Raw genomic sequence first — 72,089 nt, forward strand, 5'->3', positions numbered from 1 at the left:
TCTGCAAACAGGTTGTGCGTGATAATAGAGTACAGTTTCATATGTACTCCCTTATGTGTAAGGAGGTGCCATCTTTGAAGCAGCAGTAGAGAAGAGAGAATCCCCACGGACCTTGGAAGGGCATGCTCACGCTCTCTGTATGGAGTGGTAGAGGTAGGTCAACCACACCAGCTACATCACAGACCGTGGTGGGACTCTCAGAGAAGCAGTGTCCAGACTGGGCCACTTCTCTGCCTGGAGACCTTGCGATTATGGGACAAAGTGTTAGGCGGGCAAAGAACAAGGGGCCAGGTGGCTGAGGGCTATGAATTTAAGAGATTTTGACTACGGCACGGCTGAGAGACTGAGAGCTGGAGAGACCTGGCTGCTGGCTGAGGAGACCAGTAACCATATCTTACTGTTTGCTGATCCTGACTTGTGGTCAGCGCCTGACTTCCCTAATAACACCCCCTTAATTGTGAGTACTGCCTATGAGTTCTGGGTGGCCACTGCAGTGGAGTCTTGAACCCAGCATAGATGTAGAGTGTTGGGGGAGGAACAATTGGTGTCTGAATAGGGGGACCAAGTCTGGTGGCAATAGGGAAGCCACAGGAGGTCACATATAGCCTAATTTATTGAAAGGACTAGGCTGTAGCTTTCATCAGCCTAGGTAAATGAGATAAAACAAGGGAGCAGGGATTATAGGGACTTCCTGCTGCCAACAACGAAGAGCTGGCAGTATGCTTTGTACCTGGGTTCTCTGAACTGAGAATATCCTAGTTGTGGGGGAAACTGATGCCAAGTCAAAGGTAGATCTCCCCATCATGTTTGAATGTTCATAGCAGACACTGTCGTTCCACCAGGGGGAGCAAAGGGGTAATGCTAGAGTGTTCCTAGAACAGTCTGCCCTCCAGAGGGAGCTAAGAGAACGCTCACACTCTGAATTTGGACACCCAGCCTCCTAAAATGTGAGGAGGTGATTTCTGGTTATGAGGCCGTATCTTTGTAGTGGCTCTGCTGTAGCAGCACTGGGTCACTGACACAGCACCTGTGCACAGGTCAACAGCTCTGTGTGAGACAAGACTCCGTGGCGACGTGCACCTGCAAGGATTCCAGTCAACCATCTCACTGCCCTCGGGGCAACCCGACTCCTACAACCTGACAGGGCAGAGTAGAGCCACCCCTGCAGATTTCTGAGACCAAACCTTTATGGGAGTAGAAAGCCTCATTTTCCCCCAAAGAGCAATGGTGGATTCCAATTGCTGACCCTGAGTTTAGCAGCCTAGCTTATGTACTCCACGAACCCTCCCATACTCCTGTCCTGTAAGGATGATAGCTTAGCAAATCCCAAGGGGTAGCTGAGTCAGAATCAATTTGATGGCATATGGTAAGAACATGTAAAATATATATTTTAATCTCTTAATATAGTGAATTACACATATACATGTGAGGCTAGCCTTGAGTTCCTGGTGTTAGCTAGAAAGAACTGGGCCAAGGGGAAGGAAAAATAAAAACCAAAAAGAGAAGTAGAGGCACGTTTCCCCCATGCTTCCCAAGACAAAAGATGATGAAGGGCATTTCCTTACGCATGGAGGTTAGAGTGAAACAGTCCGGGCAGTGAAAGTGTACTGCCCTGTAGTGACTACAGGTAACCTCTACCTTGAGGCCTGTGTCAGGGGCACAGCTGAACTCTGGGGGGCGGGGAGTGGGGGATGCATGTACCTGGCAAGGGAAGGTCTACAGCTCGCAGAATAAAAACCTACCTCTGCTTTCTATTATGTGCCTGGAGAGCTGGGGCCTTTTGGTGCTCCAGCCAAAGTCTGTTTCTCAATAAAGTCACTCCGTCTTTTCAAACCTTTTCTCTGACTCTGGTCTAAATGCTGGCCCGTGCCTTATATCTTTCTTGCAAGGGGAAGTGTAGCCAGGAACAAGGGTCTGGGATTGCCTGTTACTGCTTCCAGCCAAAGACAGTTCCCAGAATGAGTCAAGAAGCTCTAATTTTATCCTGCAAGCATGAGAGAAAAGGAAACAGGGCGGGGGGTTGCTATCTCTAAACTGCTTTGAAAACCCAGGGAAGTCAGGCAAGTTACAGAGCCCAAACTACGTGGCAAAAAGCAGGTATTGCAATGATCACAGGAAACAATTCCCAAGGCCAAACCACCGTTCCCGCAGCCCTAGGCTCCACTGCTTACCTCAGTGGGAGGATGCTTTCTGGCTGGCTACCTGTCTTCATGGCCTTGCTCATTCCTGAGTTAGAAGACCATCCCTACTGGTTAAAGTTAAAGGGAATTTTTACTGCAAGGGAGGAGGCTATAGCATTTCGGAGTTTTAACAAATACAATATTAAATTATGTTATATTTCTGGCATTTTGATTCACAGCAAGCTAAGTCTTTCATCTCCCTCTATCAGGACAAGAAACAAGCGTGGGGAGCTTAAGATCTGGAGCCTCCTACTGGTAACACTAGGATTCCCTGTGGATCAAAATAGAATGTTCTTTTCTGGTGGTAAGAACTGTGAAAACCAAATCCAGTGTAAAGCAGAAACCTGTCAGCGAAGGAAACCGCAGGTATTTCCCACTAGCAGAGAGCAGAGTAAGGGAGATAAGACTGACTGGGTCAAAGGCAGAGACCCACTAATAGAGAGCAGGGGAAGGGAGATGCTACCTGATAGTTCACAGGCCCATACAAACAAGACAGCCAGGAGCTCTGGCTCTCCAAAATTTTACTGAATATTGCTGAATTTTGTTAATAATAGGTCAAAGTGGTTTTTCCACCTGTGACTGTGTTAACTAGGGATATTTTTCTGTGACTATTTTAACTAGGGATATTTTTATGTACTTTAATTTTGGGGGGTCTACTAATGATATAGTGATTTTAACCTCATGAAACAAATTGTCATGTTACTGTGCAGCCTGTGAACTGCTCTCAGGATGAACCCCTACAAACAGGATATTCACTCAACGCTCTTCCTCCCAGGGTTGACCTTCTTCTAGTTTCTATCATGCATGTTCACTCCCAAGGGCCTTCATACATTGAATTATGAGCCCTGCTTAGTGAGTCAAGTAGTTAGGCCGAGTCTAAAACTAAGTTCTCCAAAATACAGAAGCCCCGAGAGGGAGGTTTTTCCTTTAGTCATCTGCTGGTCACCTGGGAGAATTTCAAGAGTTGTCACCAATCCGGGACTGTGCCATCTCCCTAGATGCCAAAGCATGGTCTGGCAGGGGTAGTATTGAAACAAGGGACTGTCAGGAATGAGCAGAGTGCTTGAGGTCTTAAGTACCTCTGATACCTATTTTCTGTTTTGATCTTCTGATCAGAAAATGAGTCAGTCAACAAATAGTTGATACAAATTTGAATCAAGTTGTTGTTGTTTTAAGGACTTACATTAACTGATGCACCCTGTTGTCCCATCCAGCCGACATTTGGTGGGAAAGACCAGGATGCTCTCTGTCTGAAGGGAGATGGTGACTGGGAAATGCACTAGGCAGCTGACTGCAAGATTGGCAGGTCGAACTCCTGAGCCACTCTGGTAAACCTGAGCCAGGCTTTCTGCCAACAATTCTGTTCTGTCTCTCAGGGTCACTATGAGCCTGGATGCCTGCTGATGCTGTGGACTGGACAAAGCTGCTTGCCCAAGGTTGGCTGCTAAAACCCAGGAAGATGAGGCTGTCTGCTCCTGTCAATGCTCATCGTCTCAGAAAACTGTACAGGGATGCTGGATGCTGAAATCTACTTGATAGCAGCGGGTTTGGTTATTTTTTATGAGGACTGTTCTTATCAAAGGCCAGTTTACACAGATTGTCAGGTCCTCAGGAAATAAACTTCACCATCAACCAGGCTTTGTGCTTCCGGTCAGTAGAATAGGCTGTGTAACATGGAAGCACTGTTTTTCGCCTGAGTCACCAGGGCAAACAGGCCTGGCATATTTAGACATTCTTAGGAACTTGCCAGATCAGAGTGCGTTTTGAGGGGGCTTCCTACAGTTGATGGGAAAAGGGAATGAAAAGATAATGGAATGTTCATCAACTTTCCGAATGCCCCTCATAATTATTTCTTTACTGTCTCTGCATTCGTCTGTGGCGCAAACTCCCCTCAAGACTGTCCCCCACAGAAAAATAATTAGCCCAGGTACTGCCTGCAAATGCTCTTGACCTCAGTGCACGTCGCTTTTCCTGATCATAATGCCAGCATGTGGGGGTGCCCCGTTGCCAGGGCAGTGGGATAGATCCTTGGCATTAGCCCAGCTTGGCCAGACTCCCAGAGTGCTCCTTGCATTCCTGTGGACTCAAGAATGCAGACATGCTTTGGTTCACTCTCCTTTCTCTCCTTTTCTCCCTCTGTCTTCCTACCTTCTCATTAATAATTAACTTAGTATTAACTTGATTTTCATATGAATTAATTAACATCATTTTACTTCAAAGTAAAATGGGTAAGCTTTTATTTTAGGTAATAGTGCTTCCTCCCTTTGTGTCACTACTGTTTGTTCAATATTAATGATTTAGACATCATCCACAGGTGATATGATAATGAAATAGAAATCGCTTTATAAATCATGTAAAGCAGTCATTCATTAGGCTCACCACACATCTTTATAATTCCCTCAAAACTTCCCTCTCAAAATTTTCTGTCAGTTATGTTCCTATTAAAAGTGTCAATACACCAGAATTTTAAAAGTATGTACTGAGTATTTGAAAACACTTCCTGTAAAACTCAAAAAGACAACGTGGATCATCTACGCTAAATATGAAATTGAACTGATCTCTATGTTTTATTTTGACTCTGATGTTTCTTTCATACCATCATTTATCTTGTTTGTTTATAAAAGCAAGGAACAAAGTAACCAATACTAGGTCAATGTAAAAGTACTAATGATTAACAGGAAGTTAAGTAAACTGCCAAATTATTTTCTTCCTCACTGCCAGCTCCAGTATGAGCCATTAAAAGCCAGTCATTTAAAGCAGCAATTTCAGAATAATATTCAAGAGGCCATACATGGCTGTACATTTGTTAACGTGTGTGAACTTGTATGTCACTACAGACTCCAAATTCACTTCAATTTTATTTTTCCTCCTCTTTCATCACCCAGACCATTATTTAAATCTGAGAGGTAAGGAATCTGGCTTTTTTTTTTTGGTTTATTTGTTTTCGTGAAGCAGTTTTCATTTTTTCCTGTTAAATCCTTCATTTTTTTTGTGCCCATGCCCCTCTCCCTATTGCCACCCACGCCCCTGTCCCTGACCTCTTCATCGTCCTCAAGGTCTTGTCTATTGGTGTATAAAACACATGTCTTCTTCTTTATTTTTCCTTATGTCCATGGTGATACTTAATATTTATCTTTGTAAGATTAAGTGAGTTTTCTAAGCATAATCGTCTCTAGTTTTGTCCATCTTGTGGTGTTTAAGAGCCCTGTCATTGTTCTCACTGGTGTATAAAATCCATAGTATGCGTGTAACAGAGCGTTGGATGCCTCCCTCTGTAGGCGGGGGTCTGGTTGTTTCCAGGTGTTTTCTATTGTGGAAATTGTTGCAATAAGCATAGGTGTACAGGCTACCTTCTTAATTTCTTTTGAGTAGTTACCTATTGGAGAAATTGATGGACCATCAAGTACGTGGATTTACATTTATTTAAGGAACTGTTATACTGATTTCCATAATGGTTGTACAATTCTACATCCTCTCTGGCATTTGTTATTTTCTGTTTTACTGAATTTTGCCAAAAGTGTCAGTGTGAGGTGATAGTGCATTCTTGGTTTAATTTGTATTTCTCTTATTGATAATGATTTCAAACATTTCTTTTTATGTTTGCTGGAAAATTATCTTCTTTGGTAAGTTGTCCATTCGTGTCTTGTGGATTTTTTTTTGACTGGATTATTTCTAATTTTCTTGGTAAGGTGCTGTTGTTTTCTATAGATTTTAGAGGTTAGCTCTTTATCTGATGTGTTATTACTGAATACATTTTCCCAGTCTGTGGGTTCTCAACTTTTTTGGTGAAATCTTTTGTTGTACATAAGTGTTTAGTAGATTACAGTTCTTTATTTTGTCTTCTGTAGAGTGGGAATTTTTCATTATGTTTATGCTTTGTATTGGGGTCCTTAGGTTTGTTCCTATTTTTTATTGATGTTCTTAATAACTGAGTGGTTTATAATTGGGTATTTCATTCATCTCGAGTTTGCTTTTGTACATGTTGTTTTATTCTTTTGCAGGTCAAGATTCAGTTTTCCAGCACAATTTGCTGAAAAGGCTAGCTCTTGTCCATTTAATGTGTTTTATTTCTTTACCTAATATTAGGTTCCTATAGGTACTTGGTATATTTATGGGCTTTCAATTTTAATCCATTGGTTTTCATATCTATCACTGTACATGTATCAGCCTCTTTTGATCATCATAGCAATATAGTATGTTTTAAGGTCATGAGTAAGTGGCCTCCTGCTTCATTTTTATTTTTAATAGTATTTTACTGATCCTGTTTCTTTTCTTTCTATGCAAAGTTCATCAGAGGTGAAAATGAAGGCGCAGAACAGAGATAGGATTCAGTCAGAGTTGAGAAGTTAAGATAGGCTTTATTGAGGCAGAGGAAAAACTCCCCAGGCGGATTCCACAACCTAACGAGCTTGGTTAAGGAAGTCTTGCCTGGCAGTAAAGTGGTTGGTATATATATACAATGTATATGTATATGTATATGTATATGTATATGTATATGTATATATATGTGGTTTGAGCTAAGGACGTTATGTACTGAGAAGGGGAAGGGAGGTTTTAGTGCTGTATCTGTAAGATTTGAGCCAGGTTGGGGCCTGTGAGTAAATCATCTTGTTCTTGTTTCATGCTTCAGTCAGGAATGCTGAGGGACAGGGCTGGGTGAGCCCTGCCCGGTGAGATACACTCTTTGGAATGCTGGAAGCAGGGGCCGGACAGTCTAGCAGGTCATCCAGCTTTCTGAGAGGCTAGGGGAAGGGACTGCTTGGTCCGGACCCCACCCGAACAGTTGGTAATTGGTTTTTCCATTTCTTTGAAAAAATGTGGTGGATTTTGGATTGGAATTGCATTGAATTTGTAAAGTGTTTTCTGTGATATTGGCATTTTAACAATGTTTAGTCTACCGATCCAGGAATATGGTAACTTGTTCCATTTGTATAAGCTCCTTTTGTTTTCTTGAAGGAGTATTTTGTAGTTTTCTTTGTATAGGTATTTTGTTTCTCTAGTAAGATTTATTCTTAAATGTTTTATCTTCTGTGCAGTTGTTGCAAACAATATTGTTGTTTTAATATCTTTTTCTGTATCATCATCCTTGTTGTTGTTAGGTGCCATCGAGCCAGCTCCGACCCATAGCGACCCTATGCTCGACAGAACAAAACACTGCATGGTTCTCAAGGTACTCAAAATTGTTTTTATGTCTGAGCCCCTCGAGGCAGTCACTATGTAAATCCATCCTGTTGAGGACCATCCTCTTTTTTGCTGCCCCTCCATTATACCAAACATGATGTCCTTCTCTAGGGACTGGTCTCTCCTGACAACATGTCCAAAGTACGTAAGATGAAGTCTTGTCATTGTTGCTGCTAAGGAGCACTCTGGCCTTACTTCATTCAATACAGACGAGTTTGTCCTTTTAGCAGTGCATGGTATTTTCTTCTTCTTTTTAAAAATCATTTTATTGGGGGCTTGTACAATTCTTATCACAATCCATATATCCATCCATTGTGTCAAGCACATATGTACATTTGTTGCCATCATCATTCTCAAAACATTTGCCTTCTACTTGAGCCCTTAATATCGGCTGCTCATTTCCCCCTCCCTCCCCACTCCCTCCTCCCTCATGAGCCCTTCATAATTCATAAATTATTATTATTTTGTCATATGTTACACTGTCTGACATCTCCCCCTACCCTCTTCTCTGCTGACCATCCCCCAGGGAGGAGGCTATAGGCAGATTCTTGTAATCAGTTCCCCCTTTCCACCTCATATTCCCTCCACCCTCCAGGCATCGCCATTCTCACCACTGGTCCTGAAAGAGTCATCTGTCCTGGATTCCCTGTGTTTCCTGTTGCTATCTGTACCAATGTACATCCTCTTGTCTAGCCAGATTTGTAAGGTAGAATTGGGATCATGATAGTGGAGGGGGTGTGGGGAGGAAGCGTTTAAGAACTAGAGGAAAGTTATATGTTTCATCATTGCTGCCCTGCACCCTGACTGGCTCATTTCTTCCCCAAAACCCTTCTGTAAGGGGGTGTCCAGTTGGCTACCAATGGACTTTGAGTCTCCACTCTGCCCTCACCCACATTTACAATGATATGATTTTTAATATTCTTCTCCAATACCACAATCCAAATGCATCTATTCTTGGAAACTGCCATGGTTTGGGTTAGGCACCTTAGTCTTGTATAGCAAATTTATCTAAGGCAATGAGCCTTTCGATCTTTTGTCTGGTGCTACTATGAGCACTGATTGTGGATCCTAGTAAGACAAACTCTATTTCAACCTTTTCTCCATTTATCATGATGCTATCTATTGATCCAGTTGTAAGGATTTTGGTCTTTCTTACATTGAGTTATAATCCATACTGAAGGCTACAATCCTTGATTTTCATCAAGTGCTTCAATTCCTCCTCAGACTCAGAAAGCAAGGTTGTATCATCTACATATTACACACTGTTGATAAGCCTTCCTCCATTCCTGATGCCGAACTCTTCTTCATATAATCCAGCTTTACTGGTGATTTGCTCAGTTTATAGATAGAACAAATATGATGAGAAGATAGAACCCTAACACACAACTTTCCTGATGTTAAACCATGAAGTTTTCTCTTGTTCTGCTTGCACAACTACCTCTTGATTCACGGACAAGTTCTGAATGAGCGCCTCGAGGTGCCCCAGAATTCTCACGCTTCTCAAGGTTATTCACAGGCTATTGCGTGCACAGCAGCAGCCTTTGCATAGTCAATGCCACAGAAGCAAACATTTTCTGGTGTTCTCTTCTCTCAGCCCAAATCCATCTGACATCAGCAATGACATCCCGTATTCCACAACTTCTTCTGAATCCCGTGTGACCTCTGGCAGTTTTCTGTCATTGTACTGCTGCAACTGTTGCTGGATGATCTTAAGCAACATTTTGCTTATGTGCACTATTAATGATATCATTCTATAGTGTGAATATTCTGTTGGGTCATCTTTCTTTGGGATGGGCACAAATATGGATCTCTTCTTGTCAGGTGGCAGGCCAGCTGCCTTCCAAGTTTCCTGGCATAGAGAAATGAGTGTTTCTAATGCTTCTTCAGCTTTGTGAAACATTTCAATGGGCATTCCACCAATTTTCAGATCCTGTTTTTTTTGGCTGTTTGAACTTCTTCTTTCAGCCCATTGGTTCATATGTTACCACCACTTGTCAGTTTGTCATTTTGTAGTGGCTTGTGTGATGCTGTGATGCTTAAAGCTATGTCACTGGTAGTTCAAACACCAGCAGGGTCACCCAAAGTGAACAGGTTTTTTCGTCATCATCCGTAATACACAATAAAAATCCAATTGATTTCTGTGTGTTGGTCTTATAGCCAACTATGCTGCAACTAGTTTGAACAGTTGTTCAATTGAATCTTTGGGGTTTTCAGTCTATAGGATTATATCATCCACAAATAAAGATATTTTTATTTCTTCCCTGTCTATTTGGATACATTTAATTTCTTTTTGATGTTTTACGACTCTTGCTAAAACTTTGAGAACTTAATATTAAATAACAGTTGTGATAAAAAGGCAATCAGTTTGAAGAGGAAATAATTTCAACTTCTCTCTCTTTAGTGACATACAAGCTATTAATTTCACATATATTGTTTTAATTGAGAAATTTCTCTTTTATTCCTAGGTTGTTGATTGTTTTTATCAGGAATGGATGCTGAGTTTTATCAAAAGCATTTTCCACATCAACCAATATTGTAATATGGGCCTTATCTATTTTGTTTATGTGATGAATTACATTGAATGTTTTTTCTAATATTAAATCATCTTTGCATATTCAGTATGACTCCCAGTCGATTGTGATGTATTATTTCTGATGCTCAGTTTAATTCTGTTGGCTAATATTTTACTGAAGATCTCGCATCTACAGTCACTAGCAATATTGGTCTGTGATTCTAAGTCCTGGTGACGCCTCTGCCTGTGTGTGGTACCAGAGCAATCGTTGTTTCACAAAATGAGTTTGATATAATAGGGCCAATTTTTATATTATGAAATAGTTTTTTACAAAATTTATATTAAGTCTTCTCTAAATGTCTGATGGAATTCTTCAGTGAGAACATCTGGACTTGGACTTTTTGATGTTGGGAGTTTGTATGACTAAATCTATTTCTTCTCATGTTATGGGCTTGTTGAGATTATCTGTATGATTCTGTGGTATCTTAGATACATAATACATTCTTAGAAATTTATCCATTTCTCCTATTTTTTTAATTTGTTGGAATAAAATTTTTCAGAGTACTCTGTAATTATGTCTTCTGTCTCATTTGGTTCTGTTGTAATATCATCCAGGGGGAAAATATATGCTCTGATATTGGGACAATGAGCTATTTATATAAAATGAAATTGCATATATTCCTCATGCCATATCCTGGTAGATTAATAAACTATAAATATTCAACCTTCAAGACAAAGCAAACACTTGAAAAAACACACACTATGAAAATAATCAAATATATTTAAAAGTTACACACAAAAAGATTACCACAAAATTAAGATAAAATCCACATCCCCACCAAAATAAATTTTCAATGTATATAATGGAGAAATTATTTAATAACCAAAAATAAAAGAATCTCCTCAAATCAGTAAAATATGAATATGCAAACCAATTTAAAATTTGCTGAAATGTATGAAAAAAATTATCCAGATTAGAGGACACATGAACTGTCAACAAGCAAATGAATTCATATTCAATATGCGACTAAATCTCAACAATGCAAATTGACACAGTGAGATTCCTGATGAGGAATCATAATTGGAAACCATGGCAGTACCAGGCTTTGGTGGTAAATGAAGCCAGACCACACACTGCTGTGGAAAGCATCCATTGGTACTACTGTTGAGAACAAATGCATGATTTCATAGAGATGAAGAGGGTCATACCGATGAACCAAGAAATCCACTTGTGGGAACAGCTCTAGTTAACGTCTTCCATATGTGGGTACTCTTTGCTACAATACTGCTTATGGCAGCAGTTCTTGACCTGTGGGTTGTGACCCCTTTGGGGGTTGAACGACCCTTTCACAGGGGTTGCCCGAATTATAACAGTAGCAAAATTGCAGTTATGTCATAGCAATGGAAATAATTTTATGGTTGGGGGGGGGGTTCACCACAACATGAGGAACTGTATGAAAGGGTTGCGGCATGAGGAAGGTTGAGAAACACTGCTTTATGGAAAACACTGGCAGCAGCAGAAATCCCCCCAGTTTACTGCAGAGCTTTACAAATGGATAAACTAGAACTGTAAATATTAGCACCAAGAAGTTGTGTTAGTCTGGGTACTTTACAGAAACAAATCCACAGAAACACATGTATAAGAAAGTTTTATATGAAGGTTAAGTGTGCATCAAGAAAACATCCCCACCCAATGGTGCCTAAGCCCATAAGTCTAACATTAACCCGTTAACTCATATGTCCAACACCAATCCACAAAGTCCTCCTCCATCTCACAAAACACATGCAATGATGCTGACTGCAGGAGGAAAGCCCAGTGAGTGAGTGTGTAAACATCTCAGCTCTTGCAGGGGTCTCCACACAGGTACTCCAGCACCCAGGGTTCCATTGGGGTAGGTCCATGTGGCTTCTCCTCAGGGATGTCTTACAGGAAGTGAGCCTTGCCAGCTGAAGCAGGGAACTGGCTAAGACAGCTGCACCCTGGTCTGACCATCAGAAAGCAAGAGATACCAGAACTAGAAAGGTGAGGCTCACTGAGCCATTTATCCCTCTGCCCTTCAATTAACCCCACATGTGTTTATCAGCCAGGTTGGCACAATAAACTAACTACCTCAAAGTTCTAAACAATATTGAGTGGAACAAAGCTAGTTGCTGAAGGATGTGTGGCATGTTGACATGTTATTAAAATACATGAAAAGTAATACTATAAGTATAATTCTATATTGTCAAACTTCCCTAGGATTTTAAGAATATCAGACTCAAGTGATGAGTCTCAATTTAAAACCCAAATTGACGATGTACCCTAGTTTATATACACTTTCAGGTTTGAAGAAATCCATCAGGTAAATATTCTACTACTAAGGGTAGTCTAAATCCAACAGCAGCTCCCCAGAAGAAAGAGGAAATTGTCTCTGAACCACCATGCAGGGTGATCTGCATTCGAATCAGCTGGATGCCAGTGAGCATAATGCACATAATTCAGGGGAACATCTCTCATTTTTGCATAGATTATACACTATCTGATGATTCATTGCTACACATTAAACTTTTAACCTAATGTTCTCTAATTACCTTCAAAAAACATTTTTGAAGGACCTTGTGGAAGTTATTTGGTGTCAGGGAAATTCAGTGTTTGTAAGAATGATTAACTACCCAAGTGTACCTTTCTAGTTCATATTGGTTCTTTACCTCAAGGTAAACGCGGAATTTAGGAAAACAAACTTTATGCAGTTCTTTCTACTCTTACTTCACCCATGCAGACCAATAGCTATGGGAGATTCTTAAAACAACAACAACAACAAAAAAAAAAACCCACAGTTGATATCAAATTGATTCTGACTTCTGTGATCCTGTGTGTGTCAGAGAACTGTGCTCCCTTTGTTGTGTGTTTTCTTTCTTTCTTTCTTTCTTTCTTTCTTTCTTTCTTTCTTTCTTCCTTCCTTCCTTCCTTTCTTCTTCTTCTTCTTCTTCTTCCCCTTCCCCCTCCCCCTGCCCCTTCCCCTTCCTCTCCTCCTCCTCCTCCTCCTTCTTCTCCTTCTCCTTCTCCTTCTATTTGGAAAGCAAAGTGAGTGCCAGGCTTCTCTTCTAAAGTGCCTCTAGAGTGGGTTCTCATCACCAACTGTTTGATTAGTATTCATATAATACTTAACCATCTGTGTTGAACGTCATAGATTCTTGGGCATAATTAGCATTCAGAGCCAAAGAACAGGAAATAATTTTAGAAAAGTTATCTTGAATATTTCACTCATGAAAGATCCAGGTTATACAATTTGTTAAAAATGACAATAATTATTTACCAATTGGAGGGGTGCACTTGCTGGCTTTGAAGATGAAGGACATGGGTGAGAAATCAAGCATTAGACATGGCCTCTCAAAGATAGAAAAGTCAAGGAAACGAATTCTCTCCCAGAGCTCCCAGAAGAAACACCACCTGTGGATTCTTTGCTTTCAGCTCAGTGAAACCCATGTCAGACTTTGGTCTCTACTCCTGTAATACTTAAGTGTTGCATTCATCTGCTAAAGTCGGGGTCGTTTGATATAGCAACAAATTAAAACTAAAGCCGATTTTGTTATCGGGAAATGCGGCACTGCTGTCATACATAACTAAAATTTCAGCTTTGGAATCAGACAACGGGAAGAGACTTAGAGTCTTTTGATAGAAAAGCCTAAGTGTCTTTCTAGATATGTTTAAAAATAGGAATCATCTTAGGAAAGACCCAGATCTTCATGAACAAGTTGGTGGTAGAAAGAAGGATGTTAACAGCACTACAAGACAAGGATCAGATAATCAGAGATGATCGTCACTGGGAAACCATGGGAGAGAAATGCTTACTATTCAGTAGCCAAACAGCTAGGTGGATTGCATCTCGCAGGACTTGTCAAGGGACTACTTTACTCGTTCTTAAACTATTAAGAATTTAAACTGTATTCAAACTTTCACCCACTTACTTTTATCAACCATTGATATTTTCTTGCTGGAATCAATTTATTATTATAATTTTTTCTAGTACCATTATTTCTTTCACATTTATTTGTTGGCTTCCACTGTTTAAAAATAAAATAAAAAGTATTTGTAGTACTTAGAATATGAAACATTTCACTTGTAAATTTGAGAAATAAGTAACTCACCAAAAACTTTAAGCCAAGTGATTTGTAGCAAAGAGCCCTGGTGATGTAGTGATTATGTGTTTGGATGCTAACTTCAAGGTCAGCAGTTCAAAACCACCAGCTGCTCCTCTGGAGAAAGATAAGGTTTTCTATTCCCATAAACAGTTATAGTCTAAAAAACCCACTAGGGCAGTTCTACCCTGACCTATAGGGTAAGCCACAAGTCTGAACTGACTCAATGGCAGTGTGGTAGTTACATAATTTGTTGTCAATTTGAGACTTATGAGTGAAAGGGTGGAGTTTAACTTGTTGATCAGGTCGCAGCTTGATGATCTCATTTGGAGGCCCTAAGAAGAGAAATAGCTCACTCCCTGCGAGACATTTCTGATCAGAAACCACATAAAGCTACCCTTATGCAGCCAGAGCCCTGGGAGATGGATGAGCCATGTAGACCCCTGCCAGCGCTGAGATGCTTCCACCACCACTGAATCCACAAGACTTCCCACCCACTGGCCTGTGATCTTCCTGCATTCAGAGTCATTGCATGTGTTTTGTGAGTCTGAAGAGTGTTTTATAGATTGCTATTACACATATGGGCTAACTTTGGAGTTACAGATGTTAACTGGAATGGGCTCGGATATTTTCTAATATTCAATTGCTCTTGTAGATAAAGCTCTTTCCTATACACTTATGAGTGTCTATGAATTTGTTTCTCTAGTCAACCCAGACTAACACAGGCAGTGAGGGTTTTGTTTGTTTTGCCTTTTTTTTTAACCATGTAGCTAGCTTTTAAAATTTAAGGCTATTTTAGTAAACATATTTACTTAATATTTTTGTTCTAATGCTAAATACCCCATCAACACATGCTAGATGCTATATCTACAATCATTTTGTTCTTTTTTATAACCTATGGTCAAACATACATTAAAAAGTTATTCCATGGCAGCCAGTTTTTGTATGTACAATTTAGTGATGTCAATCACGCTTACCATATTGTGCAATCATCACCACTCCTTCCACATTTTCAACACCTCTACCACAAACCCAGTACCCCCAAGGTAATAACTTCTTATTTTCCTCTTTCACCAACCCCTGATAACTACTAATAGAGTTTGATTTGTCAGTCTGCCCATTTTAGCTCTTTAAAGGAAGTGAAATTATGCAACCTTTGTCCTTTTGAGACTTTAAATGAATTACATTGACTAAAATGTTTTCAAAGTTCAGCCATGCCATAGAACCCACAGAATTTCATTTCTCTTTAGAGCTGAGTAATAATACTCCATTGCGTGCCTCGGAGTCCCTCCCACTGTGTCCTCTCAGTCTTGGAGACAGCCAGTACTTCCGCTAGGGCTGAAATCTAGATTTCAGCAATAAGGAAAATACCAAACATCTATAAGATATTTGTCCATGTTCACAACGCATTTCTGTCTTTCAAGTGGCTGGAGAATCTCCTAGAGAACAATGAGTCATGAAGACGCATTGCTGAAAACAGAGATGTCGTTTCAGAGGCATCGTTATCGGGATGTTCTGCAGACTGAAAGGAAGCCCCACAGAGGAGGAGGTACTAGAACTCTGCGTGTAGGAGTGGATGCAACCTCTAGACGCGATTTTCCAGTCAAAAGAGACAGCCTGGGTCAGGGGGAGATGGATGAATACAATGCTCTTACGGATGGAAAAAGGAATGCCTCAGTGCGCTATTGATTGTGGTGACAGATAGGAAATAAAGCCGGATGAATAATGGAACACAAGATTTGGGTGAGTGCGACAATGTAGGTAAAGGAGTTATGATAAAGAGCTCCTGGTGGCTTTCCTAAGGAGGGCCAAGATGCAAACCCTCTTACTGTCAGGAAACATGGAAGTCTCTTATCAACAACGCAGCTTCCTTCCTGAAGTGGGAGACATTTGGCTCTCCACCATGGAGTGTTCCACTTTTCTTAAAATCCTCCACTTGTATTCGCAGTATGTAACTGAACTCCTAAATGTAGCTAACAAGACCCTTGAGGACCACTCCCTCCCTTACTTGTTCCCCAACTTCCTGTTGGTCACCCATAACACACCCATTACCACAACGCTAGTGGGCCAGCACCACTGCAGCACGCCTGACCTGGCACCCCACCACGTGCTTTCCTCTCCCTAAAACAATCTTCTTCTCACATTCCTTTTGCCAGCAAGCTTCCTTTCCTTGTCCAACTTCCAGCTCCTGGGAAGCATTTCTAGACCCTGAATAGGCATTAGATGTTCCTACTATCTATGGTCTTCCGCATCTTGAACCCTATCATAACACTTTCCCCATGTGCACCAGACTTCAAATTAAGCGAGGTCTTGGGAATTAAAATTTTGGTCATTGTTGTGACCAATAGATAATTGATTGGCTTTGAATTGGAGCCTTCTAAGTACTTATCAAATGAATGATGATCCTTTTCAGTCACTTTAAGACAGTACATCTTAATTATCATTTATTTCCCTAATTCTCATTAATAAATGCTGTGACTACATTTATCTGAATGATTAGAGAGAAACCATATTCTTCTTCTTCAAGACACAGAGCAAAATAAATTAGCAAAGCAAAGCAATAATGGTGGTAGTAAGATTTAGCAGAATGGACTTAGCAGTTAAACGGTATGATCCATTTATTTCTGAAAACTTGTTTTAATAGGTAATTCCTCTGGACTATTTCTAGCTGAATGAAACTGCTACACAGTTAGAGCTAGGGACAGGGGGCTGTCCCTCCCATGCCTGCAAAGGCCCTTTAAAAGAGGTTGGGCAGAAATCAGGCAACCATTAGACACCTATGAAAACCCCCAAACTGAGCATGCTCATATTCAAGCCCCCAAGCTAGGTGGGAGGTACAGCTGGGCGGTCCAAACTAGACCCGGGCTCAGGACATCACCCAGGTGGGCTCCACCTAGCCAAGGGGGTCAACCAATACCTTCAACCACACCTTCCCCCAGCCTGGGTGGGCTAGAATAAAGGCAGGGAGCATGCTCTGCGGCTCACTCTTTCTCTTACGCTGCTCCTGGTCAGCAGCAGGTCGGAGGGTGGGGGCTCACATGTGTCTCCCCGGCGTGCCACCTCAGGGCTCACATGCACCTATTCAGGGTCTACTTGGAGCCCACAGCCCCTTGGACCTCATGCCACCGCCTCTGGGCCCACATGCTCTAAGTCTGGGCTTGAGGCCACCCAGGATCCCGTTAGTTCTGCACGCGTGGGAGCTCTTTTCCACCTGGTTGTTCGTAACTGGTTGTGAACTCCAGCTGGGCTTCCCGGGGATAGCAGGTACCCGTTTGAGACTGGAATACCTGAAACTTCTGCCCTTCATAAAAACCCACGTGGATCACAAAACGGGCTTCCGAGTGTTTCACTGCGCAAAGCCAAGAACCAGGTACTACTAACCAGGTACTACTACCCACTTGAGAAACCATACAAAATCTGTTGGCAGTTGTGTTCGTCTGGGTAGACTACAGAAACAAATTCATAGACACTTGTGTATAAGAAAGAGTTTTATATACAAGAGTAATTGAATATTAAGAAAACATCCCAGCCCAGTCCAGATCAAGTCCATAAGTCTGATACTAGCCATATGTCCGATACCAATATATAACGTCCTCTTCAGACTCACGGAACACATGCAACAGGCTAAACTCCACCCCTTCACTCTTAAGTCTCAAATTGATAACAGATTATGTAACTACCATAACAATGATTTGGGGAAGCTTAAATGTTTCCTAGAAACTTTTTCTTAAACAAAAGATCTGCTGCAGAAAGAAAAATGCTAATGTGTTTTGATTTCTGTCCTTGCCTCACAGAATAATCTCAATATAGTAATGATTTGAAACCAGAACTCACAGGAAATAAACAAAATAGACTTGGCAATCTAACCCTGAAAGGCCAGAGCCTTTAAAATCCTGGAGGACATGATTCTATCCTATTGTCCGCACAGATCTTCCTTGTGGGGCTGAAAAGTCTTCGCATCCCCTCAGATCTGTGACTTTTCCTAAGGACGAGTATGACAATTATACCTTAGACGGGGGCAGTCACCGACCTCTTTATTGGCTGTCCCAATTCACCCTACCATCACCCTGTGTCCCAAACCCTACACATTCCCCCTGAACTTTCTCAAAGACCTCAGATCCTTCCTGAGCCTTTTCCCCTCTCTTAGGCCAAGAGTGCTTAGTTTTAGTGAAGAAGGATGGAAGAGCGAGGGGTGTACAGAGGGTAACAGAAGCTATATTCTACACATTTCCCCCAACCAAGCCCGGTAGGGAAATGTACCGCCCAGGGAGTGACAGGGACAAGCTCCTATCCCACAGGGAAGCAGAGCTGGCAGGTGGACATTTCCTTGAGGGCATCTTCCCCACCTTCTCTGAGCGGGCTCTGCCTGGCCTGAGGTCATCTGTTTTAAAGTCACAGTGGAATGCAGGTTCCTCAGTGCCCCAAGAGCAATTCTTGTGTCACCCACCCCTCGCTCCTCATCCAGAGCTGCTGCACGCCTTTCTCTCACGGACAGCAGTGTGCATTTCCCACCCTGCCAGGAGGACAAGCGGGAGACACGAAATCCAGGCACAGGATCATAAAACAAGGTGCCTGAAACTTTGCCTAAATATACTTTTAATGTCTGTCAAGACAGCTTAGTGATATATGTATTTGAACTTTCTTTTACTTCTGATTTCTGAATTCTACCCTCCCTGAATAATATAAAAGAGGCTTGGCCAGGGAAGACTGCACCGCACCCTGGTGGAAAGTTCCTTTTGAACATCCCCCACTGCAGTCCGGGCATAGCTTGATGAAACAATAAAGATTTCACATCATTCTAATTGGACATTGCAGTGCTCTCCTTTTATCTGAATCTGTAATAGGAGTACATTCACTTCGCTTTTCCAAAAGTTGCTGCCTTTCCTGACTAGAATTATTAGCTTGCCCGACTTGTTTATATATTGTGAGGGAAATAAATCAATTCTTTCTTCCTTCCCCATCAGCTTCTCTCACACAAACACCCTTGTAAACTGTCAGGTATTCTATGCTGCCGGTCTCTCAGGAAATGCCTGCTTGTGGGGTCCAGGCACTCAGACAAATGGGATCCTGAGGAGACAGTGGTGCGATTAGAGGGAAAAAGGAGATAGAATAGGGAGGCACAGGGAACTAATTTCCAATATCAGGGAAAGAGCAGTCTTGGGTTTATTTACCAAGCCTTGGTTAGAGCATACACAATAGAATGAGCAATGTGTGAATCTCAGATATCCTGATCTCCCTAGGGGGACACTTCATGACAAGTCTCGAGCATTTAAGAGACAAAGGAGTAGAGAGATCCTTGAGTAGGAGAGACAAGAGAACCTGACTTCTCTTAAAAATAGGCCAGGTGCTTATAGGAGACAGCTTTATGTTAGCATTAAATGGAGGGCAATGTGGAGAAATATCTCTACACGGAGAATGTGTATTTCTGGGCTCTATCAATTGTCTCAAAGTGTGGTTTTTCTGGAAACACTAGTGCTGATTGGCCAAGCCCTGTGGTTATGAGCACTGAGATTAGCTGCAAACACGCTTTTTCAGGTCCTGCTTCCCACATTGGCTGCAGGACATGGCTAACACAATGGAATTGACAACACCCAAATCGTGTTACTATGTCCGCTCTGATTATTTGATTATATATAGTAGTCGCTGCTGGGCTTTGACTGTAAAACTCAATCTTTTCCCATTTGTAAAGGAAACGACTTTATGGAAAAACTAAATTGAAACTATATGTATCTGAATCCTCACTAAGCTTTGACCTTTTAAATGTATTGGTGAATATTGGTATGGATTCATAATATCTTATTAATAATATATTTATATTCTTACTATATTTATTGTGATGCTCAATTTGCCCTTCATTTTGCTGGCCAGGAAGGGTGGTACACCTAGGTGAGTGGTATACCTGGATTGGCCCATCTAAGCCAGGTTAATTTGATTCAGCCAATGGGGTCAACCAGTATCTTCGACCACACCTCCCAATGGGGGCCTAAAAAGGCCAGAAGTTTCCTCTCTGGTCTCTCTCCCAGCGGCTGCTACACAATGCAGCGTGGTCGCAGACTGTGTCTGGCTTGTGTTCCATTTACTGTAACACTGAAATGGCTTCTAACTTTCATAAAACTCACTTGGATCACAAACCAGGCTTCGGTGTGAATTCTTTCTCGTGCGAAGCCAAGAACCGATATGAGGTATATCTCTCCCACGAGAGAGAGAGGTTTTACAATTCCTTCCTTTTGATACGTCAGAATCATTCTTTGAACACTTTCTTGCTTTCTCACAAGTTGAGAATCTTCTTGTACTTTACTTACTTCATCTTTGTGAGCAGCTATTTCCTCCAAAGCCCAATTCCTTTGAGTGGAGAATATTAGGTAGAAGCCACATTCTGGGAAGTGGTATACAGAAAGATGCCCTGTAATGTGATGGTTTTCGTTGCTCTCTTTATGATTAAAAAAAGAGGGTAAAGTTGTGCCTTCGTTCTGAATTGGCCTACAGCACCTGATCTCTGAAAGTCACAACGTCATTTGGGGAAGGATCCCTGTAGGGGCAGTCTCTACTCAATGGCAAAACAAACATACAACAAAACCTAACCACAAATTCACTGCTGGCCAGTCAATTTCAACTCACAGCGACCATTTCAGACCGAGCACGTAGACTGACCCATCGTTTCCAAGGCTGTAAATCCTTAGCGAGGAAAGACCTCTACCTCTGTCTCGTCCATAGCAGCTAGAAGGTTCAAGCATCCAGTCTTTCTGTTAGTAGCACAGAGCTTACCCAGGGCTCCTCTCCCTGAAAACTGTAGCCTAGAAAACCACCCTGTCCTATCGGATCGCAACAAGTCAGAATCAGAGAGGGAAGATACCAAAAGTACCTTTAAGAAACGACCCAAGGGCACCAACATCTTTTATATGCCTATTACAGAGTGCTGAATTTTATTAAACCTTATTGATGATGTAAGAAAACCATTAAGTAGATTGTGGGTATAGGATGCAAGTTAGGCCAAAGACAATTTGGTTATTGCCCACAATGTCTGCCACATTGTAGGCTTGCAACACTTGTTTTGTAACTAATAACCAGTAGATTATTCCCATTACTTTTCTTTGATATATAGTAAATCTATATAGTCTATAGTGAGTGCAATTACATTTGTTCCTTATCTGACTTTTGGGAGTCTTAGTGTTAATAAATTGAAGCTGAGTTTTATGCTGCTATGTGTAAAATTAGCCCTCGGAGAACAGGAAGTGGGATCGCATTACCAGCAAGAGCTAGGAGTGTAGCACTTCCTCTTTACCTGGGTTGGCTAGAGAAACAAATTCAGAGACACTCCTATGTGCATAAGAATGAGCTTTTTTATCACAGAGTAATTGTATATTAACATCCCAGTCCAGTCCAGGTCAAGTCCATATGACCGATATTAGCTTATATGTCTGATACCAGCCTATAAATTCCTTTACAGACTTATACAACACATGCAATGATGCCGAATGCAAGAACATCACAGGTTGGTGGGTGGGAAGTCTTGCAGATCCAGTGGTGGTGGAAGCATTATAGCACTGGTGTGGGTCTCCATGTGGCTCTGTCAACAGGAAGGAGAAGCAGAAAGAGCGTGTGTCCCTCTCCAGGGAGGAAGAGAGGAAGACCCAGAATCCTCATGAGGTCACACCCACAATGAGGCATCACCAGACTGTGACCTGACAGGTTAGACTCCACCCCTTCATTCTTTTTTAAAAAAAAATCATTTTATTGGGGGCTCATACCACTCTTCCCTTGTGTCAAGCACATTTGTACATATGTTGCCATCATCGTTCTCACATTTGCTTTCTACTTGTGCCCCTGGCATCTGCTCATTTTTTTGTCCTCCTTCCCCCATGAACCCTTGATTATCTATAAATTATTTTTGTCATATCTTACACCATCTGATGTCTCCCTTCACTCACTTCTCCGCTGTCTGTCCCCCAGGGAGGAGGCTATATGTAGATCCTCACCTTTCCTGCGCCCTCCTACACCCCTTCATTCTTATTTATCACGCTGACATGAAAATATGTCACGTCTACCACACCCGCGATCCCTGCAAGATGAACTTCCTGGATCCAGATAATAGCTATACCATCAGTAGAGCAACGGCAGCAGAATCAGAGCATGAAAGAGAGCTTTGGACTTTCCAACTCATGGAGCAACTCCAGTGCTTTTGGAGCAGGCTGGCTGGTGGTGTGGGCTGCCTCTGGGCACTTGATTGGGGAAGCTGAATTTGCTGACTCAGAAGTAGGCTGCTGAGTGCCTTGAGGCTGAGTGGAGTGGGGCACCTCAGGGCACTGAATTCAGGGAGCTGGGCTTTCTGACTCAGCCTTGAGTTGTAGGGTTAAGCAGAATGGCATGCTCCTTTGGGCATTTATTGCAAACCTGAACAAGTTTGTAACAAGTCCTGGTAAACAACTACCCTGAGCATTTCTTAGACTTAACTTTCTTAATAAACCCTTTAGTCGTGCATTTTGTCTATGTAGCTATTGTAATGGATATGTTAAGTTTGAGAGATTAACAAAAAGAACACCAATCCAGACAAGATAACAGGCATCTAATATTTGAACTTGGATGAGTTCTGCAGATACAGGTTTCATGCTCACATTTCCTCAAACTGTGGAACTAACTCAGTTTTTTAACCAGAGACTCAAGACTAGGAGGAAGATGATCAGAAATAGAAGAAAAAAGTATCTATCACATTTGTATCATTCATGGGTTGGTTGTGCTATCTGATGATGGCTAGCATGAAAGTCCACTTAACTAACGTCACTTTTATGCAGCTATCAAGAACCTCTACTTTAGTTGGCATTCTCTGTGCACCAATGCTGACCTGGAGTAAGCGCGTGTTTCTACACCATCACAGGAATCTGGCGTGACTGGTGAATTCCTTAGGCTACAGGAAGGCAGTCTGGACGTCTCTCTTCCTGTAATTCTTCAGTATCGCCATGTTCGCCATGTTTGCTTTAGGGGCTAGTGGCCATGCTACTTGCTATGGCTAACATTTGTTGTTGAAGAGGAAAGGTAGTCAGTCCCCCCCATCCCCTTTTCCACATCTTAATTTTGCATGAGTAATTTGTGAATTATTCATCCCTTCTCTCAAAACATAAACAAATTAAATTTCTGATAGCTTACTTTGCAGCACTGATAAAAGATTTTCTTATTGCTTTTTTAAAATGGAGATTTGAAAGGGAAAGGAGTTAAAATGTGCAGAATTCAGAATATCACCTGAATTGAGTGTCCAGTTTGCTTCAAAATGAAGATCAGATATGCAAAGGATTATTCAATAAGGACCTTTTAATTCAGGTGTGTGGTTACTGAAGCTGACATTCTCTGAAGGCACATATATGTACGCTCAATGTCCCCGAAACCCGGGTAATCTGGCACATACAAGATGACCTTTCTACATGCAAAGAATTACTTCAAAACATACAACAACATCTAGATTTCAAGCAAGCGAGTATTCAAAAGGCGTGATTCTCTGGGAACAACAATGTTTTTATTTGTTTTAGGTAGTTGATTTTATAGTTCATATGAAAAGCTTATAGTAGCCAAATTAACTTGTAGAAGTTGACCATATCATGATTCACTGAGGATTTGAAAACATAATGGTAAATGAAATGAAAACTTAATTTTTAACCTTCTTGATTATACAGCATTTTCAAATATTACTATATGAGATAAATTTTAATTATACTTAAACAATAAATTTGTATAATAAAACTATTTAAGTGATAATTTTTAAACATTGCTATGAAAGTGAAAAATAAATCAGCATTTGTAATTAAAAGTAGTTTTTTAATCACACATCTAAGATTCAAAGAAAATGTATAAAGGCATTTATAAACCAGTAATACAGAAAATAAGCTCTATCACTTGAAGCATTGAAAACATATACTTGAAGCTTAGGGCATTCATGCATTACATATAATTCATACATCACATAAAATTTTAATGCCGAAAAAAAGAACTGATTTGTCCATTTGGATAGTCCCAAGAAATGTGTCGACTTGAAATTTTTTGAGGGAGTTCTCATTAATCCACTACCAAACTCCTGCTCTCTGTTCCTGGCCTCCACTCTTTTCAAAAAACATGAAATCCTAAATAAAAACAAAAATATAGGAATGAGTTTTACGCAGCAATTTACAAAACTCAGATAAGGCCTCGGATGCAGAAATATCCATGTATTTGATGAAACACAGTAACATTACTTGTCAAGTAGGAAAAATTAAATGTACTAATTCAATGTGAGGAAATTTACAATAGCTAGATAAGTTGTGGCTCTACCTGTCCATCTTCTTTGCTTGCCTATTTTACATGTAGTGACACAGTGGCAGCAACAAAGGGCTCAACCTATCAACAACCAGAAAGAACAGCGGACTAGGCATTACACACAGGGTGCTATGGTGCTTGCATTAGCTGGCTGACACGCAAGGCAGCATCTCAGGAGGGCAGTCCTACGAGTCTGTGCCTTTAGTGACACTCACGTGAAGTACATGAATTCTCTGATAATTTCACTTTCTTCAAAAAATCCTTGGCATCACCTTTTACTTTCGGTCCTTCCCATCTGCCGGTGGCCAGGAGCTTGAGCTGGTGTGGTGGCGCTGGACTCCCCACACCAGGTTCTCAGTTTCTAAAAGGAAACATCTACCACCTGGCCTTTCTGCAACGACTGAACTGTCTTTCATCTACAAGGACGCCAGGTACTCCTAACAACAGATTATTAAAGGGGCGACTCAGATGGGGACTGGTAAGATCAGGGAGACCCACGGAATGCTAAGTATCACGTAAACTCATGAGGCACTCGGTCTATGTGGTCAGGTCACAATCATGGCACTAAGCTCCACGGCCTCCAGCGTGAGAAAAGACATCAGTGCACCTCGAGGAGGAGTGGACGCTGTTTGGAACAAGGAAGCTCTGCACTGGCACTGCCCCAGCCCCACATTCAAACGGCCACCATAAGCTTAGCGCTTTCCTGGGAGTTGTGCGTCATTTCAGCTCATCGTTCAAACCCGAGGGAGTAGCGAGAGCAGGGCAGACAGGTAAGGAAAGCCTGGAGTCCCTGAGCTGATGGCTGACAGATTGAGGGGGTAGGGAGGCCTTTAAGTATGTAGCTAGAAATCCTGAATAGGGTAGTGATGTATCAATGCATTGATTTTGATTACAAACAGTAATAAGACCAGAGCCTCCCTTATCACAGCCGTGTGGGGGAAAAGCGGTTTACTCCTTAGGCAAATGGGACAGGATCACCCTTTCCACAGCTCAGGGCCCGTGGGAGAAAGCTGATGGCTGAGCCGTGGGAGCCGATGAAGCAATGGCTGGCTGTCTCTCCACCTGAGATAAACAGATGCTTGCCTCCTGTTCCCAGATGAAAGCTGTGGAAGGCAGCAGTCTGCACACGAATCAATTACTGCATGTTCCCAGCCCCGTGCTCCCCTCGCATCTCTGAATCACTTGGCTGATGTGTTCATGCTTCTTTGTAAACCTTCAAATTACGACTGTCTCCTTGTGGGTAACCCTGACACGGGTTGCAGCCTGGGTGCAGGGAGTGTGTTTAAGCCCCTAATGAAATCCAGAGCCCCGGAGTGTCATTACTTCAGGCACCCCGCACCCTAGCTTTGGCGATCCCTTTGTATTTAAGTTTTCTCCTGCAGATCGTACCCTCTCGAAACTCATATGCAATGTCAGATAAGAGCCCCGCTCCCCAGTATCTTATACGCCAGGCCCTTCTCTGGCCAAGAGGAGCTTCGCAGACTCTGCAGATAGAAGCTAGTTGCTTGTACATCTAGGGTATCAGCATCAAATAGAATTTTGAAGTAAAACTTAAAGGGGATCTCTTTGAGAAGGCTTTCAGAATCCTTTCAGCCCACTGACAAGACAGCTGGTACCAAGATGGAGGAGAATGTACTTACGATGAGGAAACAGGCGCCCAGCATCACAGCTTTCATTTTCACGTCCAGGTCCAATGGGAACTGGATCCCAAAGTTGTCTGCATCTGTAAACGCCTCTCTCACAAACCCGGTCCATTGTTTGGACAGTTTGCCGACCACACTCTCTTCATCAAGGGATTTAATCTAATTTGGGATATGTGAAACACAGCCTTAAATAATTCTAGAAAACAACTCACAGGCTAATTCCAAGCTGTAGTCAAGTGAAACAAATATTGTACCAAGAGTACGTGCCACATGGAACTGGCACGTATTCTTCCTCTCATGATACATACATTCAGTTTTCACTGCCACTGAGTCAGTGCAGACTCACAGCGTCCCTTTGGGACAGGGTACAACTGCCACTGTGAGTTTACGAGACAGGAACTGTTTATGGGGTAGGAAATCCCGCCTTTCTTCTGCAGAGCAGGTGGTAGTTTCGAACTCTGGACCTTGTGGGTTCCAGCCCAGGATGTATAACCACTACACCACCTGGGCTCCTCTGAGATATACATAGGTTCCTGTGAGATATATGTGTATATATGTGTGTGTGTGTGTGTGTGTGTGTGTGTGTGTGTGTGTGTGTGAAAATGCCTTGATCGCTATGGAGAATTTATATGCAAGCAGTTTTTCTAAAGTACTTAACATAGGATTTATATTAAGGCAGTGGTGAATCATTAGGACCGATAGTAGAAAAGGATGGAACATAAAATGCTTCTTTGGTGAAATTTCGAGACAGCGTGTGACTCTGTGTGACTTGAAGGAGCACACAGTGTTTGGTGAGTGAGCAGAGTGTTTCAACAGGACAGGTCAAGACCCTGGTCAGAGGTCACCGGATAACCACTGCCTTTCATTCAGTAGGGGAAGAGTGAAATATTTCACTCAGTGGAGGGTGGGGAGGCAGAGCCTCCACAAGAAGGCTGGCAGTTTAGAGGGAAAGGCGACAACACTAAAATAAAAAGAAAGGAAAGGGAGTATTAAAGAGCTCAAAGAAAACTTTGGTTTCTAGTTTTGTACAGGAAAGGCCAGGGTCACGATAACTGACTGTGCCCAGGACTAATGTACCCAGCTATGGGGGCAACCGTAGAAGCTTCGAGAAACACTCACCAAGCTACGTACAAGTGGTGTTGTGTCAACCCAGGGGAAGGTGTTCCTTCTGAATGTACACAAAGCACCATATGGACGTGACACCCTGCTTTCTGTTGGGATATGCTATATAAACAGAGGGAAACCAAAAGCAGCCAACTCATTGTACTTGGGTGCAGGCAGAGGGATGGCAGAAATCAATTGATATGAAACTGTATTCTACCATGGGTTACTGTTCGTTAAATATCCCCGACTCTTGATCTTCTACTTGGCTCTGTGACTTGCTACATGATGTCACAAGAACCGAGATCTTAAATGTGGCTGGCCACCTCGTTTGATGGCCATTGGAAAACCATGATCGAGGCAGCTTCGGCTGTGAGAGCCCCAGAGCAGACCTGAACCCACCCTGTGGCTACATCAAAGCCACCGAGCTGAGCTGATGAACCATGAGTATGCTTTTGGCTTAAGCTGCAGAGTCTGCCTGGTGGTTTATTAGGAAGAGTTATTGTGCAAACCAGACTAATTCAAATCCCCTCTTGTATATGGCGGTGTCTTATCTGCTAACAACTGCCATCAAAACATTTCAGAAGGCCTTGTAGGGCAAAGGTGAAGTGTGCAGTGGCTGATGATGTTGGTGATCTGAGATAAGAACCCATTCCATGACTTGCGCTTACTTGACTGCATGTCCAGTTTCTCTCTCTCTTTTTTCCCCATTTAACAAACTCTCCAGTGACATTTATCAAGGCAGTAACAGCCTCTGACCAAAGTTAAGTAAAAAGGCATATTATCTCCTTTTGACGTCTGAGCACATAGATATTACCTCCTGTATCTGTCACATCCTATGGAATGATACTCTTCTTACATCTGGAAAGCATATTTTATCACATTAGCAGGTAATATGACGTGATCACATCTGTTACCTCAAAGTCAACATCTCCACAGCAGCTGCATACAACACACGGGCCAGCGATTTTGAGTACATCTTCCCGCTTCTCATTCTGAATGGTGAATTTTGGCAGGCAGGGGTGCCAGGTCTGAATAACATAACCTACTGGAACGCCGGGGGGTGCTTGGATTTCTATCTGCAAAAGTGGGGAAAGCCCTTGGAACAGTACTCAGCAACAGTAATACTAACAGGTCTAGCCGCTCCCATTTATTGAATATTTTCTTAAGCCGAAGGTACTAGTCTAAGAACCACATGCACATTAATGCATCTACTGAAAAACATGATTTTACTGGGTCTGCATAACCTTGGAAGTACCTTAGTTTCCCCATCTGTATGGAAAGATTGCACAGGGCCCTTTCAATGAGCCAATTGTAGAATGTATTCTTTACATGGTGGGGAGCCATGTATGTAGAAAATGTGTCCCTATCAAATTCCTGAGTATTTCCCCTGATATTCCTATAAAAGGAATGGGAAAACAAAGGGATTTACAATGAATGACTTCAGCTATCCCCCAAAATGAGTGCAGCCATAGACATCAAGTAATCCGTGTGTTTGCATCTCGGTTGCATGTTTTCATAGTGTGACCAGGTAGGGCTGGTCTGGAGTCCATGAGGTGGGAGAGGCAAAGGCTCCACTTTCCTCACAGTGCACTCACTCACTGGCTTCTCCTCTACGTTTCTATGCACGGGCTGTCAAACAGGGTATACCAGAAAGGTAAAGGTGTCCCACCTATAAGTTTTACTATTACAAAAGGGGGTTCAAATATACACATTTCTTTCTTTTTAATGGGGAAATGAAAAACACAGGAGTTGACAGCTTTCAGAGGGGTCTCTCCAGGGCCATTCTTTAGTAGGTTGCCAGGGAAACAAAGTGACAGGCTGAATGTGCTCTTCTCAATCGGTGGTTGCACTCCTTGGAGCTGACCAGGCCTCTAACGGGCGCTTCTGGTGAGGAAACTAAGACCCTCTGCTCTCTTAGCTTTCCCTGGGTATCAATCAAGACTGATCCCGAATGGAAGTTCAGCCCTGTAATAAACACAGCTTGGAGGCCAAGGGAAATAGCTTACTGTTTTCACCTGCTTTCTTTCCCTTAAAATTCATTCGAAAGTCTAAACCAAGAACTCATGGGTCATTTTCCCTTTAAATCTCACTTGATTATAAAGGTTCAAAGAGCTGCTGTATAGGCTATGTGGCAATCCTCACCAACCTCCTGAAGGCAGCAAGGGCAACAGCAGGAGCTGCAGCGCAGTGGCCTCTCCAGCATCATGATTTCTCGGCCCATATTATCAAGAATCTTCATGGTAAAAGGTCGATCAGACCCACAGCAATTTCGGGTACAGCAGTCAGTATCTTCTACTGCGAAGTAAACCCTCTGACCAAGGCTGTTCTTAATTTCATATTTGTTATTGGTTTCAAAACCTGTTAGGACTGAAAAAAAAGGAAACGATAATCAGCATTATTTAAAAAATACTGAACTGTCCTAAGATACTATAATACCAAGATGTACAATTTTTAACTTTCAGGTTTCAGATGTCTATTATTCCGTGAAAACCCCAACATGACACAGCAACATGATCTTGTGCATTTAGGGAGACAGAGACCCTTGTTCAGTGAGAAATTGTGCAGCTCACTTCTGGAAGACCTTCATTCTGAGAAGCTTTATGGAAAAACACTTCATTCAGAAGTCAGGGTCTCCTCTCTTCAGTTTGCTGCAACTCAAATTCACTGCGAAGAGCTTATCCTGTTCATGGGGACCCGGTTTATTCCATGGTTCTGGGTAGTTTTTTCTGTCCCAACTGACATCTGGATTAAATAACACCAGAAGCGTGGCATGGGGTGCTGCTTCAGCACCTCCAGCTCCACAGAGAACAGAGAGAGGTGTCACCCTCGGTGCTTCTTGGCGTGACCGAGGATCAGGCGCAGCATGTTTTTGGCTATGGCCACTGGTGCGGAAGGAGAGAGCCAATATGGCAGGCTCAGGAGCTAGGGCTCTCTGCCAATGCACAACTTTTCAATGATAGTGAGCAGAGCAAAAGAAGAGAGGAGAGGTAATGTCCACAGAGAGAAACAAGGCAAAAGAAAAGAACTGGTATTAAACTAGCGAAATTACAAGTTTCATTCCATAAAGTTGTGTCAGAAGGGTGACTTTGCTGCTGAGGGCTGATGCACCGCTGTGGATGGGCGTGGTGATTAGGATGGGTTCACTGGAAACACAAAACCAGCTCAGACAATGAAACAACATCTGGGACAGCAGCTGCAACTGGAGGCACCAACTGGCTAAGTTTACAATGATCTGTCACTCTCTAAGATGCACAAGCCAAATAGGAGAGAAGGTGGGAATCACCCCCCTGGAGTCTTCAAACCCTTCAGGTGACACTAACCTCTGCACCCCCCAGACACATGGTATTGCTCCTGGTTTCCTACTTTCCTAGATAAACCCAGTTGTAATGGCTTTCACTTGGTTCTTCTTGCCACAACATACTTTATTTCGTATGTCAGTGATCTAATGTGAGGGTTCTGCTAGTTAGTGAGTATGCCTATTCCAATTTTGCACTCTGGTACTGGGTAGAGAGCTACCCAGTGGGGTTTGTGGCCCCACTAGACCCACTGCCAAGAAGGAACTGAACCATGACTATTAATAACTTGACCTCCATCTGCCTGCAAGTCCTCCCTAATGACCCACCCCACAGTCCTGACTGGTGAGTGCCTTTAAATCATTCTGGGTCTCCTGGAATTAGTGCCCATTGAGTATCAGTGACTAGGAATAACTAAACATCAGATTATTTCCTTTTCTCCACATGAACAGCCATGTTTTAAAGAATATATTTGGGGAAGGCTGAGAGAAAGACCAACAGTGCCAATTTTTAGTAGTGTGATGAGACCCTTCCTCAAGGGGCCTTTCATTGAATGGGTTGTGGGCCTGTAAACTGGCTCATGTATGGGAACTGATTGAAGGGCTGGATTCTCTATTCTGGAAATTTAGTTTAAATTGACATTTGCTGACTTAGAATTCTTCCACATGGATAGATTAAGGAAGTGGGGAATAGGTATCCCATCTGTCACCCTCCCAGGAATGCCATGTCTACCCAGCCAGCACTATAAATCCATACAGGCCTGACTATTGTGCTCACTGTTTAGTCTCTGCTGTGCACTACAATAGCCACACCCAACATGCCTCTGGGGCACTTGGCCCCTACCACTGAGGGGTCCAAGTAGCCCCACTGCGGGTGGGTGTCTAAATTCAAATCCCATGGTCAGGTCCCAATCACAGCACTTTTCAAGAATGCTGAGCTCCCTTCGCAGATTTGTTCCTGTTGTGGAAAAAACATAAATGCTCAGTGGCTTTGCAGGTGTTACGTAATCTGCCCTGAGGGGGTTTCTTTGGAGGTATGACCAATTCAGGAAAAATGTTCTCTCTTGATCTTGCATTCCATGCTCCATTTGCCTCACTATCCTCTCAGTCAGTTCCTGGATACGAATGCAGTTTTAGCACATGAACAGATAAGCAGCCTGTCATGTGACCTGCAGACTTTGGCTTCATCAGCCCTTGCTACCATGGGAGTTCAGAGAAACCTCCAGTCTGTTCTAACTTCGGGATTTGGAACTTGCCAAAATTGTGAAGGCACTTTCTTGAAATAAATCTCCATTTTTATATATGCTTCATGTGTGTGCTCCTACAGAGAAGGCAGTAAAGACACCGTTGTTGTGATAGTGACTCTATACGTGAATGAATGTGCTATTCCCACAGGACTGTTATTGTTTGAGCCCATTGTTGCAGCCACTGTGTCAGTACATCGCACTGAGCAACTTCCTTGTTTTTTGCTAACCCTCTGCTTTATGAAGCAAGATGTCTCCCCGCCCCCCCCCCCCCCCAGGGATTGTACTCTCCCAAGGGCATATCCAAAGCATGGATGGAGTCTTGCCGTCCTAGCTTCAAGAGGACTGTACTTCTTCCAAGACAGACTTGTTGTTCTGGCAGTACATTCAATGTCTCTATTCTTCTGTGGCCCTACTTATTCACTGTGCAACTTCCACACGAGGTGACTGGAAACAACATGGCTTAGATCAAGCACACCTTAGTCTTCAAAATGACATCCTTGATCTTCAGTACTCTGAATAGGTCTTGTGTAGCACATTTACCCACAATACAATACATTACTTGATTTTTTTTTACTGCTACTTCAATGAACATTGATTGTGGATCCAAGCAAAATGATATTTATTGACTTCAATCTTTTTCTCCATTTATCATGATCTTGTCTACTGATCCAATTATGATTTTGGTTTTCTTTACATTGAATTTCAATCAATATAGTCTTTAATTTGATTTTCATCTGCAAATGCTTCAAGTCCTTCTTGTTTTCAGCAAGCAAGGTTATATCACCTGCATTTCAAAAATAGTTAATAAATATTCCTCCAGTCCAGATGCCACATTCTTTATCAAGAGTCTAGGTTCTCAGATTATTTGCTCAGCATACAGATTGGATAATTATGGTGAAAGGATACCACCTGGGCACACACTTTTAATAACTTTTAACTACACAGCATTCTCTTGTCCTGTTTGACCAACTGTCTTCTGTTCTATCTATAGGTACTATGCAAATGAGCACAATGAGTTCTTCAGAAATTCCCATTCTTTTCACTGTCATCCAGTTTTCTCATGACTCAAACAGTTGAATGTCTTAGCAGTCAATAAAACACAAATAAACACCTGTCTGGTATTCTCTGTGATTTGTCAAAATCCTACTCTATTTCTGGCCAGAATCACTGGCAGCTCCCCATTTATGTGCTCCCATAACCACTAATGAATTATTGTTGTTGTAAGGCGCCATAGAGCCGGTTCCGACCCAAAGTGAGCCTGTGTACAGCAGATTGCAACACTGCCTGGTCCTGCTCCATTCTCACGATTGTTCCCATGCTGAGTCCATTTTGGAAGGCAGTGTCACTCATCTCTTTGAAGGCCTTCCTCTCTGTTACCACCCTCTACTTTACCAAACACATCCTTCTCCGGGAATTGCTTTCTTCTGATCACATGCCCAAAGTATGTAGGATGAAGTCTTGCCATCTGTGGTAGCTACACAATTTTATGCCAACTTGATAAAAGAATGAAGGGGTGGAGTGTAGCCTGTCAATCAGGTCAAAGCCTGATTAAGAACTCCTTTTGGGCATGGCCTTCTTATGAGGACTCTGGGAACTACTTCTTCCTCCCTGGAGGCAGGACAGCCTCTCTCTCTGCTTCACCTTCCTGCTGACAAGCCACATGAACCTATGCTGATGGCAGCCAGAGCCCTGGAGCTGGAGATGCCACATGGAAAGCCGCACCAGCACTGAGATGCTTCCAGAAGATTTCTCACCCACTGGCCGGTGATCTTACTACTTTCTGCATCATTGCATGTGCTGCGTGAGTCTGTAGAAGAATTTATGGACTAGTATCAGACTTATGGGCTAATATCAGACTTATGGGCTAAGATCGGACTTATGGACTTGATCTGGACTGCACTGAGTTGTTTTCTTAATATGAAAGTACTTTTGGATATAAAACTCTCTCTTACACACGAGAGTCTCTGCATTTTTCCCCTCTGGTTGACCCCGACTAACACACCATTGTTGCCTCTAAGTACTCTGGTTGTACATCTTCTAATACAGATTTGTCTTTTCGGCAGTCTATGGTAACGTTTATATTCTTCTCCAGCACCATACTTCAAATGCATGGATTCTTCTTATTCAATGTTCAGTTCAACTTTCACATGCATATGAGACAATTGAAAATACCATGGTTTGGGTCAGGTGCGCCTTAGTCCTCAAAGTAACATCTTTGTTTTTCAACAATCTTAAAGAGGTCTTGTGCAGCAGATTGACCTAATACAGCTTATCTTTTGATCTCCTGACTGCTGCTTCCATGAGCATTGCTTGCGGACCCACGCAATATAAAAATCCTTGGTAACTTCAATCTTTTCTCCCTTTATCATAATGCTACCTATGGGTCCAGTTGTGAGGATTTGGGCCTTCTTTACATTGAATTGTAATCCATACTGAAGGCTTGCAATCCTCGACCTTCATCAGCAAGTGCTTCAATCTCTCCTCAGTTTCAGCAAGGCTTATGTTAATAATAAGCCTTTCCTCCAATCTTGATGCCACATTCTTCTTCATATAATCCAGCTTCTCTGACTATTTGCTCAGCACACAGATTAAATACGTATGGTGAAAGGATACAACCCTGACACACACCTTTCCTGATTTCAAACCATTCTGGATTTCTTTGCTCCCTTCACACAACTGCCTGCCTCTTGATGTAGGTGCCAGCTCCACGTGAGCACAGTGAAGTGTTCTGGGATTCCTTTCTTCTCTAGGTTACTCATAGTTTTCTAGGAGCCACACGGTTGAATGCCTTGGCTTAGTCAATACAACAGAAACAAACATTTCTGGGGTTCTTTGCTTTCAGCCAAGAACTACTTGACATCAACAATGATATTCTTTGTTCCACATCCTCTTCTGAATCCAGCCGGAACCTCTGGCAGTCAATGTCCATGCACTGCTTCAACTATTGCTGGGTGATCTCCAGCCACGTTTTACTTGCATGTGGTATCAGTGGTAGTGTTCTAGTTTGAGCATTCTGTAGCGTCCCCTTTCTTTGGAGGGGCACAAATATGGGTCTCTTCCAGTCAGTTGGCCAAATAGCTGCCTTTCAAATGCCCTGATTCCATTCATTAGGCCTTTAGTATCTGACAATGTTTGAAATCTATAAAGTTTTGTCAGCTCCTTCCTCCAATGTTGGGATCTGAGTCCTCCATTTTCTCCTTGGTCTGGAAGCTCTGCTGAATCCTGTTCTCTTGGGCTGACCCTGACATTTGAACTATCAGTGACATAGCTTCCGGCATCACAGATACATACAAGCTATCATAGTTTAACAAAACAGACAAGTGGGGAATTTTTAAATTACCGTCAGCAAAATTTTACTTGTAAGTGATATTAATGACATTATTACAGATTTTCTAATTTCTGTTGGGTCGCCCCTCTTTGGAACGGACACAAATATGGATCTCTTCCAGTTTGTAAGCCAGGCAGCTGTCTAAAATTTCTTGGCAGAGACAAGTGGGCAGCTCCAGTGCGTCCTCAGCTTGTTTAGATCACTTAAGCGACTTTCCCTCAGCTCCTGGGCTTTTCTTTCATCAGTGTCTGCAGCGCAGCTTGGTTTTCTTCCCTCAACACCACTAGTTCGTACACACATGCTACCTCTTGAAGTGGCTGAATGCAGACCAGTTCTTGCGGGCAGTGAGTGTGTGCACGCCTTCTCTCTTCTTTTGATGCTTTCGGCATTCATTATTTTGCCCAAAGAATCCTTCAGTATTGTACAGAGGCTTGAGTTTTTTCTTCATTTTCTTCCCTTTTGTTTTTCTAACTCTAGGTCTTTGCAAATTTCATTACAATACTGTACTTTTTGTCATAAAACTGCCCTTTGAAATTTTCTGTTCAGCTTTTTCACTTCCACATTTCTCCCATTTTCTTTAGCCGTAGATACCACAGCAAGTTTCAATCTCTTCTCCCATCCCGGCTGATGTTTTGCTTCTTTCCAATGACCGTACACTTTTTCATGTACAATGTTCTTGATGTCCTCATACAACGCTCAGCTCTTCTGGCATCCCTGCTCAAAATGTCAGCTCTTTTCTTGAGTGGCCTCTGATTCAGGTGGGTTGTACTTAAGATCGGAGCGCTGGCGGCATATGGGTACGAGCTGGCCATCTGAAACGACCTGCCGCTCCACAGGAATAAGGAGGCCTTCAACTCCTGTAACGAGTTACAGCCTCAGAACCCCCCAGGGACAGTTCTACCCCGTCTTACAGCATCACTGTGAATCAAAGTTGATTGGATTAAAGGGAGTTTGGACTGTATTTTGGCTCTTGTGGACTTGTTTGACTTTTCCTTGGCTTCAAGTTGAACTTGAATATGAGCATCTAATTATCTTCATAATGAGGACAGCTACCCAGTGATAACGATCTTTTGCTATTTAACCTGTTTTCAGAAATCTTTATCATTTCATTGTAGCACAAAAAGAAATTTGTAAATAAGGAGATTTACTCTTCCCACATTGGAAAGAGTGCTTTATTGGTGGTGACAGACTTTTAATCATAATCTCCTATATTTATAGAAATATGGTCAACAAAATGAATACATACCTTCCAGAAGTTCAATTTGCTGATGAACCAACAGCTGATCAATCTATTATAGAAAAAAAATTAGCTTTAAACGTGTCAGAGGAAATTTTAAAAAACTAAATAGACTATTCATATCTTACATTTAAAATATTTCTAATTAATTCAAATTATAATATCACTATATAAGCATACTTTATGTTATTTTATAGTGTGAAACTCATACTAAAGTATTTTTCATTGAAAACAATCTACTGAAAGTTTTCAAGAAATGAATGTTTTTACCTACTACTATAGTGGGCCCACTTACCTAAAATAAAAACAAGTTATACCAAAATCACTATATAAGTTAGAAAATAAAAGGAAAAAATAATGTTCCTCCTATAAAGGACTTATGAAATATTAACACGGGAGGGAGGGAAAAAAAAAGAGGACCCGATGCAGAGGGCTTAAGTGGAGAACAAATGCTTTGAGAGTGATTAGGGCAAAGAATGCAGGGATGTGCTTTATACAATTGATGTATGTATATGTGTGGATTGAGATAAGAGTTGTATGAGCTCCTAATAAAATGTAAAAAAAGAAAAGAAAAAAAAAGAAAATGATTAGGGCAAAAAAAATTAACACTTTTAAATCTATTTAAAGGGCTATTCTCTATAATTAAAAATTATTCTTTTAAAGTGTACTTGATATCACTTGTAGTAGGTGACACCCTCCCCAGTTTAAAAACATCAAATTTAGAATATTTCCTGCATAACAAAAGACCTACTGAAAGGACTGTCATGTGAACATGTGCTCTCCAATTGCACTGTGTGTAATTATATGCATCCAGAGTGCAATGGGGGCATTTCACTTACCAAAAAAAACCCTGTTTTTATGTCACGGGGTCTATTGATAAAATGGATACAAAAGACTTCATTTTCTAAAGACTGCCAGACTTGTAACATCAAAATCCAGGATTATTTTTCTTCCTCTTATGGGGAGAATTTATAAATTTGGTTCCTCTAAAGAATACGGCCAGCATAACACAAATAAAATTATATTAATTATAATTAAAACATGAGTTATATTTTAAGCAGAATGCCAATGCCTTTTGTGACTACTTTCTGAAACTCCAGCTTTACTGAATGCTCTCTTCGACTGCCAGGAAATAAAGAGCACAACAGAGTCCCAAACTGAGGTCTTTGCAATAGAAGCTCATTCCATTTCCTTCCTTCACTGTTTGACCTGGACAGGTTATTTTCATTTCCCTATACTTGAATTTCTTTTCTTTAAAACTGTAATAACTAAGCATCTACCCACTGGCATCATTAAGTAGATTATGACTCATGGCAACACTATGTAGGTTTTCTAAGACTTTGAAGCTTTCAGAAAGCAGACAGCCTCGTTTTCCTCCCAAGGAGCAGCTGGTGGGTTTGAACCACTGACTGACCCTTAGGTTAGCGGCCCAATACCAAACCACAGCACCACCAGGACTCAGTTGATACATGCATATGTTTATAACAAAGGTTAGAAACAGTGCTTAACATATTACTGGCTACTACAGTAAACATTTAGTAAGCACGATTTCCCAAACTTTCTCATAATCATGGCGATCAGGAGGAACTCTGGGGCGCTGCCAGTCAGCACTGAACTGTGAGCAGATTTGATGGGTTGACCCAACTGGCCCCTCTGTGAGAAAAAGACAGGGCTGTCTGCTCCCGTAAAGACTCAAAACTCAGGAAACTCTGTAGAGGGTTGTCAGGACCTGGGATGGATTCCATGGCAGCAGTTTTGTCTCATTTCTAGCGGAACAGTGGGGGCTGGGGGTCATTGGCGATTACAGTCAAGATTATAGCATACTAAGATCATGGAAGTTTCCTAAGACATTTGTATTTTGCTTGAAAAGTGAAATTGGCTTTGATGAATTCGTGTTATCTTAGTATTTTACATTTTCGTAAAGCAATCATTTGCTAATTTGTAACAGGAAGTACCATCATTTTTTACTGAACATTGTATGCACTTGAAATTACCTGACATAAATATTCTAATCCAGGTGGACAGTTCAGTGGCACTTCTGGTGCTGGCATCCACGGTACTCCGGCAGGGCCACCATGCTGACTGTACACCGGCTGATTTTGGACAGGAAAGCCAGTGGTGGTGGCACCGTAAAAGCCAGCTGGTGGGGGTGGGTAGCCGGCCTGGGGGCCAGGGTAGCCTGCATGTCCAGGAGGTCCCAACATATCAATAAATAAAGTCATTTGTAAAATAAAGGTAGCAAACATTTCTAGGGTTACGCTAGCTATTTATACGCAAAAGTTAATGTTTACGTTTGTAATCTGTCAGACAGTTTTTGATTATTTGATCTGTGGTTTCACATCTATTTCTATTTTTAAAAGTAGTACTCTAATAGACTTAGCTCATGCCTGTGGCAGTTAAGTAATTCCATGTCAATTTGAAGATATATAAAAGTGGAGGGGTAGGGTCCAGCCTGTCAAACAGGCCTTGCTTTCTCCCTTTGACTTCCAGTTTGCTGATCCTGATGGCTGCTGGAGTCCTGGAGATGTGTTTACTGCCATCGGAGCCTCAAGATGTTGCACCCACTGGCCTGTGATCTCCTTGCATTGTACATCATTGCCTATGGCTGCGTGAGTCTGAAGAGGGACTTAGGGAGTAGTATCGGACTTATGGACTTGAGTTACACTGGGCTGGGATGTTATGCCGATATACAAATACTTCTTGATATAAAGTTCTTTCCTACACATGTATGAGTGTCACTGAACTTGTTTATCTAGTCAACCTGGCCGAACACAGTGCCTTATACTGTTCAAATGAAAATGTGCTTTAATGCTTTAGAAACTAAAAGAAAGTAAACAATGATTTAGATCCCCCTACTGGAAGGTTCTGGAAAATTCGCATTGATTAGAGAAATGGCAGTGGGTGAAAGGCCCCACATATAGGCTGTGAGCCAAGTATATTTAAGCCAAAGCACCTGTCAAAGATGATCCGAATTACGACATCTCATGGGAAAGGTCAGCACTACACTGCACATACTGGGCCCCCAGAAATAAGGAAGGGTCTGGTGTAAATGTGGTCATTCCACAGTTAGGAAACCCTGACAGGATCTCCCAGATACAAACCTTCTTATTTCCTTGGACAGACTTCGAATTCTAAATATGAATTAATTTGTGTATCCCCTAATTTTAATGAGCTATGGATGGATTGCATTATACTCCAAGTACCATGAGAAAAATTATAGAACCTAACTGCCCATGCCAGTTAGCTGCTTCTGACTAATAGGAGCCTTATGTAACAGACTAGAACTGCTCTTTAGGTTCCCTGAAACTATAAACCTTCATGGGAGAAAACAGCTTCATCTTTAACTGGTGGGTTTGAACTACCAGCCTTGAGGTTAGCAGCCCAACACTCAATCCACTGTGCAACCAGGGATCCTTAAGTATTAGACATTGGTTAATAATTCTCCAAACACCACCCTTATAAGAATTTATGGTTGTACATTACACCCTATCTTGAAGAAAACACTGTTAGTGATAGGACAATATCCCTAAACCAACAAGGCTTATTACTGTTATTATTATTCAATGTATGCACCAAATACTCAGAACAAAGATGAAGCAGGTGGGAATAATGGGTGGCGACTGGAATACACAAGGTGGAAAGAATGAAGAGGGCATGCTAGCTGGAAAAGATGACCTCTATGATAGAAGCCAGAGCTCCAAACAGGATCCCTGGTGATGCAGTGGGGTACACATGGGTCTGCTAAACACACAATCAGCAGTTCAAATCCACCATCCACTCGGAGGAAGAAATAAAGACTCAAAGCCTTGGAAATGCCCGGGAGCCAGTTCTGCTCTGTCCTTTAGGGTTGCTGTGAGTCAGAATTGGACAGGTGGATCTCACTGGATGGAATCCAATAGACTATCTGTGGAAAGAGATGTTATCAGTCAGACTGAGCCCAGTAGTTCATGTTGAAGTTGAAGCTAAAAGATCATTAAAATAAATCAAAAGAGCCAAAGTCCAACCTTGAATATTTCCCCCATGAGTTTAGAGACCATTTCAGGAATAGACCAAGCCAGATGAGTTGTATATAGACCTGTAGATAGTTGTTTAAACAACAAGGAGATACTATGTGATTTAAAATCAGGAAAGGTGAGTGTCAGTGCTGTATTTTTTCACCAGATTTATTCTATCTCATGCTGAACAAGTAATCCAACAAACTAGATATGAAAAAAAGTGTGGCATCAGGAATGGAGGAAGACTTATTAACAAGATACAATCTGCAGATGGCATGACTTTACTTGCTGAAAGAACTTACGGATGAAGATCAAAGATGACACTCTTCAGGAGGGTTTATACAAAGAAAACAAAACCCTCACAACAGGATTAATGACTGAGGAGCCCAGGTGGCACAGTGGTTGCATACTGGGCTGAAAACTGCAAGGTCGGCGGTTTGAAACCAACAGCTGCTCCACAGGAGACAGATGAGGCTTTCTACTCTCTGTAAAGAGTTAAGTCTCAGAAACTCACAGGGGGCAATTCTATCAGCATCAACTCAATGGCAGTGAGTCTGGTTTGGTTTTTGAACTAATAGGAAATATCATCCTACAGAGAAAAGATTAAGATTGTCCAGGCTTTCACTTTACAAGGATCCACAATAAACACCCATGGACACAGCAGTCAGAAGATCAAATGACTGATTGCATGGGTAAAAGAAGATCAAATGACTTATTGCATGGGTAAATATGTAACAAGTGACATCTTTAGAGTGTCTGCCTGATCCAAGCCATGGTATTTTCAATCATCTCCTAACCAGACAATAAACAAGGAAAACCAAAGAACTGATTCATCTGAATTATGATTACAGTGAGGAATACTGCATATTCTCTGCACTGTGCCCGGCCCGGAGGAGGAATAAATCTGTTCTGGAAGAAATGCAGCCAGGATACTTCTGAGCAGGAAGAATGGCAAGGCACTGTCCAGTCTCCATCCTCTGGACATGCTAAAGGGGGAGTTGATATGCTACCAAGGCCTTCATCCTAACAACAGAGATGGCGATTTAGCTTTTATGCACTAGATTTTTAAACTGCCCCTTGAGTGAAACTTAAAGTTCAGTCAAGGTTGAGAACGACCCCATTTGATGTTTGCCATTTTTCTGCTGCTTATTCTTTTAAATGCAAACAGATGAGATGCTAACCCCACTGGGAGTTTTCTAGTCTTAACAATTAAAAAAAAACAAAACCCGTGCTCACAAACACTAGTTTGTTCATGCTAAAAACAAAGATGTATCCTTCTGCCCAAACTGGCTTCTCTTTGACATGAAAGCCCCAGGATGTCACCCAAAATGGGGGTGGGCCACTCTTTGTATCTCTGGGTGCACCCTGTGCATGGCCATTAGGTATCGTTTTCATGACTATGACAACTGCATTCGTTTAAAGAGGGGAGAAAAAACCTGCATATGCATTGATTCAAATGAAAAACAAAATCCCTTTCTGTGAAGTAAAAGGACTTTTCTTAGAAATGCGGGGCATGCAGTGGCATGTACACAGAAGTAAAGACCTCCTTATTTGTCGAAAATGAAACTGGACTTTCCTCTGGGTGACTGCAGTCCCATTACTTCCATTACAGCTTTAAGTTTCTGGTCCCTCTTCCCCATTGCTTCTGCTGGCCATAAGTAACCCGAGCTATGACGTGGCACAAAAACACCATGGGGAAATCCTACATGAGGCTATAAGGCACAATATCACCAAACAAATGGGGAACCAAGCAAAGCTTTTACTTTGGATCTACTGATGGGGGGAAAAAGTCACTATTATATTTTATTTGCAAATGATTACTCACCACTGTTTTTACTGGCTTTGTTTTACACTTTCACTATCCTCTATAAAAATATACATATTTTCCCAATAATAGATATTCAAATGAAATAAACAAGAACGAGGCTGCCCCAAAATTTCATGACCTGAATTTTAACCAAAAAAACACACAAAAAGAAATCCTCAGAGACACCCATATCCTTTACAGAGTATCAATAATTGACCGATTTGCTTTTTCTTCTTTAATTAAAAAATCCCAAACTATTTACCTTGGAATGCTGCTGGTGGGTATTGAGGGGCATACCCAGCTGGGAAGTGTGGTTCTGGCTGAGGAGCAGTCACACGCACACCTGTAAGACAAGGGGAGGCGGTCCCTGCTGCTTTCATACAATATGTATGTGAGGAAGAAGAGGAGTGTTGCACTCAGGCAATGCACATTTGCATGGTCTTTGGCTGTACTGAAGCACGTTCTGTGAATCTTTAACTTAGGTTGTGCCTGTTATCAGAGCCAGTTTGCAGTACAAGCTTATTTTGAACAAATTCTCTTTTAGGTAAAATAAGACAGCCGAGTTACTGGGAGTGGATTTAATTAATTTTAAGGACCATTGTAAAGGATTATTCTTTTAGTCATGCTCTGTTTGACAGAAATGTCATAAAAGCCCTCATTTCACAGGTAAATTCTGACCCTCAATCAGCATATTGTATTTGCCAATTGATATAATTTAAATATTTACATATATAACATACACACGGAAAAGAGAAAACTAATCTTGATGTAATAGAGTATAAATTATATATTTCCAAATAAGCCTAAAATTTCTTAGAGGGTTTCTCTAAGCTTTTTCTTTTCTAAATAATTTTATTTGGGGGCCCGTGCAACTCTTATCACAATCCACACATACATCCATTGTGTAAAGCACATTTGTATATGTTGTACATCATCCTCAAAATATTTTCTTTCTACTTAAGCCCTTGGTATCAGCTCCTCATTTCCCCCCTCTCTCCCCACCCCCATCCCTCATGAACCCTTGATAATTTATAAATTATTATTATTTTGTCATGTCTTACACTGGCCAATGTCTCCCTTCATCTACTTCTCTGTTGTCTGTCCCCCAGGGAGGGGTTTATATGCAGATCCTTGTGATCGGGTTCCCCTTTCTACCCTATCTTCCCTCCACCCTCCCGGTATTGCCACTCTCACCACTGGTCCTAAAAGGATCATCTGTCCTGGATTCCCTGTGTTTCTAGTTCCTATCTGCACCAGTGTACATCCTCAGGTCTAGCTGGATTTGTAAAGTAGAATGGGGATCATGATAGTGGGGGGCGGGGGAAGGAAGCAGTAAAAAAGAACTAGATCTCTAAGCTTTTTCTAAAAGGAAAATTAATGTAGTAGATATTCATGTATACCTTCTTAGTCAAAACAGTGAAGTATACATTGTATTCTAAAGCATAAAAACAAGTGAACAAAAGACATATAAACATGATTTTATTACTTACTTTGTTTGTTGTCCATGATTTAAATTGTTCTGAAAAAGAAGTTCTGGTGTTAATACTGCCTACAAATTGCTCAAACATGATACAGAGCATCACATTTAGTGTTGTACAACCCCACACTTGGTTCATCTAGCAGCTAGCAGGTTGAGCTCGGCTGTAGTCACCATGCTGCGTTCCTTAGTGAGATCTTGGGGGGCGGTCAAAACAAAACTGCCATGCAGTCAGGTGACCCTACACGGGTTTTCTGAGGTTCTGCGTCTCCATGGGAACCAAACCAAAAGGCCAAATTCACTGGCAACCAGTGTCCCCTGTAGGTTACTTACGGTATAGACTCGTGTATAAGCCGAGTTTTTCAGCACAAACTGGGGTGCGGCTTATACACGAGTCAGTGGTACCCCAGCAAGGTGTAACATCTTGTGGGTGATTGCCGTTCCTCCGCTGTTCAAAGCCCCGCTGACACTGCTGGGCTGGGCTTTGAATGTTTGTTTACTCACATCTAACCAATCAGAGCCATCCTATAACGTGTATCTTTGAATAAGCCTTTTAAAGACCATGTGCGAAGGATGTGGCATGAGTGGATGTCATCTGGTCAAGCCCGACTAACCAAAGGAGGAAATCTCATGAAGCCTGACATAGAGTTAACAGCAAAGTGGGTTCGAGATGCATGGGAAGACATTCCAGAAGACATGGTGCGACGTGCCTTCCAGAAATGTAGTATCAGTAATGCTATGGATGGCAGTGAAGACTGCGCTTTGTATGAAAATGACGGCAGTGATGGTGATGACGGTGATCTCAGTGAGGACAGCGTCTATGATGACCTCACACCAGCTGAAGCTCTGCATTGGGATACAGATGATGATGAGGAATCCAGTTTTGAAGGATTTTAACTCTTTACATTTTAGCTTGGTTGTTGATTGAGCTCAGGGAATAGTACTCCTAAGGTATCATTGTTGATACCTTATTGTTTTTGTTGAACCTATTTTCCACTTACTGTGCTGGTTTACTAATGTTAAATGACTTGTTATCCTGTTATTTATGTTTCTTATTTAAAATAAATATTTAAATACATTACCCCACTGATGTCTCCATTTTTAGTAATTTTATTTTCATTTGTTTTGATTATTGAAACTCACCAATAGCGTCTGCATTTTCCACCCTAGGCTTATACTCGAGTCAATCAGTTTTTCTAGTTTCCCAGGTAATAATTAGGTACCTCGACTTATACTCAGGCCGGCTTATGGTCGAGTATATGCGGCATTTTACTTCTCAAGTAGCTGATAAAGCTGCCTGTCAAGTGGACCAGGGATATATATAATGGATATTAAGCTCACACTTAATCACTAGCCCCAATGTATGATTTGGCCCTATTCAATACTTGCCTTCATGAAGTGATAATTAAAGATATGGGTGCTATAGCAAAGTGTGGTAAAGAAAGCAGATCGTGCCTGGCTATAAGAAAGAATAGCATCTGGAGTCTTAAAACTTTGTGTTGAAAGAGGTAGCCATCTAAAAGAAGTGTCAGCTAAGTCCACATGGCAGAAGCACTCTGGCCCATATGATTCAAGGATTGTAAAAAATAAAATTCAAGACCAGAAGAGGAAATTATACGAGAGCTTACATTCTAACACCCAGTTTGCAGAAGGCTATTACTGATTTAGATTTTGGAAGCCCAAAATCCACTGGCAGAACTCCTCCACAGCTCTGACTAGATATGTGACTAGCTCTTCCTCAGAGCGCACTACGACAGGGATTACTGCATTATGTTGTTGTTGTTAGGTGCCATCAAGTATCGAGGTGGTCCTGACCAATAGCGACTCTATTTACAAGAGAACGAACACCTCCCAGTCCTGTACCATTTTCACATTTGCCATTTTTGGTCCCATTGTTGCTGCCACTGTGTCCGTCCATCTTGTCGAAGACCATCCTTTGCACTGCCACTTTACCAAGCATGATGGCCTTCTCTAGGGACTGGACTCCTCTGAAAACATGGCCAAAGTACACGAGACACGGTCCACCATCCTTGGCTGTAATTCTACCAAGGCGGATTGGTACTGCAATATTCTTTCTCAATACTGTAATTCAAACACATGACTCTTCTTTGATCTTCCCTTTTTAACGTCTGCCTCTCACACGCATGGGATTGAAAATACCTTGGCTTGGGTTAGGCAACTATAGTTAGCATAAAATTTAAGATCTTACCATTTGTTTTCCCTTTTGACCCAATTTTAAGTTGCTCTAGTTTTATTATTCACCTTTTACTTTGAGATTGAAGTGTTCGTATGTTTTATTTTGTTGTTACTCGTGAGGCTTTGGGAAAATAATTTTCATGATATGTAATCCAGGATAGGTAAATCTATAGAGACAGTATTTAGATGAACAGATACTCAGGGTTACAGTAGGGGAGGTGGAGGGAAGTGGGGAGCTAATAATAATGGATACAAGAATGGGAAAAAAACCAATTCTCCAAAACTGATTGTGGTGAAGACTGCACAACTCTCTTATACATTTAAACGACTGAAAATTACCTTATATAAAGTATAAAACAGTAAGAAAAACCGAATCTCTGCCTGGGCTTTGTAGACACTGTCCACTAGGAGGAAGGGAGAGGCTAACCTTAAGGCTATCCTATGCCTTCAGCCTTTCCCACCACAGCTCAGTTACCCATCTCTCCACTGAAGACCCCACTCTTCTTCACACCTGTTAGCCACAATGCTCACAAAGGGCACCGACTCCACTGCCTGGCTGTTTTTTTCTTGGACCCACAAACAAATATGGACAAATTTGCCCTTTCCAAGGCCCACTACAGCCCTGTCTGTCCCTTTATTAACATCTCCCCAGGTGCCACCTCAATTAGTAAGTAAAAGTCAACCCATGTCCTTCCTAAAACCTGGTCTTGATGAAGAATCTATTTCCTTCTCTATTTCAAAACTGTCTCTTATGATTGTCTGCTTTAGACATACATTTTCATCATCTAGGCAAAGTTGTAAGAAGAATCCGTTTCCCTTTCTATTTCAAAACTCTTTCTTATTATTGCCCACTTTAGATATAACATTTCATAATCTAAGAAAACATGTTAAGAAGTAGTTCAGCAGTGGTTAAATAACTCAAAACTGCTTGATAGCAGTTTGCACTAACTTGTCAGAAATCAACTACTCTGGTTCTCAACAGACCAGTGAGCAAAAAAGGATTACCAATGGTGTCTTTCTGCAATTAACATCTAAACTGAGTAACAAGCCAGGCAACCATGTGTAACCGAACTACAGGGTTTTCCCAGGCTACTTAAGTTCTTCTGGTCTATCCCAGAGACAGGAAAGTGAAAAGACTGACACAACAGTAGACACAGGTGGCGGTGGGGATTAGGTGCTGTGGAATTGGAGCGCCTCGACGCACAACGAAGCATAACTGTCTGGTCCTGTGCCAGCCTCCCGACTGGTCTTCATTTTGAGCCCATCAATGCAGCCACTGTGCCCATCCATTTCGTTGGCAGTCTATCCCTTCATTAACACACTGAGCTAAACATCTCTAAGGTTTTTATTTATGTCCACTTTGCTCTAATTGTTCTTTAATATGCTTGGTTAAAAAAAACACGCTCTATGGAATTTCAGCAATCTTGAAGGACTATTGCCCCTTTCGGAGCCCTGATACAAGTGGGCTGCTAACCACAAGGTCAACATTCAAAGGTGCCAGCAGCTCTTGGGGAGTAAAAAAAGTTGTCTGGGCTTCTATCAATTTCCAGCCCCAGAAACCCAAGGGTACAGCTCTACTCCACTGAGCGGCAATGGGTCAGTCTCTTTCATGGCAATGGGTTTCAGGATCGCCCCATGCACACGCCCTTTTGTCTTCAATGTCATAAATGTACTCATTATTAAGGGCAAATCCTGAATAACAGTCAAAAGAAACAAGGGCAATTATTTTTAAAACGTGCAAACAATGAATTGGGGGAGGGAGGGGTGGAGGGTGGGATTTAAGCTTTCCCAAGTGAACGAAGATGGAAAGTGAGAATGCTGGTAGTCTCAAAAATGGAAAACACTTTTTTTTTTTAAGCTAAAAAGACAAAAAATAGAAAAAAGATTTCTTCTTAGTACTTAGTTGCTTCTGTTTGGGAAGTCCGATGTGAACTAGAAATATAGGTTGGGCTAAGGAGAGGAATTCATCAACTAATGGGACTTTGCATTGGTTCTTCCTGAGTTAGTCATGGCCAACGATGTGACACTGGAATGGACCACATTGGCAAAATGTGTAGGTGAGCTGCAATGATCACTGGACCAGAAAAATTTGGGGTTGATACCTAGCGAGAAATTTAAGCTTCCTCTTAGAAAACAAAGGCGAAGGGCATGTTAAATGGCAACCGAATCTCTTGAATGGCAGAGCTGGAAACAATGGTGCCCAGGTCATAGATGGCTACGCCCCATGAATGTTTTACTCTCCATGGTTCAGGCAAGAAGCCAATATTTCACATCAGGCTTCTGAAAGGGCTCACTGTGCCTCTTCTGAGTCTCTCATTTCAGGGCTTCAATCCATACTGTTTCCTGTTCTGGTCATTGTTCCAAGATACCACTTTGTAAAACTTTGGGTCTGTCCTGATTTCACTGCATCAGCTATGTTCAAACTGGTTGAAACAGGCCAGAAGCCTTGATGAAGGTGCACATTGTGTTAGGAATAGTTAGAGGCCTTTAAGGAATGGCGTTTCATAAATGCACGAGCCCTACACAGTGAGCACCAACTGTGAGCATGCACTGCGTTCCTTTCATGGACTCTGAGATCATTCCACCCTGGAACAGACATTCAAGGAAGATAAACCAAACAGAGGCGAAAACTGGGTGTCTTAGTTCCTATTTGCTCTCTTTCTTACTATTTTGTTACATTACATTTTAGGCTATGGTTAGTGAAGATGAGTACCTTTTGGCCAAAGTGCTGCAGAAAGAAATCTTGAAATCTAAGTCTGCGCTTTCCTGAAATGTTGAGAACTTTAGCAACTACAGAATTAGCTTAAGTATGAAAAACAATGTGTCCTAAGCTCTGGTGTAAAATAACAAGTGCTCTTTGTACCTGTCTGGACACCAGGTAGATAAAAACGCGATATGCCAGAGGAATGAAGATTTCCTATGAGGTCCCTCCCTCGCCATTTGCTTGCCTACTTGAATTTGAGGGTTTAGTCTAAGATAGTGATATTCAGTTTGGAAAATGGCCAGTTATGACCTAATTGATTAAATAATTCAAAAGAAATGATATATATTTAAATAAATGGCTTCTACTAGTCTACTCAAAAAATAATTCAAGAAAGAACTCCAGGAAAGAACACCATATTTGTGTTATACTAAAAAAAAAGTCTGAATCATTATATATTGAAACTGAGTTACTTCTGGACAAAAACAGAAGTAACACAAAATGTAATCTCGTTTACTTCCTAACTCTGTTGAAGGAGGATTCAGAGGAAATTATCCACAGCACTTACAGTTCTTAGGCAAGAAGGGAGGGTAGAAACATGACACCTGCTGAGGTAACTCACAGGTCAAATAATTTTCATGTTGTTTAGGTTGTGGATAAGCACATTTTTAAGGTGTGGTTAATATCTACGGCAAAAAAGCATGTCATCTGTGGAGACTTACTTTTGGTAAAGGTAAGTCAAAAGGAAGTGGAAGCATTCTAGGATTCCACCACATGTGTGAACTACGGGAAGGAAATGGGTGGTGGCTGAGGCTGAATCTAAATTCAAATACACTGTACCAGTAAGGGCTCCTCTAACTACTTCCTCCTGCATGTCCAGTTCGAGAAAAAAAATCTTCTCTGAGCTAATTTCTGAGAGCACACCTTGAATAAGAGTACGCGTGCATTACTTGGGACCCAAATGATATAGTGATGGTCCCATTTCACAAAACCACCACCATCAAGGACAAAAGAAACAGCAAGCCTTTAGATCGGTTATTCCCCTTTCATTCATTTGCTTTATTACTCTTTAAGTCTTCTGTGACAACCCAGATTTCCCTCTCAATTGTGTGTTGTGTCCTGTACTCCTTACAGAGGAAGAAATCAAGAGATTAAATGACTACTTAAACCTATAGCGCAAGCCTGAATCAAGGTGGCTCTTCAGTGTCTGTCCTTTGTGCTCAGGACAAGGCATACTTTCAAATGGCCAGACTTCAGTGAAATTTGTTAAAGGAAGATCTTTATCTATTTTACGTGATGCAAAAAAAAAATCTTGAAATTTAATTTATGCTGTTGGCCACATGAAAAACTTTTGCCCAGTGTAGTACAAACAAAACACTCACTAAAAACCCAACTTGGAAAATGAAAAACGCAATGTAGATATAAAGTGCTTTAGATGAAAGATTCAGTACCATTCAAGGTAGAGTACAAATCAAAATAAGCATACATAAACATTAATTGCACAGTTTGTGTTTTGTTTTTTATCCCAAAGAGTATTGATTAAAGGGGTATAGCATGCAAGACATGGTACCAAGCACTAAAGCTACAATGAGCAAATGAATGCAGCAGACAGAAAATTAACACAGTATATCATTACAAATACTCTAAGTGCTATGACTAAAAGAAAATGATACCATAAGTAAGTGGAAGGGGCAATCATTTACCTGGTGGAACACTGCCATGAACAAGAGTGCTGACATAAACCTTAAGAAAGTACGGTAACACCAACCAGATGGCCCACGTTTCTGTAGGAGATGGAGAGGCCTTTATAGGCAGAGGGAACTATGAGACTAGAGGGGTGGGCTTATTTAATGAACTGAAAAGTCAGGGGGGTTACTGAACAGCGGGGAGAGAAAAGAGGAGAGAGAAAATCAATTGATCCCCAAATGAAGATGCACGGTTCACAGGGGGCATTCACGAACACCTAGCACCCCTCCACTTCCCCGCTAAGCTCTTAAAGGCCAGATCATAGCCACCAGACTGGTCCAGAAGGGGATGCTTCATTGATGTTCATTAAATCAACCTGTGGGTGGTATTATTTAATTCCTCCCAGTCAAATGAACAGTTCCCTTCCAATTTTGAAGGCTGCTTCAACTAAAGAGCAACTATTTCACTTTCCACTTCTCCATCCACTACAGAAATCCATTTATATCCTTTGGTTTGTTCAAAGTATGTTAAGCCCCAGGGTAGCAATAAAAGAAAGTTCTGTTTGCAAAGTTTACAGAAGAAGAGATCAAAACCATGCTTTCATGCCACTGAAGTACATATTTCAAACTGCTCAACTCTTATGACAAACAAGGGCTGCCTGTTCCTGGAATTGGGAAGTGATCATGCCAAGATTTCCAGGTATCAGTTTATAAATCAAGCAACACAGGAAACCAGATAGAGTTCAATGTTAAACAATAGCTGAGTACTTTTAGCAGTGCCCAAACAGTGCTTTAATTACATTACCTACATCAACATGCTTAATTAGTCTTAAAGGCCTTTCAGAGGTGTGGTAACAAAAGCACATAGATGAAGCAGCGGGCTTAAAAGTTCTCAGGTCCTAAGGGGCAGACAGAATGGAAAGTAAGCAGCTGGTGCGACTGATTTTAACCATCAGTGGTTTCTATCTTTCTTTCACTTTCTATTTCACATGTGGAGTAGGTAGCATATATTTCCAAAATGTATTGTTGTTGGTGCTGTCAAGTGTTCTGTATTCAATTCTGACTCACACCAACCTAGTGTCAACCACTGGGGCTTTTCGATCCATTTCCGTGAGGGTCACCTCAACTTCACCAAGGACAATGTCCTTTTTCAGGGACTGGTTTCTCCGGAGAAGATGACGTCTGTGAGGCAAAACCTCTCCGTCTTCTAGGAAACGTTCTGGCTGGACTTCTTCCAAGGTTTTTGTTTTCCCAGCAGTCCATGAGGAATTCGACATGATTTGCCAACACCGCAGTTGAAATGCATCAAGCCGTCTTTGGTCTTCATTATTCGTTGTCCAGCTTTCATCAGGAATATGAGGTAATTGAAAGTACCATGCCCTGGGTCAGGTGTACTTTGGTTCTGGTAGTAGTATGCTTTCTCTTTAACATGAAAATAGTTCTTTCGCAGCAGACATGGATCATGCAATAACAGTCCCTTGATTTCTTGGCTGTTGCTGCCGCCAGGGGTATTCATCGTGGACAGAAGCAAGACGCGGCCCTGGACACGTCCAATCCACTCTCCGTTTACCCTGATGGTGGTCATTGCTTCTGATGTGGTGTTTTTGGTTTTTGTTTTAGACTTGACGTTAAGATGTAAATCATAGCGAAAGCTGTAGTTTTTGAAATTCATTAAGGGCTTACAATTCACTTAACCTTCCAGCAAACACGGTTGTGTTATCTGCGTTTGCCAAGTACCACCGACCGGCTACCAGTTGATACTGAAGGGCAGCTAGGTGACGCTATTAACTGTCCCTCCAACAACTCCAGTCTGCTGGCGGGGACCCTGAGCTCGGCTTCTCCGCATGATTGCACAGTGCTAACGAAGCGGAAGCAGAGCCCAGAAAAGGCGGTTTCCCGCAGGGTAAATCTCACCACTGCGAAGGTCAGGAAACGGCCAGCGACTCTCCCCCACTCCCGGGGCTTCCCAGGCGGCCAGCCCGGCCCGGAGCCGCCGCACCGGAGCCCCGGGCCCGTGGCCCTGCCCTCCGCTCCCCGCCCGCCCGCCCCGCGCGCGCCCGGACGCGGAGAAACCGCCCGGGCCCCGGGGCCGAGCGGCGCCGCGCTTCCGCGCCCGGCCACCTACCGCCACGGGCCGGAGCCCGGCGGACAGGGGGAAGGCGCCCGAACGACCCCGCCGCCCGGCCCCGCGGCTCCCAGGAGGCTCCAGGGGCCCAGGCGCGCCCCGAGCAGCCCTCACCTGCTCCCCGCGCCGGTCGCTTCCTGGCGGGCGAGGGGCGCTCCGGGGCCGGCCGGCGGGAGGACGCGGCGCCGCGGGAGCTGGGGAGCCGGGAGTGGGTGCGGCCGCCTGTGGGCGGAGCTGGCGCCTGCGGCCACTTCCTCCTGGCCGGCTGCGGGCGTGCGGGAACTGGGACAGTTCCGGGATGTCCTTCTGGGGGCGTCTTTTCTCCGTTAGCGCTGTGCCTTTCTTTCCACTAAATGATGTTGAGAATGTGTTCGAGTCGAAACGACCCGGTGCTTTCAGAGTGTTCCTTCCGTTCTCCGGCGCCAGGGCCGGCGGTGCCGTGGAACCGACTCCAGAACCGCGAGACCTGTATTTCCTCTGCCGCCGCGCTCTCCCCGAGGGGCGGGTAGCTTTGAATCAAAGATCAGCATAATGAGTACTTGTTGAACTTTAAGACTTTGTTCGTTATCCCCCCTTACAAAATGTATTTATGATAGCGACAAGTGGTCTTTCAAACAAACCCTTGCTGTATTACTCTCTCCCTCCTTATCCCTGCTTTCCTCCTGCGAATCGAGATTTATTAAAAGAGGGGTGGGGGGTGAGAAAGAACTTTGAAAAGATGGAAAAAGTCAGGTGGCAGCTGAGCTACCTGCATTGGAATCCTTTCTCTTGGGCAAATTACCTGATCATCTCTGCGCTCTTTTTTTATATATCTTTAAGATGTTGGTATAATATCTATCTCTTGGAAGTTTTATGAAGTATATGGAAATTTAAAATACAATACATGTGTTAGGTTTCTCAGGTGGGTAATACCTCAGTTCTTGGCTTTGCACGAGAAAGAATCCATGCAGAATTCATTGGTTTGTGATCCAAGTGGGTTTTTACAAAGGATGGAAGTTTCAGGTTTTCTAGTCTCAAAAGAGTACACGCTATTTCAGGAAATTGTGGCATGTGTGCATGAAAGCCACGCTGGGGCCCACAACCGAACACAGGCTACTTCCTTCGTGGGACTGTATGCCCACACACGGTGACTTGAGGTCAGAGACCATGGCACAGCCTAGCAGGTGCAGGAGCAGGTTAAGGGGAGAAGGGCAGAAGAGCATATTTGAGTGTCAGGCTGGGGAGTCGTGGTCGAAGGTATTGGTTGACCCCACTGGCTGAACCAAACCCACCTGGCTCTGGAGGGCCTGAATAGGATCATGCCCAGTTAAAGTCTTCTTGGTTGGCTTAGGCTTGCCTGATTTCTCTTTCCAACCTCCTGTAGGGGGTCTTGTGCAGGCGTGGGAGGGACAACCCTACATCCCTATTCTGCTACCTAACATAAGGAGCTTATAATGAGGACTGCTGAAAAGAAAATGCCCAGCAAATGTTGGTTCTCCAGGGACTTCAAAACGTTCAAAAACTGAAAGGAAATTTTCACCTAACATGCATCTTGGGCACTTCCATGTCCCTAATGCAGAATTGCAATATATTAGAGTTTAAGTAGCAAGCACTAGATTTGCTGAAGGCTGTGATTTACAGTGAGCCCTTGACTTAATTTTGTGTCTTGACATAAATTTCTATTTGAGATTTTCTTTCCATCTAGCTACAATGGAGTAGAAGTTTGACCTTAGGCAGACTGTATAAAAGTAGATGACAATTGCCCAAGGCAGCCTCGGGAGGGGTAGTTTTGCCCTCAGAGGACATGACTGATAGTGCCCTTAATAGAAGTTAGGATACCAATTTAAATATTACATACTAAAAATAAATCATAGCTATATGAAACTTTCTTATCTGCGGATGCGTTTTTGCTTTGTTGACTTACTGAAATACGTGACCAAGATATTCCTGTGGGAGTCACACAATTTCATGTCAACTTGATAAATAGCTTTAGGGGTAGAGTCTAGCCTGTCAATCAGGTCACAATCATGCCTCCTTGTGGGCGTGGCCTTCTCATGAGGATCTTGGGAACTTCTCTTGCTTCCACCACTACTGGATCCACAAGACTTTGCACCCGCTGGCCTGTGATCCTCCTGCGTTCGGCATGATTGCATGGCTGCAGGAATCCAAAGAGGATTTTGTGCACTAATATCAGACATATGGGCTAATATCGGATCTGTACTGGGCTGAGATGTTTTCTTAATATACAATTACTCTTCCACATAAAGCTCATTTCTATACATATATGGGTGTCTCTAGTCAAATCTGCCTAACACAATTCCCAAAGAAAAATGGACTCTATTGAATTTGGGGAAAGGATTGATATTTTTAATTTGTAGCCAACCAGATTGAATGAAGATTTCCAGAACTCTGTTGTAGAGCCAAAGCAAACAATACCCATGTCATTGAGTCCATTCTGAGTTCGTTCTGTCGTTGAGTCCACTCAGAGTGGTCCTATGGGTGGAAATGCCTCTTTGGGTTCCCCAAGCACAGAGTGACTGGTGAATAGGAACTGCCGAGCTTGTGGTTAGCAGCCTGTGTGTAATCCGCTCTGCCACCAGGGCTCCTCCCGGTGCAGAACAGTTCCCAATTTACAGCTGAGGGAAACAAGAGAAGATGCTTTTATGTGGTTGGCCAAGCAAATGGGCACACTAGAACATATGTTGCCAATGTAACGTCCTATTTTCTGGGACCAGCCATCTTTTATTAGGATCTTCTTGGGCAGTAATTGAGGTCTGGTTGGTTCATTGAGATGATTTAGCACAAAGCTTCTGCATAATCTCAGAGGGAAAGGTGGTAGTGGTGGTGGGGGTGTTGGTCACAAGGATGGCATTTTCTCCACATTCTAGGCATTGACGGAGATGTATTTTCAGCCTCGTGATGTCATATTTTCAATTTGAAGATATTTGGGTGGTTACTGCACATGTTAGGTGAGCCAGATCTGGTCTCAGCCAGTTTGGGGACCCCAGGCTCTTAAGTAGGAAGCTCATGATTTGTCTAAAAACCTGATGTCAGTTCTGGTTTTAACACATATCAGAGATGGTGGCTACACTGCATATCTCAAAAGAGTTCATATATTATGGATGCAGCCCATATCCCTAAGGAAGTTAAGCCTAGTAACTTAAGTCACAACCCCAAGATACATTCCACCTTGATCCTGCCTGTGGTAGTCTGGGGGTGATTAGAGAAACAAACTCATAGACACTCATATGTGTATAAAAAGGAGCTTTATATAAAAGAGCAATTGATTATTGAGAAAACATCCCAGTCCAGATCAAGTCCATAAGTCCTGTATTGGCCCATATGTGATACCAAGCTATAAAGTCCTCTTCAGACTCATTAAACACATGCAACGACACCAAATGCAGGATGATCACAGGCCAGTGGGTGGGAAGTCTTATGGATCCAGTGGCATTGTAAGCATCTTAGCGCTGGCAGGGGTCTCCACGTGGTTCCTTCAGCTCAGGGCACTGGCTTAATTCCATGTGTCTTGTCAGCTGCAATGTCTCCCAGGGAGTGAGCCTGCAACCAGCCTCCAGTGAACTATTTATCTTCTTGGTGCCTCCAAATGCGGTCATCAAGCAACCACCTGATTGACAGGCTAAACGCCACCCCTTCACTCTTAATCCTCTCAGATTGACAACAGATTATTTAACTACCACACTGCCTCATCACAGACAACAGGATGAAAATATTCCCAAATCGCCCAATATCTTGTTGGGATACAAATTATTTACTACCAACTTGTTGTGGTATATGGCTTTGTATTCTGTAATATATTCTGATTAGTGAATTGCAAACATACAATCACCCAGTTCACTGCATCCGTTCGGGACATTTTCGCTCTCATAGTGCCAGATGATATATACTTGGTATGATAAAACAAGTTTCTTAAGTGTTCCCATGACCTGGTTAACTGCTGCTGTATTTATTTACATCTAGTATTTAATTCAAATCTACTAAATGCATTCTGAAAAAACCTTATTTTTACATCTTGGTCTTTAATTCCTTGTGTTATTATAGCATTTTTGGCTTGTAAATCTTCTTTTGATTTTGAGGCTTCGTCTAGGCTGTGTGATAGATCTCCAGTAAGCTCATGAACTTGCATTCTTAATTTGTGAATTTTATGCAGCCCTGCTTTAACTTGTATTAAGTCTGACTTTACTTCTTGTATTTCAACCTCTTGCCATACATTCTGTAGCAGTGAAGTATCAAGTCATAGTCCTAAAGGTTTTCTTAGAGTGTGAGGGACTATGGTGAAAAATCTGGTAGGAACACTGGCTTTTTAATATTTCACACTCAGGTACTGTATCTCTAACATCAAACAGGACCTTATGAAATCTTAAGGATCTTTGAGCAGTGGTACAACAGAAGTGAGTGGTCATGTGAGACCATGCGGGCTGGTGCCTTGCTTATTTATGGTTTGGGTCTAGTGTATCCTATTGTCCAGACTTATTTGTAATGTATTGTACAGTACATTATGAAGCTGGTAGGATATTCACTATGAATTACGTCTGCAGAATGTTCATCTGATAGTCTTTGGAAGAAGTAGTTAATAGGACATGAATAGGGGATTCAGCATTCTGACATAATGTGATGGCATCTTTCATTGGGGTAGTTGACGGTATGTTTATAATCGTGCCATCTTCCCTTTTTCCATCGTAGTATGTCCTCCATGCATTATTGTTTATTTAACATGAAATTTCAAGTTATGAATTCATCACTATATGTTTTGTTATTGTAGTTATCAGTTAGGTTGTGATGCAGTCCCCAGAATCTGTTCAATTCATAATTGTCCGCTGTGGGATCTATTTATGAGTCTGCCTGCCTCTGTTTATCTTGTACCATTGTCTTTCTTGTGGGTTAATTGGCATGGCATCCCAGAAGCGAAATGTGGGATTGTTAGGTCCTAATCGCATGGTTACCTTGGTTGGCGCAGGAGCAGGAGTAGAAGATGTTTGTGGGGTGGTGTGCTGGAGTGGGAATCGGTAGCTATCCTGGTGGTGACTGCACTAGTTGTGTGCGCTCTCATTACAGTGGCGTTTAGGTTGAGGAGAAATGTTACCGACGTCTTGGTCCGAGGTGGAGGAGATGAGTACGGGTTCCGGGTCATCCTCCAGTTCTTCCAGGTCCTGATCTGGTTCAGGCTCAGTGAATAGGTATGAAATATCCTCAAGTTCGGGGAGTTCTGGGGTTTCTGTGCCGGATCTTGCTTCTCCGTTTTCTTCCTCACTTTCGAAACCTTCATCTGGGTCAGGTTCATCTGGGCTTGGGGGTGCGTTTCGTGGAAGGTGAAAGACGTACCTAGCCTGCATTGACTCTCCTTGTAGTAAGTTGAGATGGCGTATGAGGGGTTCGGCGGCCTTCGCATGTTGAGGTGCAGCCCCAGTGGGATTAATTGGTAAGAGATATTGTCCTTGCAGGACAGTGCATTCAGCAAGGTGATGAAGCAGGTGGCCCAGGTAATGATTAAAACGAACAGAAGAAGAAGCAGTCGCCAGGTATTGTATGGTGTGGATCGCCTTGAGAAGCTCATGGAGGCCGTGGTTTTCTCCGGGCGCCTCCGTGAATGGGGTGCCATCCCTCAGCAGGTATCTGTGAGCGCACGAAGGTGCTGTGGAAGGGTCTGCTCGGAAGTCGATCCAGGATCTTGCCAGATGTAGGGTGTCTTCATCCAGAGGTGGGAAGATGCCCCAGAGCAGTTTATCGTGGCATCTGTAACACAGATAGTCCAGTTAGTGAAGCTCTTGAACATCCAGTAGGTTAGCTTGGTACCCTCGGTCGCTGGTGTACAGATTTGTGTGTAGCACCCAGTAAAGTGTGAGCTTGGGTGCGCGACCCAGAGGAGCACAGCAGTGCTTCCCCAGAGCACGGAAAGCATGTAGCAAACACATAGCTGGTTCTGACAGTGAGCCCAAGGGAAGCTGGGAGGGTTCAGATAGGGAACAATAGGATGCTGGATATGAAGCATAGGCTAATGTCTGACAAGAAAGAGGAATAGGGAAAATCATGCATTAGCGCATGTAAGGGGTAATTGTCCTAGCTTATGTAATTCTAATAGGCCTGCCTCACCTATAGTCCATATGGTATCGTTGTCATTTTGTGCTAATATATCCTGTGGTGTTACCTTTTTGTCTTTTCTATTTTTTACCTAGAACTTGGTACTCAGGCAGGTCCTCAATAGCTATTATTTTTGTTGAGATAATTTGTCCTGCAGTTTGGCAAAAATCATGTCCTTTGGTGAAGGCAGATTGGGTCTGTTATTTATTTATATACATACTTCCCATAACATTTGTTGGAATTCCTACTCTCAGGGTTGTGGGATATAAAAAGATTTTTCCCCAGCTCTGTCTCCCCCAAAGTTATGCCAAACATTAGAGGCTGTTTGCCAGCAAGTCAGATGCTTAGAGATGTTCTCCCTGAAGGCACTCAGCTGTCAGACTACTGTCTGGTCCACTGTAGGTGGGGCTCACACCCTACTGATAAAGACAGTAATTGTTTCCATGGAGAACCAGAGAAGTGGGCAAACCTGCACATTGACATCCAAAGTTAGGCTGCCATCTTGAATCTAGGTGTCCCCCTCTCATTATGTATTACCTATAGTACAACCCCTTCCTGTGATGTATGTCTTTACCTGTAATTAGGGGGTTTGCATGCTTCCTCACCCCAAAGGTATAAATAAAGAGCTTGCCTTGGTTATAAATAAAGAGCTCTCTCCCCTTCCTTTTTTGCCTGTTTCCTCTCCCCTTATCCTCCTTCCCACCTCCCTTGCTCACTCCTGCAATTCCCACCTTCCACATCCTCAAGTGGACCACCAAGTGGAGCTGAGGTGAGCATACTACCGTAAAATGTGTCTGACTACTTTATTTCACTTTCTATCTCTCTTATTCTCTATGACTTTACCATAATCTTTACTTATTGTCGCTGTACAATTACGCCTGCCAGGCCTGTTATGATTTGCTAGGGACTGGCTCCCCTGACACAGGGTGTCTTTTATTTGGCTCATTTGCAATCCTAACTTCATTAGGCCATTACATTTTTCTATCAATCTGGCTGCCATGGGATTATAAATGAGATGGAATGTTCATCGGATCTCATTGTCGATCGTTTACCCTTTGAGTTTTTATCTGATTTTATCATAACTGGTGGACCCAAACTCATGACCCAGTTATCTAATACCAATGTGGTATGTGTACCTGTGGGGTTTTCAGTTGCAAAGGCCATCATGAGCATGGTGTATTTATCTCTTCTAATACATGCGTAAGATCCATGATACAATCTTATATAATCTCTCTGTAATGTTTTATTAAATGGCATCTTGCATTTAACCTATGTCCTTATGTTTAAAAATGTGTGGCTTTATGCTGTATAGTGTTTCACCTGGCGCCAGATGACCTTATGTTCTGTTTGCTGAACCATGAATGTATTGCATATGTCTCTGGATGCTCTTAATTGGCATGCACATCAATATTGTTGTGTTTAGTTGAGGTTTTTATCACACCTGCTGGTTTGGATTGTGTGTTGTTACTATGTTCTCCTCTTTTCTTTGTAGTATCATAATGACATGGTTCTGTCTTAATGAATGTGGGCTTCGTTTATTTGAATATTTGTATTTCTTCCTTCTAGTGGTTATGCTTACTCTGGCTGCCTTATCTGCTAAGTCATTGTAGTGAGCCTCTTGTGTCTTTAATCTTTGATGTGACAATACATGAGATAATATAAATCTTAATTGATTTAGATGCACTTGCTAAATATTCCCATGTTTCCCAAGACGAGTTTTGCATCATTTACTCTGTAAGCATTGTCTATCCATTTTCCAGACTATAGAGCTATGCTGTTTGTTATAACACACCCATACACGTGCGTGCACGCACACACACATTAGGTTTTGTTTTAGGAAATGTTTCATGGCCAATCATACAGCTATTAGTGTGCGTGCTGTGCTGATTTGGACTTACCGGTTTCCATCAGCATTAGGATGCCTGGAACTCGAACTGCCGTCACGTTCCATTGTCTGGTACCTTTGGGAGAGGTTGTAGATCAATCATGACCAGAAAAGCTACACTCTACTCACCATCAATTTTAGAACCTTTACTATTCCCCTGTACCCATCATTCTTGGCTTGCCACTCACCTTCCCCAGCCTCCTCCCCTCCCATGCTACCCAGGAAGTGTCAGTCAAGTCGCTGTCCCCATAAGATTGCCTATCCTGACTATCTTTTATGCATTATCTACCTCCATCCCACAAATACAGGTAGTCTAACAGGGATCCTGACACGGAGCGGATGCACGTCTCTCTTAAAAAGAGAGAAGGCATGTTATAGCCCACAGTCCAGTCCCCTTTTCTGTCAGGGTTCCAGATCCCGGTCCTGCTTACCTAACAACACATACACCCTTTTAGTCTTCAGCAGTTGTGTCTGAATGGCCCGCACCCTAAAATCCCCCAAGGTCCCAATCCAATTCCTGCAGTCAGGGATGGAGTGTTCTAGTGCCTCTCCTCTCCTCCAAATATACCTCTAAACTTTCAGTATAGCCCTCTTGTGAGTCACCCCCAATCAGTTCAGATGGGGTGCCAAGTGCTATCTGTTTCACTCCCCTCTTGGTTTGCCCCCAGGTGAGTGGGTCAGACTGGCTGCTCTCCCCGAACTGTATCTCTGTATCATCAGGGCCGTCCTGTATGGTGCTGTCATCTAGGGAGAGGATGTCATGTCTCAAGCTGAGGCTGCCCCTCAATCATCTCTGGGAGTGAGCTGCTCTGAGCAGGAACATCGCCCTGAAGGATTAGTGCTCTGGAATGAGGTCTACTCTCTCCTTTTCCTGTGGAGACAAAAACAATACCCTCCCCTTGGGTGGGTTAGTTACCTGAGCCTCCATTGACATTGTTCTCCCCTGGCCCCTGGTGGGCCTTAAAAGCATAAGAGAGGAGGGAAAGATGCCTTTCAGTCCAGATGCCATCTGCATGTTTTTGATAATGTAGGAATCATTGGTCTGGCTCATGCCAGAGTATCTGGTCCTCAGCCTGGGAGTTGTGTGCTGTGTGCATTTTTCCTTGTACCCTTTTAGCTGTTTGAACTTCGCTCTGTGGACTCATGTTGTACTTGACGTTTTGTGCTTGGCTGACTTCACGCAGAATAATATGCTCCAACTCATTCCACGAGATGAGGTGTTTAATAGTTTCATCACTATTTTCTAGGGATGCATAGTATGCCATTGTGTGTGTATACCAGAGTTTTTTAACCCTTCGTCTGTTGTCTATTGATGGAAACTTAGGCTGTTTCCAAAACTTTTGTGCACTGTTCAGCGATGAACATTGGAACGCAGATGTCTGGTCGTGGTCTGGTTCATATTTCTTCTGGGTATATACCCAGTCATGGAATTGCTGGGTCCTAACGTATCTCAATTTCCATCTCTTTTAGGTTTCATCAAATCACTTTCCACAGTGACTGTACATATCTACAAGACCACCAACAGTGAATGAGAGTTCCTAGCTCACCATACCTCCTCCAACATACGTTGCTTTCTGTTTTTTTTTTGTTTGTTTGTTTTTATAAATTGGGCTATCTTTGTGTGTGTTAGGTTGTATCTCATAGTTGTTTTGATTTGTGCTCTGATAACTGCCTTTGCTGTATTCCATAGGTTTGGGAATATTGTATTCTTATTCTCAGTTTTTAGAAACAACCTAATTTCATCTCTAATTTGGACCAATATCCATTCCTTTTGAAGAAGTAAGTTATTCATTCCCCCCCCCACTTAAAAATTCTTTCTTTTGTTACATTCCAACTTTATAGCATAGTGGTAAGAGAATGAAGTTTGAGTGACCTCTATACGTATCAATGTACTCAAAATTTACTTTGTCTCAGCATGTGGTCTATAAGAATATGATTTTTTTTGTAGTTGATTGGAGTGGTCTCCTTATGTCTATCAGGTTCAGTTGTCTAATTGTGGAGTTTATTTCTGAAGCCTCCTTGTTGTGCTTCTTTCCTGCTGCTCTCGCTTTCTTGGAGAGTGGTTTGGTGAAATTTCCTACTATGATTGTTGATCCTGTGATTTCCTTTTTCAACTTTTCTAGGATTTGATAGACGAATGTTGGGTGTCTTTCGTTGGGCATGTGTATATTTATTGTGCTCACTGGCTCTCTGTCTACTGATCCTTTAAGCATTATATTGTATCCATACTTATCTCTTGTTATGTCCTGCACCTTGAGATTGCTTTTTTGACAGAGATTAGAAATACAACTCTTGCTTTTTTATATTGCCATTAGCTTGATGTACTTTTCGCCTTTTGCCATTCTTTAATCCTCAACATATTTTGTCTGTGAGCTTGAGTTGTGTCTCTTGCAGACAACACATTGATGGGTTTTGTTTCTTAATCCAGTTTGCTAGTCTTTGTCTTTTTGATGGACAAGTTCAGTTCATTGACATTCAGGGTTATTACACTCATCTGTGGATTCTTTTGGTCATCTGGTACCCCCCTCCCCCCCTTTTTTTTGGCTATACAGTGTGAGTTTATTAAAACCATCTGGTACTTTTGTGATAGATATTTTCCTACCCCCCTCCTTTGCAATGTGCTATGTGGGAGGATTCATTCTTGCCTTCTTTGCACTGTTGAGTCAAAGATATCTTGGGCATTGCTTTCAGTGCACTGACTTCGTGATAGTGTTATACTATGCGGTGGTCTCAGGTTTGTGCTCTGTGGATGTTGGTCTTCTGTCCAAAGTGAATTGGAAAGTAATTTTTGTAGTGGCGTGTTTGTTTCTTTTTAACAAATTCTCTAAATTTTTCCTGATTGGGAAAGCCCTTAGCTTTCCCTCTATTCTGATGGAGAGTTTGGTGGGATAGAGGGTTCTTGGGTTACCGTTACTTGGGTTACCCTCAACTTTCAGAAGATGCTGTTGCATTCACTCCTTTCCATCATGGTTTCTGCTGATGAGTCTGAGCATATTCTATTCCAATTACCCTTATAGGTGACTGCATTTTTTTCTCTAGCTACTCTTATGATTTTATCCAGTTCCTCAAAGTTGGATAATTTGACTCTATGCCTTTCTGTGTTCTTCTTGGGGTTAAGTCCCATTGGTGCCATCTCTGCTTCCTGGATGATTGTCAGATTTTTCTTCCTTGAATTGGGGGAGTTTTCTTCCAGGAATTCTCTCGTTGTTTTGGCTGTTGATTTCTTTGTTATGTCTTGCTGTGGTATCCCAATTATTCCATTATTGTTTTTCCTCATAGCATTGCTCATTGTTCTCAGGTTTTCTTCAGCTCCTTTGATTGTCTTGTTTGTTTAATTCTGCTTGGCTATCGTGGAGGTCACAGATAGGATTGTATGCCTCTTCTAGCAAGTTACTAAGGTCTTTTTTTTTTTTACCATTTTCTTTGCTTCTGCTGCATCGTCCCTCAACTCTTGCATTTCCCCTCAGGAAGTACACTCTATCCTCTCTATTGTTTTCATCCTTCTTCTGTATTGACTCTCTCGGATCCTGAATGACTCTAGCAGCAATCAGAACATTTCTTCTTCTGGTGGTTCAAAGTCTGTTTCTTGTTTCTACGTTGCTAAGTTCATATCCTCTTCAGACATTGCAGTTTGTTTCTCTTGCTTTCTTGTAGTGACTGCTGATGTGAATGGTGGTTTACACAGCATTTTGGTGTCGCTGGTGGTGCAGTGCGTACAGCACTGCAGATGGGGTTGGCCAGGTCCTTGTGTGGCAAGCATGGCTCTGTAGTTTGGGCTGGGGTGGCTAGTGCTGCATGCCCCAGATGGCGCTGGTGCCCCAAGTAGGCAGGATGGAGTGAGCCACAGTCCCAAGTAGCCTGCTGCCCTGGCTGCATCATCTGCCATTCAGGATATACTGGTGGTGCTGGCAGAAGGGTGGGACCTGTCGCAGAGTCGATTCCTGGGCCACGCCAGCAGAGTAGGCTGCTAAGACTGGGTTGGCAGGATTCACTGGCCACATAGGCCCCACCAATAGGGCGGGCAGGGAACAGAGCATCTCACAGCCATTTCTCTTGTCCTCTCAGGCTCTCTTCTTAGGAGCTTCAGTGGGCTGGGGCTCTCTGCAGGCTTGAGACTTGAGCTCTGCACGCAGTGTGGGCTGTGTGGATCCAGCTGACTGGATCCCTAGACCACTCAGAATCATTTTGCAAGCCTGCAACTTGTGTCACAACTGTGAATGGAAGACAAGACAGATGGCACAAGTGGCTCTGGTTAGTGTGATCAGGTTACCAGACTGCAAGCCACTCTGCAGATCAGCAGCATGGGTGGAAGGGCAAGGCAGAACAGAACGCAGGAACGATCTGCCCACCCAGGACAAAGCCTAGGTATGTTGCGAGACCTGAATGCGCTCCCTTGACCCCACATCCAGCCTCCCAATCCCCCAACCCAACGCTTACATGTGGTAACCCTTACCTCAGCGCCATCTCTCTGGAAGTTCCTGCTTCTTAATTATTCCTTTTCTTTTCCAGTTCTAATATTTTTTCTGTGATTTCTTGTGCCCTCCCTTTAACAGGTATTGTTGGGCCCAATGTTGTTTAAGTGGTTTTGGTAAGTTAATTGGTAGAAGTTGGTTATATATTATTTTATCCCTTTGGAAGGCAATATATGTGTCTCCAATTAGTTATTAGCATTCTTATAACATTAGTAGGCTTCAACTAGTAGCCTCATTAATTCTTACTGTAGTATAACAGGGGATAGTAAATGTCGTCTTATATGCCATTTACCCCTATGATGGAAAAACTGTGGGTGTTTTAATGTTACTTTGTAGCAAGCAACATTATCTGTGAGCCAGTGGCTATTAAAAAATGTATCTGTATGCGTGATTGTAGAGATCCCTGTCTTATATGCTATTAATAGAAATGGTCTATTGTCATCAGGTTTATTTTAATTTTTACCATTACTCTCTCTTTTGTGCTTGTATTGGTCTCTGTTGTGGCCTCCATCCAAGGGTTGGGACCTGGCAAGGGTTCCGAACCCATGGATAGTTTTTTGAATTAGTTTCCTGTTTCCTTATAGTCAGATTTTGACTACCTTTGATGGTCGTTCCTTGTTCTGGAGACTGTTACCCATGGTGATAACCTAGGTTAAAATGGTTTATTTTGGGTCAGGATTTTCTTAATTGAATATGCTTTTAAAGATTCTATCTTTGGTAGCTGAACATTCCTTTACAGTCAGGTCCCTGCCACCAGGACTCACCCTGGCACGCTGTTGGGAGGGCCATTTTGGGCTGTGCTAACCCCAGGCCCTTAAGTACCTGCATTACTGTTAACAGATCTGCAATTGTTTGGCAACCCTGGGTTGCGGAGGCATAGACAGAGTACTTTCATACTATCTGGAGCTCTTAAAAGAAATTCCAATGGAATCAGCACTCACGCCATTGGGGGTACTATATACATCTCCATGGTATAATACTGTATATACTTGAGTAAGCTGACCCAAATATCAGCCGAGACACCTGATTTTACCTAAAAAAAGACATTAAAAAATGTGCTGAAAAACTCGGTTTATACTTGAGTAGATATAGTAATTTAAAATGGCCAATTTCTGTAAAACAGTAAATGTTCCCTTTATATCGAACCATTTCAATTTATCTGCATACCTGGAAACATCTATGAATGGTTCTAGCCTCATCAGGCTTGTCTTACCCAATTCCAAAGACTAGTGACCAGTGTGCTATTTTCTTCACATAGCAATCTAATTGTATCCTGTACCTCTAAATTTTCTATAATTGAAATTAATTGTGTCATTTCTTTTGCAGATAAATTAATAGTATTGGCTCCTTTATTCCATATATTCAGTAGTCAGTCTACATCTGATAAATTACCGTGTCTTAGTTCTTGTCTAAGATTAATGAATTCTTATCCAGAAAATTCTGAAGTTTCTGTAATTATTTTTTCTCAGTGTTGGGGTGTTGATTTTACCTTTTTCACTATACTCAGACAGGCTTCAGCTTTTTCCATGTCATCTTCAAATGGGTTGCTGTCTCTCAATGGTAAGTTTCTAACTTTTTAGGTCATAGTACATGCTAAAGTCTTTCCTTTCCTTCTGTTATTAGCCAGTTGGCAACATGATTGTAACAATAACGAGGGACTTCTTTACTTCTTGCCCTTTCAAGTCTCTAGGATTACTCAAGTTTGCTTCTATCGCTTATTTCCTGGCCTTACTTCAGAAAGATTATAAGTATAATATTTGATATCCCACTCAATTTTAGCTATGAGTTTCTTGTACACCCATACAATAAACAAGAAGGCTATTGGCATGTGGAACCCTGGATTATTAAGGCCAAATTCTTATAAGTTGTTTCCAGGTGTGAGGTAACAGCTGCCTACGTGAGTTATAGTGCCTGGGTTTAAGCCCCCAGAGGAATTGTACCCGAGAGGGGTCACAGCTGCCTCTGTGAGATGGTTGACAGCCGCCTACGTGAGTTATAGTGCCTGGGTATAAAGCCCCCAGAGGAATCGAGCTCGAGAGGGGTGCTGCAACACCCAGTCCCATGTGAGCCCCAAATGCTGCACTAGATTCTCTTAGTAGGCTCGGCAGTCCCAATCTCCCTTCAGCAACAGCAGCCAGTCTCATGTGGGTACAAGGTGCTGCACTAGATTCTCCTAGTAGGCTCAGCAGCTCCTGTCCACCTTTAGACAACAGCTCATGTGTGCTTACTCGACTGCACGGCTGTGCCAATCTCTCTTGAACACCCTGACAGTTCCAAAGACAGAGTTTCGGAATCAGTCAGCTTATGCCCTGGGGCGCGACCTTGCAGTCTACATTGTCTTTCCTAGTATGTGGCTTAGGAATCAGTCGCCTTCCGCACCAAGGCAGCGACCTCTCAGTCTCTAAGCTTCGCACAGTGACTAGGCCAGGTTCTTTTGTGAGCATAACACACTCTATGAGCCAGTCTTTTAACCAATTTATTCCCACAGGCACTCACACATATCAATAGCAAGTCAAGAAAAACAGGCAAGACTTACCAGCAAGAGCGAGGGAGGGAGGGAGAGAGAGCCCTGTCCCGTTGCAGCGGTCAAGAAGCTCTACCCCGCGGGGCGCTCAGCTGGGTTTTTATGCCATTTTTTTGTGGGTGTAGCCATACATGTGGTTTTGGGTCGATAAGGAGTTTCACAAGTGTTTAGGACAATAACATGAAATGCGGTTCCTTTGGTCATAAAACGAAAGGTAGCAGAGAGGAAACAAATTATTACTAACCCGCCCAAAGTAACTTCTTTATTCTTCGTGGTATTGCGAAGTCTCTGTGAACAAATACACCGGATCTCATCATTTTTTTTTTTACCGTTCTTTGCACTAATTAGCCTGTGCCTTCCTGGTTGTTTTTGAAGGACTAAGTCTTTATTGGGCTCAGACCAGGAGTCCGTGGGTCTTTAGAACCTCTGTGTACTCGTTGATCTTTGTCTCCAAGTTCTTCTCGGCCTGTTTCTGCAGCCCCATCAGCTGCTGCTTCCTCCTCCTCTTCTACCTATTTCTCCTTCAGGGTTACTGTCACCGCCTGCTACTTCCAGCCCACCTCGTGGACTAGGCGACCAGGTAGGCAAACGTGTGTTGGGCTTCAGTCGTACCCCCTTGAGGGCAGCAGGGACCGCCATCCACTTTTTCTTATCCTGGGGGTGGGATGCCGTCCACCATCGTGAGCCCGTGCAGGGCAACCTGGCCCTGTGCTGTCTGGTGGGCAGCATGCCTAGCACATTCGCTGGAAGAAGCTGCTGGGGGCCCACAGTGGTGGGGGTTCATGCGCTTCCGGGGGAAGGCAGGTACTTCAAGTGGCTTCTGTAGGAGCGGCCAGAAATGTGATGTCCTCACAGCACACCACCACCACCACCTATGGCCCAGCAGCACATGTTTGGCCACAGTGGCCGAAGCTGCCCAGGAGATAGTCCCACCAGGACCTGCATCATTGGCAGCCGCCTGGGGAAGCGCTTTCCTGTTTTTAAAGATCCCTTATCACATCTCACCACTTTCAGAACATACAAACCACACGCTCGGCTTTTTAATGCTTATTTTTCCGTCACCTTTGTGGCTTCTGGGTTTGTAGCTGATCACTTGGTTTTTTTGGTTTTTTAATCGTGTATGGCGGTTTATTTCAGACAGGGCTCAGTACACAACACCTGCACAGGTTGGTCACAGCAGAAGAAGGGCGCATCCTGCAGGGTGAGGCCAGGGGCCCAGCGCCCAGCTCTGGGGTGCAGAGAGCCCCATGACCCCGCTGACCCCGCTGACCTGCACCTCTTCCCGTCATCTGCGCCTGGGTCCCAGCCAGCATGGGGCCTGGGGCAGGGGCTGCTGCCCATTGGTGTGAGGAACTAGGACTAACTGCCAGGTCAACTCTGGATCCAGCAAAATCTCCTTTGTCCCAAGGAACCTGTCCACGCCACAGCCGTGGTGGCTTCTGCCATGGTGAGGTCACCACTTCTGGGGCTTCCTGAAGCCCTTGCTGCCCCCACTCCCACTGGGCACAAGCACTGAGGCAGAGGGCCTGCCTGGCGTGCTTGCCATGTTACATAGTTTGTTTTAACTAGCTTTCATTTGATCATAGTCTCTGAAGGAAATTATCTTATTTAATCTGAGAAACTCTTGGTTATAGTATAAAGCATTGGTTGCCTATGTAAAATTAGTATCTGTTCTTTTTTTTTAAAATTATTTTTTAGGGGCTCATACAACTCTTACCACAATCCATACATACATCCATTGTGTAAAGCACATTTGTACATTCATTGCCCTCATCATTCTCAAAACATATGCTCTCCACTTAAGCCCCTGGCATCAGCTCCCATTTTTCCTCTCCCTCACTGCTCCCTCCTCCCTCATGAACCCTTGATAATTTATAAATTATTATTTTGTCATATCTTGCCCTGTCCAATGTCTCCCTTCATGCACTTTTCTGTTGTCTGTTCCCCATGGAGGAGGTCACATGTAGATCCTTGTAATAAGTTCTCCCTTTCCAACCCACCCTCCATTTATACTCCCAGTTTCGCCACTCACACCCCTGGTCCTTAAGGGATCATCTGCCCTGGATTCCCCGCATTTCCAGTACCTATCTGTACCAGTGTACATCCTCTGGTCTAGCCAGATTTGTGAAGTAGAATTGGAATTATGATAGTGGGGGAGGAGGAAGCATTTAGGAACTAGAGGAAAGTTGTATGTTTCATCATTGCTACATCACGCCCTGCCTGGCTCATCTCCTCCCCAAGACCCTTCTGTAAGGGGATGTCCATTGGCCTACAAATGAGCTTTGGGTCTCCACTCCGCACTCCCCCTCTCATTCACTATGAGAAGATTTTTTGTTCTGATGATGCCTGTACCTGATCCCTTCGACACCTCATGATCTCACAGGTTGGTGTGCTTCTTCCATGTATGCTGTGTGACTTCTGAGCTAGATGGATGCTTGTTTACCTTAAAAACTTTAAGACCCCAGATGCTATATCTTTTGATAGCCGGGCCCCATCAGTTTTCTTCACCACATTTGTGCACCCATTTGTCTTCAGCAATCATATCAGGGAGGTGAGCATACAATGATATGATTTTTTGTCCTTTAATGCCTGGTAACTGATCCCTTCAGCACCTCGTGTTCACCCAGGCTGGTGTGCTTCTTCCATGTGGGCTTTGTGACTTCTGAGCTAGATGGCCGCTTGTTTACCCTCAAGCCTTTAAGACCCCAAATGCTGTATCTTTTGATAGCCGGGCACAATCAGCTTTCTTCTCCACATTTGTGTATCCACCCGCTTTGTCTTCAGCGGTTGCGTTGGGAAGGTGAGCATCATAGAATTCCAGTTTAATAGAAGAAAGTATTCTTGCACTGAGGAAGTACTTGAGTATCTGTTTTTATATATAAAAATAGTTGTTCTCCATTTTATCATGCATCAGAATCTCTTAAAAATTGTTTTCAAAAGCATTATTGGGGATCTTAATTCTAGAGTTTCTGATTCAGTAGGCCTGGAATGGGACCTGAGTATTTGCTTTTCTGACAAGTTTCCATGTGAGCTACTGCTTGCTGTTCCATAGAAGATATTTTGCGAAACAATGTGCAGAAGCCATCCTATTTTATTCAAGTGCTGTGGAGAAATATTATAATTTACAACATACTCTAGTACTCCCTTCTATAAAAATGAATTTTGCTTAGGTGGCAATCATGGTAATTCTAGCCTTCTTTCCCTCTAGTAAGGGAATCATATGCCTCCTGGTTCACTCGTGCCTCTCTTGACCATGATGATAGAAAAAGGAGAAGGGACGATGAGAAGCTGGCATGGAGGCCACATCTTACGTCCTTGAGCTACACCAGAGAGAAAGGAACTCCCGCTCTAGGCCGGAGAGACCTAGAAACAGAGGTCAGATAGGCCTCCACCCGCCAACCTTCTTGTGTTAGTCCGAGCAATCTAGAGAAACGAATTCATCGACACTCATGTGTGTAGAAGAAAGAGCTTCATATACAAGAGCAATTTAATATTGAGGAAACATCCCAGCTCAGTCCAGATGAAGTCCATAAGTCCGATATTAGCCCATATGTCTCATACCACTCAATAAATCCCTCTTCAGACTCACGCAACACATGCAATGACACTGAATGCAGGAAGATCACAGGCCAGTGGGTGAAAAGTCTTGTGGATTCCGTGGCAGTGGAAGCATCTCAGAGCTGGCAGGGGTCTCCATGTGGCTCCTTCAGCTCTAGGGCTTTAGCATAGCTCCATTTGTCTCCTCAACAGGAATGTCTCCCAGGGAGTGAGCATCCTGTCCCATCTCCAGGGAGCTAGTTATCTCCTTAGTGCCTCCAAATGAGGTTATCAAGCTGCGGCCTGATTGACAGGCTAAACTCCGCCCCTTCACTCTTAAGTCTTAAACTAGCAACAGAGTATATAACTACCTGTGTTAGACAGGGTCCTCTAGAGAGACAAAACCAGATTGCTAATAATTCTATCTACATTTATAAAGATAGATAGATATATAACACAAGAAATGAACAGTTAAATTATAAAGCAGTCCAAATGGCTCAGTGCAACTCACTCCTGAGAGAGAGTTGTGAGACACTGGTAGTCCTTCAAGTCTTGAGGGCCATCAGGTAGTCCTCTGTAGAGAGATCCAGGCTATCCCGGCACAGGCAGCAAACAGCAAGGCAGATCACGAGCTCTCAGCCAGGTCACCAACTGTCAGTCCCCAACTCGAGATGTAAATTCCAATTGTGTGGTCTTAAAGGGCTCTCAAATTACAGAGACACAAGTCCATAGGTTAGGTGTCCCTCAGGTAGTGTAGCTTGCAAATTGAGGCACAGAACAAGCAAGGCAGTGACACACTGGTTCGATGATCGAAGAGTGAGAGACAAGAAAGGCAAGGCTCGCTGAGCCATTTCATCTCTCTACCCTTCAATTAATCCCACATGTGTTTATCGGCCAGGCTGGTACAATAAATTAACTATCTCACTACCACACTTCTTTTACCTAATGCTCTTTCCAGGATGCCCCACTTCTCTCCTACATTGATGAATCTGCTGCAGTGGCCACGCAGAACTCATAGACAATACTTACAAGGATGGAGATTTATTATGAAAGTTAACACATTACCACAAGTCAAGATCATAAAACATTAAGGATAGTCTTTGGTCCACAGGAGCATCTCTTTTCAGTCAGTTGCCAAATCCCTCCCTGGTTCTCAGCCTTTCTTAACCCAGGCAGGAAGCCACGCTGGTAGTTCTATATCACACTCCCAGAGTCTCATCACTGCTCCTCTGTTCTCGCATGGTTTCTGCTGCCTCTACCACTTCAGACAAAGATCGTGCATGGACTCTGCTAGTGCCAGTTAACCAGCAGAGGGTTGGATACGAAACAAGGTGTGATATTTCAAGCCAAGGCTTTTAAGCATTAGGTAAGCTTTGATGGTGCCATTGCTCTGGGATCCGCTGATAACTCTACAAGGGAAAATAAATGCAAAAAGTCATTGAGATTTTGTGTAGCAAATAGCATTGCTCAAATTTTATAGCCCTGG

At 42.7% G+C, this 72,089-nt stretch overlaps 1 protein-coding gene and 1 long non-coding RNA gene across 4 annotated transcripts; one reads left to right on the plus strand and one right to left on the minus strand.

The window, feature by feature from the left end:
- Window positions 1-6,886: 6,886 nt before the first annotated feature.
- LOC142454175 (uncharacterized) lies at window positions 6,887-10,333 on the plus strand. The gene is made up of 3 exons (XR_012785688.1): window positions 6,887-6,966; window positions 7,280-7,350; window positions 9,827-10,333. It is a non-coding gene; the product is annotated as an uncharacterized LOC142454175 (long non-coding RNA).
- A 12,944-nt stretch (window positions 10,334-23,277) lies between these two features.
- On the minus strand, window positions 23,278-52,358 carry LOC142454710 (phospholipid scramblase 1). 3 transcript variants are annotated; one of them, XM_075555900.1, is made up of 9 exons: window positions 52,222-52,358; window positions 43,414-43,442; window positions 42,186-42,266; window positions 38,116-38,300; window positions 36,131-36,173; window positions 29,164-29,384; window positions 27,932-28,093; window positions 25,911-26,072; window positions 23,278-24,098 (listed from the first exon to the last, which is right to left on the minus strand). In XM_075555900.1, the coding sequence occupies exons 2-9, from the start codon at window positions 43,427-43,429 to the stop codon at window positions 24,042-24,044; spliced, it is 927 nt and encodes a 308-aa protein (XP_075412015.1). In that variant the 5' UTR covers window positions 43,430-43,442; window positions 52,222-52,358; the 3' UTR covers window positions 23,278-24,041. The 3 variants fall into 3 exon arrangements, with proteins under 3 accessions (XP_075412015.1, XP_075412016.1, XP_075412017.1); XM_075555901.1 differs by lacking the exon at window positions 43,414-43,442 and having other exon boundaries at window positions 52,222-52,311; XM_075555902.1 differs by lacking the exons at window positions 42,186-42,266; window positions 43,414-43,442; window positions 52,222-52,358 and adding an exon at window positions 39,797-39,940.
- Window positions 52,359-72,089: the final 19,731 nt, after the last annotated feature.

Source organism: Tenrec ecaudatus, chromosome 8, assembly GCF_050624435.1.
Source record: "Tenrec ecaudatus isolate mTenEca1 chromosome 8, mTenEca1.hap1, whole genome shotgun sequence".
NCBI classification, from domain to species: Eukaryota; Metazoa; Chordata; class Mammalia; order Afrosoricida; family Tenrecidae; genus Tenrec; species Tenrec ecaudatus.

Excerpts from the sequence above, each read along its gene's own strand:
- LOC142454710 (XM_075555900.1), bottom strand. Across the intron at positions 29,385-36,130 it reads GCAAATTGAACTTCTGGAAG|TCCTAACAGGTTTTGAAACC; the intron begins GTATGTATTCAT and ends CTTTTTTTTCAG. Across the intron at positions 24,099-25,910 it reads TGGGCGCCTGTTTCCTCATC|GATTTCATGTTTTTTGAAAA; the intron begins GTAAGTACATTC and ends GTTTTTATTTAG.